We start from the raw sequence: 72,089 nt of genomic DNA, 5'->3' as shown, positions 1-72,089 counted from the left end.
AATTTGTAGATTATGTTAACGTAGTGTACGTATAATCTTAATTTTAATAATGACAGGAGGCGAGTATTTTGCATAACTTTCTTTACTTATGCCTCCAGCAGCACAAGTCAATCAATCAAAAACTTTTAACCAATCCTAGGCCAACATAGCCTGCATATAAGTCTTTGGTGGGCGTGTCTATTCCTCTTTCTTTGATGTGTGAAATCCTGTAACGTCAGGTTGTGGAGTGTCCTTTAAACTGGAACTCTGTAACTTTAAACGAACGTAGCTTGGACTGAAGCTTGAGAGGTGTTGTCGCCTGGTACCCGAATCATCTCATGCTGGAAAAAAAACGGAAATAGGTGAAAGGTGTGGAAATGGACTATTGTCCGCATGCAAGACCTATATATTCGATTTAGTTAATTAATATATCTAAAGTCTAGGTATTACATTGACAAGTCTATTGAGTTGTTAGCTACAGTTATATCTATATTGAAACTGTGTATGTGAGATTTCATACAGTATGAAGATATCGGTCTGTAAGGTCGTCATAATTGTCTGTTAAATGCTGAATGGCGAGTATTTGGGTGGGAATAAAACCAATGTCTACGGGGGGGGAAATACTCGCCTCCTGTCATTATTAAAATTAAGATTATACGTACACTACGTTAACATAATCTACAAATTTTATTACATGACAGGAGGCTTCCTATTTTGCATTTTTAACGCTGTGGTAACAACGAAAAAGATGCGTGAGATGTCTGTCGAAAGTAGAAAACTCTGAAGGTGTTTTCTCTAGTCCAGTCTGCCGAGCGCAAGATGTCCGTAAGAGATGCTCCCGCCGAATATGCACGCGAAGCCGCCGCCCCGCGTACCGAGTGGGCCCCGAAATTCGGTTCTACGCCTGCCAGAGATAAGAGCCATCGAACCCATCTAGCCAACGTAGTGGTAGTTACGGGTTTGTACGGTTTAGTGTAAGATACCAGTAGTTGACCCGATCGGTAAAAACGGAGCGATTCGGTAACCTCTACGTACCGAAGTAGGGTGTTCACAACGCATAGCCGCGGAACCGTCGGGAAAAAAAGGGTAAGATACGGATGTGGAGTCCGTCTTAGTCCTGCGAGACACCGTGAAGGTAACCCCTTCTGGTGTTACAGTGAAACCGTTTACGTCAAAAGCCCTAACGTCCGCGACTCTGCGAAAAGAAACTAAACATAGAAGGAGAGTCAATTTGGCTGATAGTTGTCTCAGAGACAAGGTCTCGTTGTCCGGCCAGTTCCTCAGGAATCGGATAACTACATCTATATCCCAAAGAGTGTTATATTTCGGGGCCGGAGGTCTGGCTAGTCTGATGCCCCGAAGTAGACGGCATATTAGGGTGTTTTGACCCACTGGTGTACCGTCTATTGGGGTGTGGGCCGCCGAAATGGTGGATCTGGTGATATTAATTGAGCGGTATGCTCGTCCTTCTGAGAAAAGGTTTGACAGGAAATTTAGAATGCAGGGAATAGGTGCTGTAAAGGGATCGAGGTCCCTTTCCATGCACCAGCGATTCCACGTGTTCCATGCGGATAGGTAGCTGCGTCTAGTGCCAGGTGCCCAGGAGTCCCATAATAGGTTTCTAGTCGTCTGCGATAGGCCTGAGACATTCCAGGATCCCCGGAAAGATTCCAGGCCACCAGTTCCAATCGGTCTTGTGTAATCAACGGATGAGGTTCCCCGTCCGGGTTCACTAGGAGGAATGGGAACACTGGTAGGAGTAGCGGATGGTCTTGAGACAGAGCTAGAAGGTCCGGGAACCATGCTTGGCTCTTCCACAATGGTGTGATCAAGATTAGAGAAGTCCTCGCTCTGCGTAGGTGGTGGAGGACTCTCGCCAACATTGAAAACGGTGGGAACGCGTAAGCTCCCGTTTGTGGCCATTGTTGGAGGAATGCGTCGACTGCTTCGCTTTGAGGGTCCGGAAGCCAGCTGTAATACCTCGGTAGCTGAGTGTTCGTCCGTGATGCGAAGAGGTCTATGTGTAGCGGACCTCTTACTTGTCTTATCCTGTGAAAGGTAGTGGTGTCCAGGCGCCAATCGCTGCTGTCTCTCCAATGTCGAGAGAACCAGTCCGCCGTGAGGTTGTTGACTCCCGGTAGGTATTCTGCCTTGATCGTGATGTTGCGGGGTAGGCAGAATCGATAGATGTCCCTCGTCGCTTCTGTCAAGGCCCGTGATCTGGCTCCGCCCAGGTGGTTTATGTACCGGACTGCCGAAAAATTGTCCATGCGCAAGAGAATGCAGCAGTTGGACATGTTCTTGGCCAGACTCCGGATAGCGAAGGAGCCCGCTATCAACTCCAGGCAGTTGATGTGTAGGAGTTTCTCTTCCTCCGACCATGGTCCTCCGGTGGACGCCTGTGCACAGTGGGCTCCCCAGCCCCATAGGCTGGCGTCCGACTCCAGGACGAAGTCCGGGTTCGGACCGAATATGGCTCTGCCGTTCCAGGCCTCCATGTGGAGGAGCCACCATCGGAGTTCTGTCCGAATTTCTGTTGACACTGGGATCCAGTGGTCGTATGTCTGTCCTTGCCTCAGGTGATGGGCCTTCGCCTGTTGCATGGCCCGGTAGTGTAGCGGTCCTGGGAAGATCGCTTGTATGGAAGATGACAAAAGGCCTATTACTCTGGCCAGGAGGCGAAGCGGTATTGAGTCTCTTCGAAGTACCCTGAGTATCTCTTTCCGTATTGTTGCAATCTTTGAAGTGGGTAACCGGAGGGTACATGTTCTCGAATCTATTTCGAATCCCAGGAATTGAACCACCTTGGCTGGTTGGAGTGAAATTTTTCTCTGTTTATGATGAAACCCAAAGATTCTAGCAAGAGCACTATGGATCTCGTTTGAGATTGAAGCCTGGGTGCTGATTCGCAGAATATCAAAATATCGTCCGGGTATATTGGGCAGCGGATGCCCTTCTCTCTTAGGTAAGCCATTACCGGCTTCATTAGTTTCCTAAAGCACCATGGTGCTGAGCTGAGGCCGAATGGGAGACAGGTGAATTGGTAGGAGAGATGTTTCCATGTGAAGCGGAGGAATGGACGGCTGACGCGAGCTATTGATACCGATAGGTAGGCGTCCTTTAGGTCTAGTCGGGTGAACCAGTCGTGTTGCGACAATAGGTCTCTTAGAAGGTGGATTCCTTCCATTTTGAAATGTCTGTAGGTGACAAAAACGTTCAGTTGCCGTAAGTTGATGACCGGTCTGTAGTCTCCTGTTTTCTTTTGGACTACGAAGATGTTGCTGAAGAAACCCGTTTCGTCTGGGGCGGGTTCCACTGCCCCCTTGTCAAACAGGGTTTGGATCTCCGTATCTATGATTTCGGTGTGTATTGCCGACGCTCTTATTGGTGGTGGGCGTCGGTCCTGTACCGGGGTGTCTGAGAATTCGATCTCGTAACCGGCTACTGTATTGAGGATCCAGCTGTCCGAGGATATCTTTTCCCATTCCTGTGAAAAAAGAGACAGTCTGCCTGCAGTCATGTGCGAATATAGAAAAGGTATGTCGGGAATGCTCACCTGCATTGAAGCGTCTGCGTCCGCGGGTGCGGGTGCCTCTTGAACGGAAGGATCCTCGCTGGAAGTTGGATCTCGAGGTTGGGAAGAATGCTTGAGATGATTGGTGTCTGGGGCCTGTAGGCCAGAAACGGCTGGTGGCTCAGCCCCTTTGGCGACCAGCCCTGGCAAAAACTCCCCTGCGTGGTGTGGTGTTACGAAATACTTGTTTGATGGAGGTCTGAGCCTTATTCAGAGTGGTGAAGATGCTCACATGTTTTTTGAGCTCAGTTATGAATGAGTCACCAAATAGCTGACCGTTCGCTAGCGGTCCCATCTCTTTCTTACCCAGCTCCATCAGTTTCGGGTCCATTTTCAATAATGCAGTTCTGCGGCGTTCTGCGCACATTGCTGCATTGGTGTTGCCCAGCATACAAATGGCCCGTTGTGCCCATTCGCGTATAGTGTGGGCGTCCAGTGTAGTGCCTTGGGAAAGGGCTAGGTCAGCCAGGTATAGCATTTTCGCTAGAGGACCCAGGATGTCAAGGAGCTTGTCTTGGGATTCCCTAAGGCCTTTTTCTATACCTTTCCGCGGGTCTCGGCCCGCACGGGACATGAACAGGGATACAGTAGAATCAAATTCTGGGGTCACTGCGATTTTATCTGGTAGAGTTGGTCTTGGGCATTCTGCCCGAAGCCTTGCCCTGACTTCTTTGTCCATTGGCTTTCTCAGCCAGAAGTGGATGAACTGAGCCAGGTGATCTGGTAACCCCCATTCTGTCGATCTTGGGTGTCGGATCGTGCGGGGGTCAAACATGGCCTTCCCCTGGGGGTCTATGAAGGTGCCCTCTTCTTGATCAAGGTATGTGTTTTGATCGCATTCCTTGTCTTCTCCTTGGACGTCTAGCCAGTCTTCGTCTTCCATTCGTCCATGATGTCGAGCGATGGAGGGGGACTGCGGTCATCGTCCTCTGAGGACGGAGAGTATGGAGGGGAAGGTCCTCTCCTCGCTGCCTGGCGGCTCTTTTTCACTGGAGTTTTGCCTCTTTGTCTCTGGGTGTCCACTACGGTGCCCTTCCGTTGCCGTTTTATGGCGTGGAGGTCTCCGGGGAGGACATCTTCCATTACTTCCGTGGATTGATCAGTAGCTGTATCAGGTTTTGGGTTCTGCATGAGCAGTCTGCCAATAGCTTTCTCCACGGAGGCGGCTACCGCTGAGTTAATAATTGTCTGCCAATCTGATGGTGGTAACTGTGGTGAGTCACTCATCTTGTGTTGTATGTTGGGTCTGTCTGTGGAAGACAGAAGAGTGTTAGGTTCCGAAATATGTGAAATGCCGTAAGATACAGCTTTCACTACTAATGTGGTGTCATATATAGAGTCACATATATAATGGTATAGCAGGGGATGAGCCTGCTAGTATTGAGTCACTTAGCTTTTAAAGCAGGGGTAAGACTGTTTGTACTAAGACACTTAATTTATAGCAGGGGATGAGTCTGCTAGCAGTGAGTCACTTGCATACGTACAACACTTATGTATTTAGCAGGGAAGAAACCTGCTGGCACTGTATCATTTGATTTATAGCAGGGTATGAGCCTGCTGGCACTGGCACTTATATTATAGCAGAGGATGAGTCTGCTAGTATAGTGACTCTTTGTGTGTAGCAGGGGATGAGCCTGCTTGCACTAGTGACTCTAGATTGTATTGTGACTTTGATAAGTACAGTAGGGGATGAGCCTGACTGTACTGTGCCTTTAAGATGTACAGCAGGGGATGAGCCTGACAGTACTGTGCCTTTAAGATGTACAGCAGGGGATGAGCCTGCGTGAACTGTGCCTTTAAGAAGTTCAGCAGGGGATGAGCCTGCATGAACTGTGCCTTTAAATATGTGCAGCAGGGGATGAGCCTGCAAGCACTGTGCCCTTAATAGGAGTGTATGAACTGTGTCTTTAAGAAAAAATATATATATGCAGCAGGAAGAAATCGAATGTACTTGACAAAGGTTATATATACACAGTATGGGCAGAGGGAAAAAACGAGTACCAGAAACTATGAGAATGGGTCGTTTGAATAACGACCGTTGGAAACGCTAATGGCCGTTGTGGGTCTCGCTAGAGCGAGATCCAAGATGGCCGCCGTTCGCGCCAAAACGCTAATGCGGTCCGCGATATGATCGCGGTCCACCGTCCGTTACAAAGGTCGCCCTGAGAACGGTATAGTCCCTCCAACCCCACACCCACCTCCCGAAAAGTCCCTATGTTACCTCCCTAACACGAGAACGAACGCAGTCGCGTTAAAACGCCGCGGAAAGATGACAGGGAGAAAGGGAGACAGTGCAGGGTGAGGAGAGGTAGGGTAAGAGGGAACAGTACAGAAAATAAATAAATAAAACTATATTACTGACAGTATTAAATAATAGAAGAAACCAATGAATTTCTAACAGTATAAAAGTCAATATGGAATAAATCATTTCTGTAGTAGTACTCTGACCTGTGCCTTCTGGAAGCAGCAAAGAAAGAGGAATAGACACGCCCACCAAAGACTTATATACAGGCTATGTTGGCCTAGGATTGGTTAAAAGTTTTTGATTGATTGACTTGTGCTGCTGGAGGCATAAGTAAAGAAAGTTATGCAAAATAGGAAGCCTCCTGTCATGTAATAAAATTCAGCAGTGAGGCTGCAGGGACATGAGCTATACACCAAAACTGCTTCATTAAGCTAAAGTTGCTTTGGTGCTTAGAGTGATAAGATTTATCTTCCTATAATGATTTATAATCGTGTGATCCCCTGGCCACACTCTTATCAGTTTATACTACGATTACTTTGTACTACAAACGTACTAATTGAAACAGTACCTTTTAAAATCCAATGCCTTAAAAGTAGCAAACTTTCAATAAAAAAAAAAAAAGATTTACTTTTACATTCTTCCCAACATTGGGCTGTACGGCCGAACCCTAGGAGCAATCCCAGAAACTGAGTGTGACAAAGATGTCTCTCTGCCGGCCCAAATGAGCGAGCGCTGCTGGAGCATAATAGACTAAATGTACTAAATGTATCATTACTTGTGAAATAATAATAATAACAAAGTATTTAACCAGGAAAGAATGCTTTAAATAAATAGCCATGAAGGGGTTCTTACAGAGTAGCAAAGACTTGAGATGTTATGTTTATCTGCAGATTTTTTTTATTTTTTTTTATTCTTCATTTTTGTTGTGCATATTATTAAAGTAAAGCTTGCGATGCCATGACAGCTAATGCAGACCTAGTGATGTCATACATAAACAGGGCATGAAAACAATGGCACAATTTAAAAAAAAGTAATTAAAGTCATGCTAAACGAACATGCCTGGAAAGGTATTATACAAGAGTGTCATCGGGTTAAGGTTATCAACTAGACATGAGGGGTGGAAAATAAGGTTCCTGGCGTCAGGCTAAGTATTTATGTCTATGTGAGTACAGGAGTAACACCTGAGAGCTGCACAGGGCCTTCCAGACATGAACAAATTCAATATAGATTAAATGTATATGAAGTAGGGTGGTACCACATGCTACGTCATTGGGAATAGGAATACCGTGGAATGAGAGCTAAACAGAAATTAAACATAAAAAGAAACACACAACACAACACTGAAGTGCTAGGGGATAGTTGCTTGATTATTTAAGCATGCCACCTCCACCGCTGAACCAATGTCACTAATTGGCCGCTCCAGGTAGTTCATCCCAGCGCCGGGTACCGTTTTGCTCCATGCCTCCTACAAACAGAATGGGTGAGTATCGCAGACATGCCTCCATTTCAGTATGTATTGCCAGGCCCTCTCCCTATCCTCTAACCCTCTAGTCTGTTGAGGGTGCTAGTGCCTCTTGTCCAAGGGTCCTCTAGAACCAAGCAGCAGGACCGTGGGTCCTCAGGGGCTTCGGAACATGGTGCGCCCCTGTGAAACATACGCACACAGTGACACAGACAAACACTGTGATATATACAAAGAAACACACACATTGTGACACAGACATGTACAAACACATACACAGGGACACAGACAAACACACTCCATGATATAAACAAAGAAACACACACATTGTGACACAGACATGGACAAACACACAGTGTGATACATATATACACAGTGACACAGACAAACACACTCTGTGATATATACAAATAAACACACATTGTGACACAGACATGGACAAATACACACAGTGGGATACAAACATACACAGGGACACAGACAAACACACTCCATGATATAAACAAAGAAACACACACACACATTGTGACACAGACATGGACAAACACACAGTGTGATACATATATACACAGTGACACAGACAAGCACACTCTGTGATATATACAAATAAACACACATTGTGACACAGACATGGACAAACACACACAGTGTTATACACACACACTCTGTGATATATACAAAGAAACAAACACATTGTGACACAGACATGGACAAACACATACAGTGTGGCATATACAAAGAACCATACACACAGTGTGACATAGACAAACACACACTGTGATATATACAAAGAAATACACACAGTGGGACACAGACATGGACACTGTGACAGATACACACATACACTGTGATACATACACAGAAAACACACACACTGTGACAGATACACAAAAACATAGAGTAAGACACACACAGAGCACATGTAAAATATTAATTACTATTACATTTTACTGCTTATGGAATAAAGGTGTGTTTCTGATTACACCATAAAGTCTTTATAATACCTTTTTTCCTACAGAAAACAAATATATAAAAATATATACAACCTATATGATAACATTTGATCTCATGGTCCTAATGCCTTGACGTGAGATGTCGACATGTCACAATTCCACCGATATAATGCTATTTATTTTTTTTTTAACTTTGGGCTTCTGTGAATGGAAATATATCGTTATCGCTTTCCGTTTACTGCTAATATCAATCTGCTTTATGTATGCTTATAGACCACCATGATTTTTTTAGGAGGAAAAGGTAAGGGGAATCAATATCACGCAGGAGTTAAGTGATGGAAGCCAGACTGCGCTAACCTGATCTGCGCTGGTTTTCGCATAATGGCTGCAGGAGAAATTTCACGTCTCCTCATTGCCTGGGGGTACAGAGAGAGACTGCAGAGACAGGCGCTTGGAAGTAGGTGCAGTGCAGTTTGGCTCTCTATCAAGGAAATGCTGGCTCGTTCTTAGTATCATCTCGAACTGACATGGCTTTAAAGGTACAATCCGTCACGGCAACTTCTTGAGAGACACAGAGAAGCAAAGTTTTAATTTTAATTTCCCCTTGGATCTCATTTTATAAACAGGACCCAGAGCTGCATATCCTGTGGCTGACATTATGTTCTACATCCCCCCAAAATCCACCAGTTTAAATGTGTCTCTATATATTATTAAAAATAAAGACGCTATGACTGAGCTAAGCATTAAAACCCTGTGGAGGTATCTATGGCAACACAAAAAACCCCAAAACACCATTCTGTATCCTCGATAAACCTCCCCTTCTTACTGTGACAATAAAATAATTCCACACCGAGTGTGATAAAATATATATAGGATACATGTAACACATGAAATATATACAATAAAATACATGTGTGGAATAAAATATATATAAACTACATTGTAATACATGAAATATATAATATTAAATATATGTGTGGAATAAAATATATATATAAATACATGTAAGATATGAAATAAAATACATGTGTGTAATAAAATACACTATTTATAAAATACATGATGTAACACATGAATATATAAAATAAAATGCATGCACATAATTAAATATATATATAAAACACATGTAAGGATCCTGAGGAAAGTCCCGAACCAGGTCTGAAACGTTGCCCAATTTTTATACCACAGAGTATTGTGAACTCTTCCAAAATGAAACAAAAAATAAAACCGTTTTTACTTCAATAAGACCGTGAGTGCGGACATATCTTGGCATTTATATATCGACAACCTAATCCATAGCCCTATAAAATGTCACTTCTTTGTATTTTTGCCATATAGAATGTTGCAATAAAGGGGCACTCCAAACACCAATAGAAACGTTGTCTACTACCTTGAGATGGTTACGGTGGGTGCAGGTCCCCGTCATTGACTCCCCTTTCTTACTAAAAAAATATAGCCAAGAATTGCCCCCTCAGCCTGGTACACCACATGATGAAGCGATACTTACCCAAGTCCATACTACCCCCGGGGTTAATCCCATGCCCATGTTTACTGCCCTGTTCATAAAACTAAGGATACAGTGATTTGGAAGCTGCAATTTGATGCATGTAGATTCATTCATCCTTCCTATTTCATAGAACTACTTGTGAATCCTCAGCTAATTATCCCATAATCTCCTAACGAGCAGAGGATTGTGGGATATGCTCCGCACTCCTACTGAAAATAATGTGATGGCTAGGATTGGCTTCTTCCTAGTCAGACTAGATTAAACTACAGTAACCTGCAATCTGACAGTGCAAGAACACACGGGAACATCAAAGCTATCGTTTTGAATTTTTATAACTCTATTTTTACTTTTTTCGTGCAGTTTTATTTCACTGTGAGACATAAAAAAAAAAACATTACAGCGGAGTTTGATAACTCGGGTAACTCTCGAGGCTTTAGCTTACTTCCCACAAGTTCCCAGCGATTCCTTAGGTCAATGGTGACGATGGAGAGACGGTGGACAGTTGCAGTGACCTTGAGGAATGCCTAATGACTCGCTAATGTTCATCATTAACTACTAATACTTGTTACTACTGCTCTCAGTGAAGCAATATGTGATGCCACCTGCAGGGGGTGCTCCTCAAACTCCGTGCACAGAATCTGATGTAATCTCAATAATAAAGAGACATCTTACAGTGGACTACTACAGTGTCTGTGACAATAGCCATTCAAACATGGCGGCCACTCAGATGATGATGCTGGATTAGTAAATTAGCAAGGTGTCCACACTGCGTAGTTAGCATTCTCATTAAGCTGGCCCTCCTCGGCTGCATGCCAATGTACTAATCATTATCGTGGAGTAATCAGCTCATCCACACCTGATGCAGTTAATATCACGTATCCCTTAAAGTTATTACAAAACTCACTAACTGGAAGCTTGTTAACTAAAGCAGAAATTGACGATTATTGATCAGAAAAGCCAGATTAAAAAAATGTATCGGCTTTATTTTTCCATTTTGTCTATATTTGTCGTTGTTTCCTTGTCAGTTTTTTACAATTCGTAGCTTAGTTGATAAGCTCCTATGTAATTATAAAAATATACCTTGTCAATTGTTCTATTTTCCATTTAGGTAAAGGCGGCGCAGTGGTAATAATTATTGTTTCTTTTTTTTTTTTTTTACAATCTTTATTGTAAGGTGTTTTGTTATTTTTTTCTGTTATACAAAATCATTAAACAGTGGTTGTGGTACAGCATTTCTTTCAGGGAAGAATCAAGTAAAATACAAGATTCTTAGATATGTACTTATTATGCGATAATTGCTCTTATTGTACGGCACTAATATGAAGTACTTCACTTAAGCTTCTTTATAATCCATGTTCTCTATAACAAGGAATACGTTCTTTATCTAATCCGTTCGATGTGTGTAGAACATTCAATTTTGCTGTATTTGTGCTAGTGTAGTTGCTGTGATTCATGTTGCCTCAGACAACATTATTGAACTCGCCATGTGTCATACTCGTAATCACTACACCTGCTTCTCCGCCAGATTAGCGCATGTTTAATTTACAGCCCTCTATTTCACTTAATGCCGATCAATAGGTTTTATTATTATTTATATTACCTAATAGTTTACGTTGCTTGTAACCATTTAAATACTGGAAGATCAGGAAATGAATTCTTTGTTCATTCGCAGTTGTTTTATTTTAATTTTATTTTCACTCTTTGCCCTATTAACAGCCTGCTTTTGTGCTTCCCATGAATCTGAGAGCCTGTTCAGTCCTTTGTATTGTGCAGCCTTCCAGGAGGTGTAAGATTTCAGCACACACAGTGCTTGTGCCACCTGACTCCGTGCCCCAGGCTGTGTCAACCTTTCCAAAATATTATTGTTTCCCCAAAGAGAGGCGAGGGCAGGAGATCCCAGTATCGCTGAACAGGATAGCTTGCACTACACAACACTCCTGGCAGGAATGGCTGAATATTCTTCAATAAGAGGGCCGTGATTGGATGCCAGGTGTGCTGTCCGTGCTCCATGTAATACAGACTGTTAGAAATGCACAGGAGATAAAACAACCGAATAACTGAATGCCGCAAAACACATGGGGGATTATTCACTAAACACTGAATTGCAGTGAATTGACCACTCAATGACCGTCAGGCAGAATTAGCCAAGCTGTGACTACAGGTAAAGTGGAGAATCAGATCTAAAATAAACTAAGCTAAATATTGGAAAATAACAACACATTTTTTATCATAATAAAATTGGATATTTTGACCTGTCCCTAAAGTGTCACTAAAAGGTGTATAGCTGACACATGGCTAGACGCGTGGTATAAAGACATTATTGTGCCCATCCAGCCTTTGTGAGAGAGATTCACTAACACTATGAGCATGGTTTGCCCTGCGCGGACTATCACCGTCTCTCTTTATGGTTAATAGAAGGAGAGTCATTAAGTGTTACTCTGAGCTCGTATCAAACTCTGTGCTCGTTTTATTAGAGAGCAAACTTTCCCCCCTGCCTGTCCCCTGAGCAGCTCGAATTTACCTTATATGGGTGATCATTCAATACTCACTTAGTTTTCCTTGCACCATCAGGACCACAACACATATATTGTGCGAAAAAGAAACGCAAGATACTCTGCCCCCAAACATCTTGTATTCTGGCATTTTGTTGCCATTTATCTCCATTTTAGGTTTTGCTCACACAATCCCCTAATTGTACATTTTTGATATTCATGATTTTTTGTGTTTATTTATTTTCTGCTTTATCTTTAATTTTCTGATGAGTTTCTGACTTGTTTTTTGTCAGTGTGTACCTGGTACAGTGAGTGTGTGTGTGTGCTGTGAGTGGACCCAGTAACCACCGATCATACACTACAGTCCCAGTCTATCTGATCATGCATCTCGCCAATACAATGTTTGTTAAAAGAGCACCTAAACCTGCGAGCTTTATACACCGAGCTGCCATCCCATATCAGCTGACGGAGCATTTGTATCTAATAATATGGCCACTCAGTAGGAAAAGGGGCATCATAACTTCAGGCGATGGCAATCAGACCAGAGAAAAATATTTACACTTGGAAAGACAAAAGTACAGTGTTTACCACGCCAATCCATCTGTCACCGGCAGACATTTCTTATTTTGAATGGATTACTGTCTTACGGCAGTTTTCTATATCGAAGTAAAACATTCTTTACAGGTCTCTGCAACCTCGGTTTTCTTGCTTAACATACATTTTACATGTTTAATTTCCTTGCACATTTTAACTCCTTACTGCAATATTTATTCTACCATTATGACGTATACACTGCAATCCCACATGTTTTATTTTTTTGTAGGTTTTTACACTCTATTTTTTACAAATGCTATATTTTCTTACTTGTTATATTTGTGTGCACCTTACTACTAAAAGGACCACTCTAAGCACTATAACCACTATAGGTCAGGAAAGGGTACAGGGAAGCAGCAGTACCTTCTGGGTGTCCTCGTATGGTGGTGAGACATGGTGGTAAAGACAAAAAAAATATATATATATATATTGTAATATATTCTACTGGTGGTGAGGTAAAATATTTTAGAAGGCCAGATAGAGCAGACACTGGTTTGGGAAGTTCCAGCTGCCACACCCGGATCCAACAAGCACTAGGAACCTCACCATCGCACGTACTATAACCACTGTAGTTTAATAACTCTTGTCACATGGCTTGAAAATAAAATGGGCTCTTCACGCTTGGCCCATCTACAGCGCCTCTTAATGTACAAGTATACGTCTTCAGTTTGGAAGGCACTGATTGGCTGAGAGCATGGGAATTTAGTTAACGCTCAGCCAATCATCGCTGCCCAATGTCAAGCATTGAAAAGTATCTCTGAGGTCTCTCCTTGTTTACTTTAAGTGGTGCATCGCAGATATCTCACAGTCTGACTCTTACCCTCTGTCTAAAATACAATCCCTGTACACAACATGTATCTGTGACAACGTATCACAAACAGTCTAAATCCATGCAGAGATTCACGGGTTGCTAGTTGCTGTTACATAATGTCATTTCAAGGAACACACCACTGCGATCGCTGACATTTGTGTGTTTTTCTGAGCGTAGACTGTTTCTTCAGAGTCTGAAGGAACAAATGTGTTTCACCCGTGTTATAGTTTAACTTTCACATAAGCTGACCTAGCCTACTGTAAACTCTTTAAAGTACACCTTGGCTTTATCAGTAATTCTCTGTAGCAGAACATCTTGTCAGACTGATACACAAGGTGCCATCAGTCCAAAGCAACTCCGGGCTGCACATAACACTTTGCAGGACCCAATCCTCCCAGGCATTTGATACAAATAATGCTGAATATCCCTTTTCTTTATCAACAGCAACTCAAGAAACCAGGCAATTCTTGTTCCAAACTGTTTTGGAACAGCTCTATGACATTTGATGATGGGGATGTATGAGACAGGGTGACAGATAGCAGCTCGTTCTGCTGACAAGGCCTGGGGGGTAATGCATAAGCAATAGAAAGACAGGGAGAGAAAAAACGCGGGCTGATTTTTTCACAATGCGCAGATTGTAGAATTGAATTTGATGACTATATAAGTTATCTCACAGCCCTGTTTATGGCTGAATTTTAATATTTCGAAATAAATTGGTGCGTGGTAGTGAATGAAGTTGAAGAGGTTTCTCTGAATGCCAGCGCTATTGTACGCAGTGTTTGCAATCTTTCATTTGTTTGCCAGCCTTACTGTTATCGTCTGTTTTGTAAACGAATATAATATAAATTCACGCAAGCCGCTGCCGAGCTATTAATGAGAATCTGACTTTTTTTGTAAAATTTGTCAATCAAAACTTTTTTCCGTTTCGGCAATTTTGTTGTAGACTTTGAAAATCTGTTTAGTGATTTATCCGATGAGTGAAACCCAATCAGGACTCCTATGGATCAAAACAATGAGAGAATCTGTAAATTTCATTGATAGAGGAACACACAGCGACACTATTCTGTAGTGGTTATGGTTTCGGGAGTGCCCCTATTGTAAATGGTCAACTGCCTTGGAACAGCCTGACTTCTTACCTGCCATCCAGAGAACCAGATATATCTGCTAAGGAGGCTCCATTAACACTCATTTTTAGGAGTTAAAGGGACACTCCAGGCCCCCAAAACAACGTCCTCTATGTAAAGTTGTTATGGTGACAGGAGGCACTGGGATAACTCTTACCTTTCATGCATTTAATAAGGGCACGTGAGATTGGGGATATTATGTGCTCTGTCTAGTTACCCTTGACCCTACGACCAATGGGATGAAGGAAGGGGTAGGTGCCACTCGCCAGCCCCTGCACAGTGTTATTGGGATCCAAGGACCCCACTTCTTCATTTTAACATATTATACAGAGCACTGATCTGCTCACTTTCAATGCCACGGGGGAGAGCAGAACAGGTATCTGCTAATCTACGGTTTGAAAAATGTATTTAATGATATATATATATTGGTGTAGGAGCTAAAAGTTAAAATATACAGACTTGTAAATGGTTGAGAATTAGTCGAATTATTTGAAGTCTGGTAAACAAATTAAAAATCTGCGCATTACAAAAAAACCTGTAGCGGGAAGTATTACAAATGTTGTTAATGTGAATTTACTCACAAATCCATCATGCATTTAGTCAGCGTCCCCAGAGTCCATCACTGGTGGATCAAAAACAATATTTCAGTTGTCTAACACGATTAAGATGATTTCCCAAGGAAAAAGGGTCTGTGATTACAATACACACTGTGGCGTAGCGTAGCGTTTAGGCTGGTAAAGGATTATGGGAGCTGTAGTTCTGTAACAAGAATAAATACAGAATATAGAAGTTCACACATTGCCTCATATCCACAGAATCATTTGCAATCGCTGAAGGGTTCTGGGAAGAGCTAACTAGGACAACAGCGTGGAATGGAATAAACAAAAATAGAAAGGAAAACAATTTCTGTATCAAATCAATAAACAACCATTTATCCTCCAAAAAAAAGATTTTCTGATAACCGAATCTTAGGTAAAACCTTCATACAATTAGTCACAGAAAATATTCAACTCGCTGAAACGCAGCATGTACCCCAATATCCATCACATTAATACTCCGACATAGTAATCTTATTCACCCCAATATCCGTCACATTAATACTCCGACATAGTAATCATATTCACCCCAATATCCATCACATTAATACTCCGACATAGTAATCTTATTCACCCCAATATCCATCACATTAATACTCCGACATAGTAATCTTATTCACCCCAATATCCATCACATTAATACTCCGACATAGTAATCTTATTCACCCCAATATCCATCACATTAATACTCCGACATAGTAATCTTATTCACCCCAATATCCATCACATTAATACTCCGACATAGTAATCTTATTCACCCCAATATCCATCACATTAATACTCCGACATAGTAATCTTATTCACCCCAATATCCATCACATTAATACTCCGACATAGTAATCTTATTCACCCAATATCCATCACATTAATAAACCAACATAGTAATCTTATTCACCCCAATATCCTTCACATTAATACCCCTACATATTAATCTTATTCACCCCAATATCCATCACATTAATACTCCAACATAGTAATCTTATTCACCCCAATATCCATCACATTAATACTCCGACATAGTAATCTTATTCACCCCAATATCCATCACATTAATACTCCGACGTAGCAATCTTATTCACCCCAATATCCATCACATTATTACTCCGACATAGTAATCTTATTCACCCCAATACCCATTACATTAATACTCCCACATAGTAATCTTATTCACCCCACTACCCATTACATTAATACTCCCACATAGTAATCTTCTTCACCCCAATATCCATCACATTAATACTCCGACATAGTAATCTTATTCACCCCAATATCCATCACATTAATACCCAGACATAGTTACATAGTTACATAGTTACATAGCTGAAAAGAGACTTGCGTCCATCAAGTTCAGCCTTCCTCACATATGTTTTTTGCTGTTGATCCAAAAGAAGGCAAAAAAAAAAACCCAGTTTAAAGCACTTCCAATTTTGCAACAAGCTAGGAAAAAAAATCCTTCTTGACCCCAGAATGGCAGTCAGATTTATCCTTGGATCAAGCAGTTATTACCCTACATTGAAAGATTATATCCTTGAATATTCTGTTTTTGCAAGTATGCATCTAGTAGCTGTTTGAACATCTGTATGGACTCTGATAAAACCACTTCTTCAGGCAGAGAATTCCACATCCTGATTGTTCTTATGTAAAAAAACCTTTCCTTTGCCTTAGACAAAATCTTCTTTCTTCTAGTCTAAACGCATGACCTCGTGTCCTATGTAAAGTCCGGTTTGTGAATAGATTTCCACACAATGGTTTGTATTGGCCTCGAATATATTTGTATAATGTTATCATATCCCCTCTCAGGCGACGTTTTTCTAAACTAAATAGGTTTAAATTTGTTAACATTTCTTCATAGCTGATATGTTCCATTCCTTTTATTAATTTTGTAGCCCGCTTCTGCACTTTTTCTAGTGCCATAATATCCTTCTTTAGAACAGGTGCCCAAAATTGCACAGCATATTCAATGTGTGGTCTTACCAGTGATTTATAAAGAGGCAAAATGATATTCTCGTCCCGAGAATGAATGCCCTTTTTCATGCATGACAATACCCTACTGGCCTTGGCCACTGCTGATTGACATTGCACATTGTTGCATAGTGTGTTGTCTATAACAATTCCCAAGTCCTTTTCGTGTGTTGTTATCCCTAATTCGCTTCCATTAAGGGTATACGTTGCTTGTGTATTCTTTACGCCGAAGTGCATAACTTTGCATTTTTCAACATTAAATTTCATCTGCCATTTGAGTGCCCAGTCCTCCAGTCTATCTAAATCCCTCTGCAGCAAAGTAATATCTTGCTCACATTGTATTATTTTACAAAGTTTTGTGTCATCTGCAAACACTGAAACATGACTTTCAATGCTGTCTTCAAGATCATTTATAAACATGTTAAATAGAAGGGGTCCCAGAACAGACCCCTGAGGGACACCACTTGCCACCTCTGTCCAGCTTGAAAATTTACCATTAACGACAACTCTTTGTACTCTGTTTTTAAGCCAATGTTCTACCCAAGAACAAGCATTTTCATCTAGACCGATTTCCTTGAGTTTGAACACTAATCTTCTGTGTGGAACTGTATCAAATGCCTTGGCAAAGTCCAAATAGATCACATCCACTGCAACACCCTGATCTATACTTCTACTTACTTCTTCGTAGAATGCAATCAAGTTAGTTTGACACGACCTGTGCTTCATAAAACCGTGCTGATTTTTGCTGATAACCATGTTCTTCTCAAGGAATTCTTGAATATAATCCCTTAATAACCTTTCAAATATTTTACCAGCCACAGAAGTTAAGCTCACAGGTCTATAATTTCCAGGCAAGGATTTTGAACCCTTTTTGAATATAGGAACCACATCTGCCTTCCTCCAATCCTCCGGAACACTTCCTGAAAGAAAAGAATTGAAAGATTAAAAACAGAGGTTCACTTATTTCTACACTTAGTTCCTTAAGTACACGTGGATGGATACCGTCAGGCCCTGGAGCTTTGTTTATATTAACTTTCTTTAGTTGCTGCAGCACCTTGTCTTGAGTTAAGCAATTACAATTATTCTGCACGTTTTTAGTAGCAATCATTTGCACATCTATTGCCATGGGTTCTTCCTTAATATATACAGAGGAGAAATAGTTATTTAAAATTCCTGCCTTTTCCTGTAATAGTAATCTTATTCACCCCAATAACCATCACATTAATACTCCAACATAGTAATCTTATTCACGCCAATATCCATCTTATTAATATTCCGACTATAGTAATCTTATTAACCCCAATGTCCATCACATTAATACTCCGACATAGTAATCTTATTCACCCCAATGTCCAACGCATTAATACTCCGACATAGTAATCTTATTCACCCCAATATCCATCACATTAACACCCCGACATAGTAATCTTATTCACCCCAATATCCATCACATTAATACCCCGTCATAGTAATCTTATTCACCCGAATATCCATCACATTAATACTCACATAGTAATCTTATTCACCCCAATATCCATCACATTAATACTCCGACATAGTAATCACATTCACCCCAATATCCATCACATTAATACTCCGACATAGTAATCTTATTCACCCCAATATCCATCACATTAATACTCCGACATAGTAATCGTATTCACCCCAATATCCATCTTATTAATATTCCGACTATAGTAATCATATTCACCCCAATATCCATCACATTAATACTCCGACATAGTAATCTTATTCACCCAATACCCATCACATTAATACTCCGACATAGTAATCTTATTCACCCAATATCCATCACATTAATACTCCGACATAGTGATCTTATTCACCCCAATATCCATCTTATTAATATTCCGACTATAGTAATCTTATTCACCCCAATGTCCATCACATTAATACTCCGACATAGTAATCTTATTCACCCCAATATCCATCACATTAATACTCCGACATAGTAATCTTATTCACCCCAATGTCCATCACATTAATACTCCGACATAGTAATCTTATTCACCCCAATATCCATCACATTAATACTCCGACATAGTAATCTTATTCACCCCAATATCCATCACATTAATACTCCGACATAGTAATCTTATTCACCCCAATATCCATCACATTAATACTCCGACATAGTAATCACATTCACCCCAATATCCATCACATTAATACCCCGACTATAGTAATCTTATTCGCCCAATATCCATCACATTAATACTCCGACATAGTAATCTTATTCACCCCAATATCCATCACATTAATACCCCGACATAGTAATCTTATTCACCCCAATATCCATCACATTAATACTCCGACATAGTAATCTTATTCACCCCAATACCCATCACATTAATACACCGACATAGTAATCACATTCACCCCAATATCCATCACATTAATACCCCGACATGGTAATCTTATTCACCCCAATATCCATCACATTAATACTCCAACATAGTAATCTTATTAACCCCAATATCCATCACATTAATACTCCGACATAGTAATCTTATTCATCCCAATATCCATCACATTAATACCCCGACATATTAATCTTATTCACCCCAATATCCATCACATTAATACTCCAACATAGTAATCTTATTCACCCCAATATCCATCACATTAATACTCCGACATAGTAATCTTATTCACCCCAATATCCATCACATTAATACTCCGACGTAGTAATCTTATTCACCCCAATATCCATCACATTATTACTCCGACATAGTAATCTTATTCACCCCAATACCCATTACATTAATACTCCCACATAGTAATCTTATTCACCCCAATATCCATCACATTAATACTCCGACATAGTAATCTTATTCACCCCTATATCCATCACATTAATACTACGACTATAGTAATCTTATTCACCCCAATATCCATCACATTAATACTCCGACATAGTAATCTTATTCACCCCAATATCCATCACATTAATACTCCGACATAGTAATCTTATTCACCCAATATCCATCATATTAATACTCCGACATAGAAATCATATTCACCCCAATATCCATCACATTAATATTCCGACATAGTAATCTTATTCACCCCAATATCCATCACATTAATACTCCGACATAGTAATCTTATTCACCCCAATATCCATCACATTAATACTCCGACATAGTAATCTTATTCACCCAATATCCATCACATTAATACTCCGACATAGTAATCTTATTCACCCCAATATCCATCACATTAATACTCTGACATAGTAATCGTATTCACCCCAATATTCATCACATTAATACTCCCACATAGTAATCTTATTCACCCCAATATCCATCACATTAATACTCCGACATAGTAATCTTATTCACCCAATATCCATCACATTAATACTCCGACATAGTAATCTTATTCACCCCAATATCCATCACATTAATACTCCGACATAGTAATCTTATTCACCCCAATATCCATCACATTAATACTCCGACATAGTAATCTTATTCACCCCAATATCAATCACATTAATACTCCAACATAGTAATCTTATTCACCCAATATCCATCACATTAATAAACCAACATAGTAATCTTATTCACCCCAATATCCATCACATTAATACCCCTACATAGTAATCTTATTCACCCCAATATCCATCACATTAATACTCCGACATAGTAATCTTATTCACCCCAATATCCATCACATTAATACTCCGACATAGTAATCTTATTCACCCCAATATCCATCACATTAATACTCCGACATAGTAATCTTATTCACCCAATATCCATCACATTAATAAACCAACATAGTAATCTTATTCACCCCAATATCCATCACATGAATACCCCTACATAGTAATCTTATTCACCCCAATATCCATCACATTAATACTCCGACATAGTAATCTTATTCACCCCAATATCCATCACATTAATACTCCGACATAGTAATCTTATTCACCTCAATATCCATCACATTAATACTCTGACATAGTAATCTTATTCACCCCAATATCCATCACATTAATACTCCGACATAGTAATCTTATTCACCCCAATATCCATCACATTAATACTCCGACATAGTAATCTTATTCACCCCAATATCCATCACATTAATACTCCGACATAGTAATCTTATTCACCCCAATATCCATCACATTAATACTCCGACATAGTAATCTTATTCACCCCAATATCCATCACATTAATACTCCGACATAGTAATCTTATTCACCCCAATATCCATCTTATTAATATTCCGACTATAGTAATATCATTCACCCCAATATCCATCACATTAATACCCCGACATAGTAATCTTATTCACCCCAATATCCATCACATTAATACTCCGACATAGTAATCTTATTCACCCCAATATCCATCACATTAATACTCCGACATAGTAATCTTATTCACCCCAATATCCATCACATTAATACTCCGACATAGTAATCTTATTCACCCCAATATCCATCACATTAATACTCCGACATAGTAATCTTATTCACCCCAATATCCATCACATTAATACTCCGACATAGTAATCTTATTCACCCCAATATCCATCACATTAATATTCCGACATAGTAATCTTATTCACCCCAATATCCATCACATTAATACTCCGACATAGTAATCTTATTCACCCCAATATCCATCACATTAATACTCCGACATAGTAATCTTATTCACCCAATATCCATCACATTAATACTCCGACATAGTAATCTTATTCACCCCAATATCCATCACATTAATACTCTGACATAGTAATCGTATTCACCCCAATATTCATCACATTAATACTCCCACATAGTAATCTTATTCACCCCAATATCCATCACATTAATACTCCGACATAGTAATCTTATTCACCCAATATCCATCACATTAATACTCCGACATAGTAATCTTATTCACCCCAATATCCATCACATTAATACTCCGACATAGTAATCTTATTCACCCCAATATCCATCACATTAATACTCCGACATAGTAATCTTATTCACCCCAATATCAATCACATTAATACTCCGACATAGTAATCTTATTCACCCAATATCCATCACATTAATAAACCAACATAGTAATCTTATTCACCCCAATATCCATCACATTAATACCCCTACATAGTAATCTTATTCACCCCAATATCCATCACATTAATACTCCGACATAGTAATCTTATTCACCCCAATATCCATCACATTAATACTCCGACATAGTAATCTTATTCACCCCAATATCCATCACATTAATACTCCGACATAGTAATCTTATTCACCCAATATCCATCACATTAATAAACCAACATAGTAATCTTATTCACCCCAATATCCATCACATGAATACCCCTACATAGTAATCTTATTCACCCCAATATCCATCACATTAATACTCCGACATAGTAATCTTATTCACCCCAATATCCATCACATTAATACTCCGACATAGTAATCTTATTCACCTCAATATCCATCACATTAATACTCTGACATAGTAATCTTATTCACCCCAATATCCATCACATTAATACTCCGACATAGTAATCTTATTCACCCCAATATCCATCACATTAATACTCCGACATAGTAATCTTATTCACCCCAATATCCATCACATTAATACTCCGACATAGTAATCTTATTCACCCCAATATCCATCACATTAATACTCCGACATAGTAATCTTATTCACCCCAATATCCATCACATTAATACTCCGACATAGTAATCTTATTCACCCCAATATCCATCTTATTAATATTCCGACTATAGTAATATCATTCACCCCAATATCCATCACATTAATACCCCGACATAGTAATCTTATTCACCCCAATATCCATCACATTAATACTCCGACATAGTAATCTTATTCACCCCAATATCCATCACATTAATACTCCGACATAGTAATCTTATTCACCCCAATATCCATCACATTAATACTCCGACATAGTAATCTTATTCACCCCAATATCCATCACATTAATACTCCGACATAGTAATCTTATTCACCCCAATATCCATCACATTAATACTCCGACATAGTAATCTTATTCACCCCAATATCCATCTTATTAATATTCCGACTATTTTAATATCATTCACCCCAATATCCATCACATTAATACCCCGACATAGTAATCTTATTCACCCCAATATCCATCACATTAATACTCCGACATAGTAATCTTATTCACCCCAATATCCATCACATTAATACTCCGACATAGTAATCTTATTCACCCCAATATCCATCACATTAATACCCCGACATAGTAATCATATTCACCCCAATATCCATCACATTAATACTCCGACATAGTAATCTTATTCACCCCAATATCCATCACATTAATACTCCGACATAGTAATCTTATTCACCCCAATATCCATCACATTAATACTCCGACATAGTAATCTTATTCACCCCAATATCCATCACATTAATACTCCGACGTAGTAATCTTATTCACCCCAATATCCATCACATTATTACTCCGACATAGTAATCTTATTCACCCCAATACCCATTACATTAATACTCCCACATAGTAATCTTATTCACCCCAATATCCATCACATTAATACTCCGACATAGTAATCTTATTCACCCCTATATCCATCACATTAATACTACGACTATAGTAATCTTATTCACCCCAATATCCATCACATTAATACTCCGACATAGTAATCTTATTCACCCCAATATCCATCACATTAATACTCCGACATAGTAATCTTATTCACCCAATATCCATCATATTAATACTCCGACATAGAAATCATATTCACCCCAATATCCATCACATTAATATTCCGACATAGTAATCTTATTCACCCCAATATCCATCACATTAATACTCCGACATAGTAATCTTATTCACCCCAATATCCATCACATTAATACTCCGACATAGTAATCTTATTCACCCAATATCCATCACATTAATACTCCGACATAGTAATCTTATTCACCCCAATATCCATCACATTAATACTCTGACATAGTAATCGTATTCACCCCAATATTCATCACATTAATACTCCCACATAGTAATCTTATTCACCCCAATATCCATCACATTAATACTCCGACATAGTAATCTTATTCACCCAATATCCATCACATTAATACTCCGACATAGTAATCTTATTCACCCCAATATCCATCACATTAATACTCCGACATAGTAATCTTATTCACCCCAATATCCATCACATTAATACTCCGACATAGTAATCTTATTCACCCCAATATCAATCACATTAATACTCCGACATAGTAATCTTATTCACCCAATATCCATCACATTAATAAACCAACATAGTAATCTTATTCACCCCAATATCCATCACATTAATACCCCTACATAGTAATCTTATTCACCCCAATATCCATCACATTAATACTCCGACATAGTAATCTTATTCACCCCAATATCCATCACATTAATACTCCGACATAGTAATCTTATTCACCCCAATATCCATCACATTAATACTCCGACATAGTAATCTTATTCACCCAATATCCATCACATTAATAAACCAACATAGTAATCTTATTCACCCCAATATCCATCACATGAATACCCCTACATAGTAATCTTATTCACCCCAATATCCATCACATTAATACTCCGACATAGTAATCTTATTCACCCCAATATCCATCACATTAATACTCCGACATAGTAATCTTATTCACCTCAATATCCATCACATTAATACTCTGACATAGTAATCTTATTCACCCCAATATCCATCACATTAATACTCCGACATAGTAATCTTATTCACCCCAATATCCATCACATTAATACTCCGACATAGTAATCTTATTCACCCCAATATCCATCACATTAATACTCCGACATAGTAATCTTATTCACCCCAATATCCATTACATTAATACTCCGACATAGTAATCTTATTCACCCCAATATCCATCACATTAATACTCCGACATAGTAATCTTATTCACCCCAATATCCATCTTATTAATATTCCGACTATTTTAATATCATTCACCCCAATATCCATCACATTAATACCCCGACATAGTAATCTTATTCACCCCAATATCCATCACATTAATACTCCGACATAGTAATCTTATTCACCCCAATATCCATCACATTAATACTCCGACATAGTAATCTTATTCACCCCAATATCCATCACATTAATACCCCGACATAGTAATCATATTCACCCCAATATCCATCACATTAATACTCCGACATAGTAATCTTATTCACCCCAATACCCATCACATTAATACTCCGACATAGTAATCATATTCACCCCAATATCCATCACATTAGTACTCCGACATAGTAATCTTATTCACCCCAATATCCATCACATTAATACTCCGACATAGTTACATACCGTGTTTCTCCGAAAATAAGACCAGGTCTTATATTAATTTTAGTCACAAAAAACACACTAGGGCTTATTTTCAGGGTAGGGCTTATTTATTTACGGTACCGGTATGTACATTGAACCCCCCCTTTAATAAATCCACCCCCCCTTTAATAAATCTACCCCCTCTAATTAATCCACCCCTCCTTTAATAAATCCACCCCCTCTAATTAATCCACCCCCTCTAATTAATCCACCCCTCCTTTAATAAATCCACCCCCTCTAATTAATCCACCCCCCTCTAATTAATCCACCCCCTCTAATTAATCCACCACCCCCTCTTTAATTAATCCACCCCCTCTTTAATCCACCCCTCCTTTATTAAATCCACCCCACTCTAATCCACCCCCTCTAATTAATCCACCCCCTCTAATTAATCCACCCCTCTAATTAATCCACCCCCCTTTAATAAATCCACCCCCTCTAATTAATCCACCCCCTTTAATAAATCCACCCCCTCTAATTAATCCACCCCCTCTAATTAATCCACCACCCCTTTAATTAATCCACCACCCCTTTAATTAATCCACCACCCCTTTAATTAATCCACCCCCTCTAATTAATCCACCCCCTCTAATTAACCCACCCCCCCTTTAATTAACCCACCCCCCCTTTAATTAATTCACCCCACCTTTAATTAATTCACCCCCCCTTTAATTAATTAAGTCCCAGACATAAAATACCGGTATCTACTCACAGTTCAAAGAGTCCGACCACTGGGTGCCTCACCGCCCGGAATGGATCCTTCCGCTGAAGATCCGTGAAGGCAGACTGACGGCGCTGCGCACGTCATCATCACACTACGCACGTCGTCATCACGCTGCGCGATGCCGCGGCCCCCAACGCTCCTCCCCCTCCTCCTCATAGAAGAAGGAAGTCCCGCAAAGGTAAAATGCCTAGGTCTTATTTTCGGGGTAGGGCTTATATTGCAGCCCACCCCGAAAATTCAGCTAGGGCTTATTTTCAGGGTAGGTCTTATTTTCGGGGAAACACGGTAGTTACATAGTTACGTAGCTGAAAAGAGACTTGCGTCCATCAAGTTCAGCCTTCCTCACATATGTTTTTCGCTGTTGATCCAAAAGAAGGCAAAAAAAACCCCCAGTTTGAAGCACTTCCAATTTTGCAACAAGCTAGGAAAAAAATTCCTTCTTGACCCCAGAATGGCAGTCAGATTTATCCTTGGATCAAGCAGTTATTACCCTACATTGAAAGATTATATCCTTGAATATTCTGTTTTTGCAAGTATGCATCTAGTAGCTGTTTGAACATCTGTATGGACTCTGATAAAACCACTTCTTCAGGCAGAGAATTCCACATCCTGATTGTTCTTATGTAAAAAAACCTTTCCTTTGCCTTAGACAAAATCTTCTTTCTTCTAGTCTAAACGCATGACCTCGTGTCCTATGTAAAGTCCGGTTTGTGAATAGATTTCCACACAATGGTTTGTATTGGCCTCGAATATATTTGTATAATGTTATCATATCCCCTCTCAGGCGACGTTTTTCTAAACTAAATAGGTTTAAATTTGTTAACCTTTCTTCATAGCTGATATGTTCCATTCCTTTTATTAATTTTGTAGCCCGCTTCTGCACTTTTTCTAGTGCCATAATATCCTTCTTTAGAACAGGTGCCCAAAATTGCACAGCATATTCAATGTGTGGTCTTACCAGTGATTTATAAAGAGGCAAAATGATATTCTCGTCCCGAGAATGAATGCCCTTTTTCATGCATGACAATACCCTACTGGCCTTGGCCACTGCTGATTGACATTGCACATTGTTGCATAGTGTGTTGTCTATAACAATTCCCAAGTCCTTTTCGTGTGTTGTTATCCCTAATTCGCTTCCATTAAGGGTATACGTTGCTTGTGTATTCTTTACGCCGAAGTGCATAACTTTGCATTTTTCAACATTAAATTTCATCTGCCATTTGAGTGCTCAGTCCTCCAGTCTATCTAAATCCCTCTGCAGCAAAGTAATATCTTGCTCACATTGTATTATTTTACAAAGTTTTGTGTCATCTGCAAACACTGAAACATGACTTTCAATGCTGTCTTCAAGATCATTTATAAACATGTTAAATAGAAGGGGTCCCAGAACAGACCCCTGAGGGACACCACTTGCCACCTCTGTCCAGCTTGAAAATTTACCATTAACGACAACTCTTTGTACTCTGTTTTTAAGCCAATGTTCTACCCAAGAACAAGCATTTTCATCTAGACCGATTTCCTTGAGTTTGAACACTAATCTTCTGTGTGGAACTGTATCAAATGCCTTGGCAAAGTCCAAATAGATCACATCCACTGCAACACCCTGATCTATACTTCTACTTACTTCTTCGTAGAATGCAATCAAGTTAGTTTGACACGACCTGTGCTTCATAAAACCGTGCTGATTTTTGCTGATAACCATGTTCTTCTCAAGGAATTCTTGAATATAATCCCTTAATAACCTTTCAAATATTTTACCAGCCACAGAAGTTAAGCTCACAGGTCTATAATTTCCAGGCAAGGATTTTGAACCCTTTTTGAATATAGGAACCACATCTGCCTTCCTTCAATCCTCCGGAACACTTCCTGAAAGAAAAGAATTGAAAGATTAAAAACAGAGGTTCACTTATTTCTACACTTAGTTCCTTAAGTACACGTGGATGGATACCGTCAGGCCCTGGAGCTTTGTTTATATTAACTTTCTTTAGTTGCTGCAGCACCTTGTCTTGAGTTAAGCAATTACAATTATTCTGCACGTTTTTAGTAGCAATCATTTGCACATCTATTGCCATGGGTTCTTCCTTAATATATACAGAGGAGAAATAGTTATTTAAAATTCCTGCCTTTTCCTGTAATAGTAATCTTATTCACCCCAATAACCATCACATTAATACTCCAACATAGTAATCTTATTCACGCCAATATCCATCTTATTAATATTCCGACTATAGTAATCTTATTAACCCCAATGTCCATCACATTAATACTCCGACATAGTAATCTTATTCACCCCAATGTCCAACGCATTAATACTCCGACATAGTAATCTTATTCACCCCAATATCCATCACATTAACACCCCGACATAGTAATCTTATTCACCCCAATATCCATCACATTAATACCCCGTCATAGTAATCTTATTCACCCGAATATCCATCACATTAATACTCACATAGTAATCTTATTCACCCCAATATCCATCACATTAATACTCCGACATAGTAATCACATTCACCCCAATATCCATCACATTAATACTCCGACATAGTAATCTTATTCACCCCAATACCCATCACATTAATACTCCGACATAGTAATCTTATTCACCCAATATCCATCACATTAATACTCCGACATAGTAATCTTATTCACCCCAATATCCATCTTATTAATATTCCGACTATAGTAATCTTATTCACCCCAATGTCCATCACATTAATACTCCGACATAGTAATCTTATTCACCCCAATATCCATCTTATTAATATTCCGACTATAGTAATCTTATTCACCCCAATTTCCATCACATTAATACTCCGACATAGTAATCTTATTCACCCCAATATCCATCACATTAATACTCCGACATAGTAATCTTATTCACCCCAATGTCCATCACATTAATACTCCGACATAGTAATCTTATTCACCCCAATATCCATCACATTAATACTCCAACATAGTAATCTTATTCACCCCAATATCCATCACATTAATACTCCGACATAGTAATCTTATTCACCCCAATATCCATCACATTAATACTCCGACATAGTAATCACATTCACCCCAATATCCATCACATTAATACCCCGACTATAGTAATCTTATTCGCCCAATATCCATCACATTAATACTCCGACATAGTAATCTTATTCACCCCAATATCCATCACATTAATACCCCGACATAGTAATCTTATTCACCCCAATATCCATCACATTAATACTCCGACATAGTAATCTTATTCACCCCAATACCCATCACATTAATACTCCGACATAGTAATCACATTCACCCCAATATCCATCACATTAATACCCCGACATGGTAATCTTATTCACCCCAATATCCATCACATTAATACTCCAACATAGTAATCTTATTCACCCCAATATCCATCACATTAATACTCCGACATAGTAATCTTATTCATCCCAATATCCATCACATTAATACCCCGACATATTAATCTTATTCACCCCAATATCCATCACATTAATACTCCAACATAGTAATCTTATTCACCCCAATATCCATCACATTAATACTCCGACATAGTAATCTTATTCACCCCAATATCCATCACATTAATACTCCGACGTAGTAATCTTATTCACCCCAATATCCATCACATTATTACTCCGACATAGTAATCTTATTCACCCCAATACCCATTACATTAATACTCCCACATAGTAATCTTATTCACCCCAATATCCATCACATTAATACTCCGACATAGTAATCTTATTCACCCCTATATCCATCACATTAATACTACGACTATAGTAATCTTATTCACCCCAATATCCATCACATTAATACTCCGACATAGTAATCTTATTCACCCCAATATCCATCACATTAATACTCCGACATAGTAATCTTATTCACCCAATATCCATCATATTAATACTCCGACATAGAAATCATATTCACCCCAATATCCATCACATTAATATTCCGACATAGTAATCTTATTCACCCCAATATCCATCACATTAATACTCCGACATAGTAATCTTATTCACCCCAATATCCATCACATTAATACTCCGACATAGTAATCTTATTCACCCAATATCCATCACATTAATACTCCGACATAGTAATCTTATTCACCCCAATATCCATCACATTAATACTCTGACATAGTAATCGTATTCACCCCAATATTCATCACATTAATACTCCCACATAGTAATCTTATTCACCCCAATATCCATCACATTAATACTCCGACATAGTAATCTTATTCACCCAATATCCATCACATTAATACTCCGACATAGTAATCTTATTCACCCCAATATCCATCACATTAATACTCCGACATAGTAATCTTATTCACCCCTATATCCATCACATTAATACTACGACTATAGTAATCTTATTCACCCCAATATCCATCACATTAATACTCCGACATAGTAATCTTATTCACCCCAATATCCATCACATTAATACTCCGACATAGTAATCTTATTCACCCAATATCCATCATATTAATACTCCGACATAGAAATCATATTCACCCCAATATCCATCACATTAATATTCCGACATAGTAATCTTATTCACCCCAATATCCATCACATTAATACTCTGACATAGTAATCGTATTCACCCCAATATTCATCACATTAATACTCCCACATAGTAATCTTATTCACCCCAATATCCATCACATTAATACTCCGACATAGTAATCTTATTCACCCAATATCCATCACATTAATACTCCGACATAGTAATCTTATTCACCCCAATATCCATCACATTAATACTCCGACATAGTAATCTTATTCACCCCAATATCCATCACATTAATACTCCGACATAGTAATCTTATTCACCCCAATATCCATCACATTAATACTCCGACATAGTAATCTTATTCACCCAATATCCATCACATTAATAAACCAACATAGTAATCTTATTCACCCCAATATCCATCACATTAATACCCCTACATAGTAATCTTATTCACCCCAATATCCATCACATTAATACTCCGACATAGTAATCTTATTCACCCCAATATCCATCACATTAATACTCCGACATAGTAATCTTATTCACCCCAATATCCATCACATTAATACTCCGACATAGTAATCTTATTCACCCAATATCCATCACATTAATAAACCAACATAGTAATCTTATTCACCCCAATATCCATCGCATGAATACCCCTACATAGTAATCTTATTCACCCCAATATCCATCACATTAATACTCCGACATAGTAATCTTATTCACCTCAATATCCATCACATTAATACTCTGACATAGTAATCTTATTCACCCCAATATCCATCACATTAATACTCCGACATAGTAATCTTATTCACCCCAATATCCATCACATTAATACTCCGACATAGTAATCTTATTCACCCCAATATCCATCACATTAATATTCCGACATAGTAATCATATTCACTCCAATATCCATTACATTAATACTCCGACATAGTAATCTTATTCACACCAATATCCATCACATTAATACTCCGACATAGTAATCTTATTCACCCCAATATCCATCACATTAATACTCCGACATAGTAATCTTATTCACCCCAATATCCATCACATTAATACTCCGACATAGTAATCTTATTCACCCCAATATCCATCTTATTAATATTCCGACTATAGTAATATCATTCACCCCAATATCCATCACATTAATACCCCGACATAGTAATCTTATTCACCCCAATATCCATCACATTAATACTCCGACATAGTAATCTTATTCACCCCAATATCCATCACATTAATACTCCGACATAGTAATCTTATTCACCCCAATATCCATCACATTAATACTCCGACATAGTAATCTTATTCACCCCAATATCCATCACATTAATACTCCGACATAGTAATCTTATTCACCCCAATATCCATCACATTAATACTCCGACATAGTAATCTTATTCACCCCAATATCCATCTTATTAATATTCCGACTATTTTAATATCATTCACCCCAATATCCATCACATTAATACCCCGACATAGTAATCTTATTCACCCCAATATCCATCACATTAATACTCCGACATAGTAATCTTATTCACCCCAATATCCATCACATTAATACTCCGACATAGTAATCTTATTCACCCCAATATCCATCACATTAATACCCCGACATAGTAATCATATTCACCCCAATATCCATCACATTAATACTCCGACATAGTAATCTTATTCACCCCAATATCCATCACATTAATACTCCGACATAGTAATCTTATTCACCCCAATATCCATCACATTAATACTCCGACATAGTAATCTTATTCACCCCAATATCCATCTTATTAATATTCCGACTATAGTAATATCATTCAGCCCAATATCCATCACATTAATACCCCGACATAGTAATCTTATTCACCCCAATATCCATCACATTAATACTCCGACATAGTAATCTTATTCACCCCAATATCCATCACATTAATACTCCGACATAGTAATCTTATTCACCCCAATATCCATCACATTAATACTCCGACATAGTAATCTTATTCACCCCAATATCCATCACATTAATACTCCGACATAGTAATCTTATTCACCCCAATATCCATCACATTAATACTCCGACATAGTAATCTTATTCACCCCAATATCCATCTTATTAATATTCCGACTATTTTAATATCATTCACCCCAATATCCATCACATTAATACCCCGACATAGTAATCTTATTCACCCCAATATCCATCACATTAATACTCCGACATAGTAATCTTATTCACCCCAATATCCATCACATTAATACTCCGACATAGTAATCTTATTCACCCCAATATCCATCACATTAATACCCCGACATAGTAATCATATTCACCCCAATATCCATCACATTAATACTCCGACATAGTTACATACCGTGTTTCTCCGAAAATAAGACCAGGTCTTATATTAATTTTAGTCACAAAAAACACACTAGGGCTTATTTTCAGGGTAGGGCTTATTTATTTACGGTACCGGTATGTACATTGAACCCCCCCTTTAATAAATCCACCCCCCCCTTTAATAAATCTACCCCCTCTAATTAATCCACCCCTCCTTTAATAAATCCACCCCCTCTAATTAATCCACCCCCTCTAATTAATCCACCCCTCCTTTAATAAATCCACCCCCTCTAATTAATCCACCCCCCTCTAATTAATCCACCCCCTCTAATTAATCCACCCCCTCTAATTAATCCACCACCCCCTCTTTAATTAATCCACCCCCTCTTTAATTAATCCACCCCTCCTTTATTAAATCCACCCCACTCTAATTAATCCACCCCCTCTAATTAATCCACCCCCTCTAATTAATCCACCCCTCTAATTAATCCACTCCCCTTTAATAAATCCACCCCCTCTAATTAATCCACCCCCTTTAATAAATCCACCCCCTCTAATTAATCCACCCCCTCTAATTAATCCACCACCCCTTTAATTAATCCACCACCCATTTAATTAATCCACCACCCATTTAATTAATCCACCACCCCTTTAATTAATCCACCCCCTCTAATTAATCCACCCCCCCTTTAATTAACCCACCCCCCCTTTAATTAATTCACCCCCCCTTTAATTAATTCACCCCCCCTTTAATTAATTAAGTCCCAGACATAAAATACCGGTATCTACTCACAGTTCAAAGAGTCCGACCACTGGGTGCCTCACCGCCCGGAATGGATCCTTCCGCTGAAGATCCGTGAAGGCAGACTGACGGCGCTGCGCACGTCATCATCACACTACGCACGTCGTCATCACGCTGCGCGATGCCGCGGCCCCCAACGCTCCTCCCCCTCCTCCTCATAGAAGAAGGAAGTCCCGCAAAGGTAAAATGCCTAGGTCTGATTTTCGGGGTAGGGCTTATATTGCAGCCCACCCCGAAAATTCAGCTAGGGCTTATTTTCAGGGTAGGTCTTATTTTCGGGGAAACACGGTAGTTACATAGTTACGTAGCTGAAAAGAGACTTGCGTCCATCAAGTTCAGCCTTCCTCACATATGTTTTTCGCTGTTGATCCAAAAGAAGGCAAAAAAAAAACCCAGTTTGAAGCACTTCCAATTTTGCAACAAGCTAGGAAAAAAATTTAAGATTATGCTAGCTTTAGTGTACTAATAATCTTAATTTTAATAAGGACAGGAGGCGAGTATTTTGCATTAACTCTCTTTACTAAACTCCACAGCAGTAAAGAAAAAACGTAAAGTAACAAGTAAATCACTGAGCAGCACAGTATATAAGGGTCATACAGTCTGCATAACTTCCTCTTTCTTGAAGCGACATCCAAGTCCAGATAGATGCTCGAACGTCCAGAAACTCAACGAAACTGTAACAGTGGTCTCTGGCGAGCGGAACTTGAGTAGACTCCTGATAACGAGGTAGGAGATAAGACCAAAACGAAGTCGTCAACCCATCTTACGGAGTCGTGAGGTTAATCAACCAGCGATCAGTGGAGGTCCTGGAGAGGGTTACACTGAAAGGAGAGTATAAAATCGGTTAGGTACTGAACCGGAACTGTTCACACCTGTGTGTTGTAACGGAATGGAGTAAGTCAAATTAACAAAGACTGATAGAGAATTGATTATAGAGTAAAAATGGTGTGAGATGTAAGCATGTTGCATGACTAGAGTGTCTGTCTAGATGGCCGTACGGGCATGGATGTGGAGGGAAACCGAATGTGTCCCGTAGGTAAGTAATCACTAAATAAATCCCAATATCCGTCGCCTTCAGATCCACTCCCCCGAAGAGTCAGGGTAGGGAACAGAAGGGAGGGAAAATACTCGCCTCCTGTCCTTATTAAAATTAAGATTATTAGTACACTAAAGCTAGCATAATCTTAAATTTTATAACATGACAGGAGGCTTCCTATTTTGCAATTTTAACGCTGAAGAAGAGACATCCCAGCAGAAGGGGGAGTGCGAAAATAAAATGTACGGAAGGTGGATTCCCGAGACCAGTCCGCTGTTCGGAGAATATCCGAAAGGGACGCCCCTGCCATGAAGGCTGATGATGCCGCCGCACCGCGGACGGAGTGGGCGCCGAAAACGGGGTCTATACCTGCAAGGGAAAGGATCCAGCGGATCCATCGGGCCAGAGTGGTGACCGAGACCGGTGCATGAGGGCGTACGTAGGAGACTAGGAGTTGACCCGACGTAGAGGGGCGGAGTGAGGAGGTGACCGAAACATACCTGCGGAGGGTGGACACGACGCAGAGCTGCGGGTCGTCGGGGAAGAAGGGGTAAAAAACCGAAGTCGATCCCGACTTAGTGCGACGAGAAACGCGGAAAGTGACCCCTTCAGGGGCCACCTCAAAGGCGTCAACATCGAAGGCCCGAACATCGGAAACCCGTCGAAAGGACACTAGGCAAAGGAGAAAAGCGAATTTAGCGGATAGTTGGCGAAGGGAGAGGCGGTCATTTGGAAGCCAATCCCTGAGAAAACGAAGGACTAGACCCACATCCCATAGGTGGGGGTATTTGGGGGCTGGGGGGCGGCGGAGCCGCATACCGCGGAGCAGGCGGCAGACCAGAGGGTCTTTGCCGACCGGGAGATCCCCGACGGGGGTGTGAGCCGCCGAAATCGCGGAACGAACGACGTTGACCGATCGGTAGGAGCGGCCAGCTAAGAACAAGGAGGAGAGAAAATTAAGAATCATGGGAATAGGTGCTGTAAATGGATCGGAGTCCCGTTCCATGCACCAAGTAGACCAGGAGGCCCAAGCTGAAAGGTAGCATCGTCTAGTTCCCGGGGCCCATGAGTCCCATAAGAGGTCCCTAGCTGCCTGCGATAGTCCGCTGACTCGCCAGGAACCCCGGAAAGAGACCAAGCCACCAGGGGTAGCCGGTCTTCCAGTAGGAGAGGGTGGAGATACCCTTTGGGATCCGTGAGAAGGTCCGGGAAGGAAGGTAGGAGAAGAGGGTCCCTGTAGGAGGAGGCCAGGAGGTCCGGGAACCATGGTTGGCTCTGCCACAAGGGTGTTATGACAACTAGTTTGATCCGTTGCGTCCGCATCTGGTGTAGCGTTCTCGCAATCATGGAGAATGGGGGAAAGGCGTAGGCTCCTGTCGTCGGCCATTGTTGGAGAAAGGCGTCCGTCGCCTTGCTCTCCGGGTCCGGGAGCCAGCTGAAGAATTCCGAAGTCTGGTGATTGTTGCGAGAAGCGAACAGATCCAGGTGAAATGGACCCCTCCGGGCTGCCAGGGCCCTGAAAATTCCCGTGTTTAGCTTCCAGTCGCTGACGTCTCTCCAGTGGCGAGAGAACCAGTCGGCAGTGAGATTGATCTCTCCCGGTAAGTATTCCGCTTGTAGAGTGATGTTGCGAGGAAGGCAGTAGTCGAAGATGTCCCTCGTGATATCCGACAGCAGGCGAGAGCGAGCGCCTCCCAGGCGGTTGATGTACTGGACTGCGGACACGTTGTCCATGCGTAGGAGGATGCAGCAGTTGGTGCTTTCCCGGGCTAAGCTGCGGATCGCGAATGAGCCTGCCAAGAGCTCGAGGCAGTTGATGTGCATGGAGAGCTCGTGCGCTGTCCATGTTCCTCCCGTGGAGACGGTTCCGTTGGTGGCACCCCAACCCCACAGACTGGCGTCTGATTCCAATACGAAGTCTGGGGTGTCTCCGAATATGGCCCTGCCGTTCCAGGCCTGCATGCTGTCCAGCCACCATGAGAGTTCCTCGCGAACTTCCGTCGTCACCGGGACGGGTTGGTCGTAAGTAGGCCTGTGGCGTAGGTACTTGGTCTTGAGACGTTGCATGGCCCTGTAGTGGAGGGGACCCGGAAATATGGCCTGGATGGAGGCGGATAGGAGACCCACAATCCTGGCCAGGTTGCGTAGTGGAATGGAGTCGAGTCGGAGAACCCTGCGAATCTCCTTGCGAATGGCTGCAATCTTTGAGGCTGGTAGTCTCAGAGTGCAAGTCGTCGAGTCGATCTCGAAGCCGAGGAATTGTATAGTTTGGGCAGGGGTCAGCTCCGACTTCTGTTGGTTTACCACGAAACCCAACGATTCCAGGAGGGACACTGACAGGCGAGTGTGTTGGCGGAGCCTGTGTTCGTCGGAGCAAAAGAGGAGAAGGTCGTCTAAGTAGATGATGCACCTCACGCCCCTGGATCTTAGGTGGGCCACCACTGGCTTCAGGAGTTTGGTGAAGCACCATGGGGCTGAGCTGAGTCCGAAAGGGAGGCAAGTGAACTGCCAAGGACGTCCGTGCCAGAGGAAACGTAGGAGTGCTCGACAGTCCGGGTGTACCGGGACTGACAGGTAGGCGTCTTTTAGATCGAGCCTGGTGAACCAGTCGTGACTTCGAAGGAGGTCTCGTAGGAGGTGGATGCCTTCCATCTTGAAGTGGCGGTAGACCACATATGCGTTGAGGGCGCGTAGATTGATGACGGGGCGGTATTCTCCTGACTTCTTCCGAACCAGGAAGATGTTGCTGAAGAAGCCGCCCCTGTCGTGGGCCGGTTGGATAGCCCCTTTGTCTCGGAGCTCGCGTAGCTCCGCGTTGACCAGGTTGTGGTCGGAGGCTGACATGTGGATGGGGCGAGGGGGCTGAACCTGAAAGGGAGTCCCCGCTAGGTCTATGACATAACCCTGTACAGTCTGTAGAATCCATGTGTCTGAGCAAAGGGCGGCCCAATTCTGGAAAGAAAGGGAAATACGGCCCGCAGTGCGGGTACAAGGTAACAGTGGAGGAATATGGGTTCTTACCTGCGGCAAAGCGGGAACGTCCACGTCCGCGGGGTCCGCGACCTCTATCTGAGCCTCTCGAGAAGGGTTGTTGTCGGTAGTCCCTTGTCGGGTAAAATGGTGTTGGCTGGGTGCGGGGGCCTGAAGGCCAAAATCGGCTGGCGGCACGGCCCCGTTGCCGGCCAGCCCTTCCAAAAACCCCTCTGGTGGGGTTGCTTCGGAAAACTTTGCGCATGGATGACTGCGCCTTATTGAGGGAGGTGAACACGTTCACGTGTTTATTGAGTTCCTTGAGGAACGGTTCACCGAAAAGTTTTCCTTGTGCCTGGGGCCCAATCTCCTTAGTGCCAAGGTCTGCCAGTTTGCCGTTAATACGGTACAACGCTGCTTTTCGCCTCTCCGAAGAGAGCGTAACATTGGTGTTTCCGATGAAACAAAAACACCGTTGTGCCCATTCACGAACATCATGTGCCCATTCCCTGATGTCCTCGGAGGAGAAGGAGTCGGCTTTTGCGTAGGCGTCATCCGCCAGATACATAATGCGTGCCAGGGGGCCTACAGAATCCAGCAGGTTGTCTTGAGCACCCCATAGGCCTTTCTCCACCCCACGGCGGGGGTCTCTACCACTACGCATCATGAAGGTCGACATGACCTTATCGAATTCCGGGGTCTGAGCGACTTTATCCGGCAGGGAAGGGCGTGGGCATTCAGACCTGAGTCGGCTGCGGACCTCCTTCTCAAGAGGTTTGCGAAGCCACAGGTGCATAAACCTGGCAAGGTGTTCTGGAGGCGACCAATCACCCGATCTGGGGTGCCGTATGTTACGGGGGTCGAACATCGCTTGACCCGAGGGGTCCAAAATAGTGTCTGAGTCGCGAGGTTCTGCGTCCGCAGTATCCTCGGTACCTCCAGACTGGGCAGCACCCAGGAGGGTCTCTCGCATGAAAGCGGAGACAGACTTCTCATCCGAGCCCCAAGCGTCGTAGTCCGAGTCGGAAGCATCAGCCTGCCATTCATCCAGGACTGCCATGGACTGGGCAGGGTCCTGCTCTTCGTCCGAAGAGTATTCCAGACGCGGGGCCGGGGTGTGTAATTTAGAGGGCTTGCGTTTGGCAGGTGCCTTACCCTTAGTCAATTTTGGCGTGAAACCTTCGCCTTTGTCATGGCGCTTTTTAGGGCGGGGATCGTCCCTTGACTGGTGGTCGGATAACTCAGATTCCGATTCGTGGCGGGAACGTCTGCGTTTTGGCACGTCAGGAGCCGTGGCTCGGGTCTTAGAAAGTGCCTTCTCCACAGAGGCAGCGACAGCTGCGTTAATCATGGCCTGAAAGTCCACAGGGAGGTTCTGGGAATCTTCCATGGCAAGGGTAGGCAAGTACGTCACTGAAGGCACAGTAAAAAACGGGCACCCAGGTCTTGACGATAGGCTTAGGGTCAGGTTTGTATAATGGTGGGAACAAGCCCAGAATAACCCCAGCAGGGTATGATAGTGACCTTATAAACTGGGGCTCACCCAGTTAGAGAGAACTGCGACAGCTAGTCTCCCAGTAAGCAGCGTAATATAATGGGGGCTCACCCCGGTTGCACAGGGTAGAACCCTTAAGTGCAGGTCACAGTAATAATAAACAGGCAGCAGCACTGACCTGACTGACCCAGCCACAGTATATCTTGATAGAAGATGATGAGACAGCAAAACAACAGCATATAGAGGTGATTGAGCAGGTAATCCTTTTGTACAGACACAAAGGGTGTGAAAAACCGCAGTGCAGGCTGCAATAGCAGGTGAATACAGGCACACTGAGTCCCTAATGAGGTGTACAAGGCAAGGTTAAGATGGCCGCGAAATTCTCGCGAGATTCGCGATCCAAGATGGCGGCCGCGAGGTAGGCCGCAAAGCCGGGGACTAAATTTATTAGGCCGGCCGCGAGTGGAAGCGGGCCGGCGCGGAACCGGTCGCGAACGGAACCGGCCGCAAGGAGGGAGCCCAGGAGGGCACTCCAGGTAGGGGGGGGCGGTGGGGAGGCCTGGGGGACCGGGGTAAAGCCAGGGAAAGGTCCCAGGAGGTGTAAAGGGGGCAGAGAAGAGGGCCGAAAGGCCACAGAGAGCCCCTAGTCCCACAGCCCACTAAATAAGTACAAAGGCTAAAGTAAACAGCAATTTAGGCTATGTAAATAAAATACATATAAATAAACAGATAAATAGGTACGAAAATGATAATAAATATAAATATAAATATAAGAGCTCCAGAGGAGCAAATATTCTGACCTGTCTGCGATGGAGCAGTAAAGAAAGAGGAAGTTATGCAGACTGTATGACCCTTATATACTGTGCTGCTCAGTGATTTACTTGTTACTTTACGTTTTTTCTTTACTGCTGTGGAGTTTAGTAAAGAGAGTTAATGCAAAATAGGAAGCCTCCTGTCATGTTATAAAATTCCTTCTTGACCCCAGAATGGCAGTCAGATTTATCCTTGGATCAAGCAGTTATTACCCTACATTGAAAGATTATATCCTTGAATATTCTGTCTTTGCAAGTATGCATCTAGTAGCTGTTTGAACATCTGTATGGACTCTGATAAAACCACTTCTTCAGGCAGAGAATTCCACATCCTGATTGTTCTTACAGTAAAAAAACCTTTCCTTTGCCTTAGACGAAATCTTCTTTCTTCCAGTCTAAACGCATGGCCTCGTGTCCTATGTAAAGTCCGGTTTGTGAATAGATTTCCACACAATGGTTTGTATTGGCCCCGAATATATTTGTATAATGTTATCATATCCCCTCTCAGGCAACGTTTTTCTAAACTAAATAGGTTTAAATTTGTTAACCTTTCTTCATAGCTGATATGTTCCATTCCTTTTATTAATTTTGTAGCCCGCTTCTGCACTTTTTCTAGTGCCAAAATATCCTTCTTTAGAACAGGTGCCCAAAATTGCACAGCATATTCAATGTGTGGTCTTACCAGTGATTTATAAAGAGGCAAAATGATATTCTCGTCCCGAGAATGAATGCCCTTTTTCATGCATGACAATACCCTACTGGCCTTGGCCACTGCTGATTGACATTGCACATTGTTGCATAGTTTGTTGTCTATAACAATTCCCAAGTCCTTTTCGTGTGTTGTTATCCCTAATTCGCTTCCATTAAGGGTATACGTTGCTTGTGTATTCTTTACGCCGAAGTGCATAACTTTGCATTTTTCAACATTAAATTTCATCTTCCATTTGAGTGCCCAGTCCTCCAGTCTAACTAAATCCCTCTGCAGCAAAGTAATATCTTGCTCACATTGTATTATTTTACAAAGTTTTGTGTCATCTGCAAACACTGAAACATGACTTTCAATGCTGTCTTCAAGATCATTTATAAAAATGTTAAATAGAAGGGGTCCCAGAACAGACCCCTGAGGGACACCACTTGCCACCTCTGTCCAGCTTGAAAATTTACCATTAACGACAACTCTTTGTACTCTGTTTTTAAGCCAATGTTCTACCCAAGAACAAGCATTTTCATCTAGACCGATTTCCTTGAGTTTGAACACTAATCTTCTGTGTGGAACTGTATCAAATGCCTTGGCAAAGTCCAAATAGATCACATCCACTGCAACACCCTGATCTATACTTCTACTTACTTCTTCGTAGAATGCAATCAAGTTAGTTTGACACGACCTGTGCTTCATAAAACCGTGCTGATTTTTGCTGATAACCATGTTCTTCTCAAGGAATTCTTGAATATAATCCCTTAATAACCTTTCAAATATTTTACCAGCCACAGAAGTTAAGCTCACAGGTCTATAATTTCCAGACAAGGATTTTGAACCCTTTTTGAATATAGGAACCACATCTGCCTTCCTCCAATCCTCCGGAACACTTCCTGAAAGAAAAGAATCTTGAAAGATTAAAAACAGAGGTTCACTTATTTCTACACTTAGTTCCTTAAGTACACGTGGATGGATACCGTCAGGCCCTGGAGCTTTGTTTATATTAACTTTCTTTAGTTGCTGCAGCACCTTGTCTTGAGTTAACCAATTACAATTATTCTGCACGTTTTTAGTAGCAATCATTTGCACATCTATTGCCATGGGTTCTTCCTTAATATATACAGAGGAGAAATAGTTATTTAAAATTCCTGCCTTTTCCTGTAATAGTAATCTTATTCACCCTAATAACCATCAAATTAATACTCCAACATAGTAATCTTATTCACGCCAATATCCATCTTATTAATATTCCGACTATAGTAATCTTATTCACCCCAATGTCCATCACATTAATACTCCGACATAGTAATCTTATTCACCCCAATGTCCAACACATTAATACTCCGACATAGTAATCTTATTCACCCCAATATCCATCACATTAATACCCCGACATAGTAATCTTATTCACCCCAATATCCATCACATTAATACTCCGACATAGTAATCTTATTCACCCCAATATTCATCACATTAATACCCCATCATAGTAATCTTATTCACCCCAATACCCATCACATTAATACCCCGACATAGTAATCATATTCACCCCAATATCCATCACATTAATACTCAGACATAGTGTGGCGAAACCAACTTCGCCACTGTGAACTGGAGAAGCCTGGTTGCTAGCCTCCTGTCCTGCGACTATGGCCCCTGGACATATTGCACTGTAAAAACTATATTTGGGCATGTAATAGTTTATATTACTGCTACTGGGCCTTTAAGGGCCATCCTTGGACCTATTGGGACTTTTTGGGATATGTGAAATGTCTGTGTGTTATGTGTAAAATGTGACTTTATGTATTTTAAAGTGTTTTATGTCGTTTTGCAACCATGTGGTTAATGGAGTCTGCCTCTAGTCCTGGATAATTGGATTACTTCTCTAATTAACTCCAGGGCAGAAGGGAGGAAACCAGGGTGCATTGTGGGGATGTTTTTCTGCCAGCCAGGAGGGACAAAAGATACTTTTAGTAACTTTTGAACCCCTGGTCGGATTCATGCCATTTTTTTAATATGTTGTTCCCCTGAATGGATTGATTGTGGATATGTATTTTTATGTGAATGTGATGTATGGTTTTAAAGTTATGAAAGTTGTGTAAAAGTATATTTTACACTGTATGCATAATGGGATTATGTGTCACACTAAGGGGAGGGGATGTGTGGGAGGTAACATCTATGTCATTGGTTATTTTATGCCTCCCCCTGGGTGTGGCCTGTATGTGTGAGATGGAAATAAAAGCCGGGCTGGATGAGCCAGTCCAGAGTTCCTGCTTAACCCTGAAGCTGAAGTGTTGTCTCATTCTTGGGGGGGATTTGACTGTATGCCGACTGCCAGGAGTGTAAGCTGTTCGTATTGCTTTTCCTGTTCGGCTGCTTCCAGGGTTCGTGTGTCTGCTGTTCGAGAGTTGGTGAATCCGTGCAGTTTGGGAGTTCGGGGAATTGGTGCTTATAGTAGCTGCTGGTCTATCTAAAGGGGATTATCGCCTAAACTGGGTTTTATCCCCTTTTATGCTGAAACGGTCCGTTACACATAGTAATCTTATTCACCCCAATATCCATCACATTAATACTCTGACTATAGTTATCTTATTCACCCCAATATCCATCACATTAATACTCCGACATAGTAATCATATTCACCCCAATATCCATCAAATTAATACTCCGACATAGTAATCATATTCACCCCAATACCCATCACATTAATACTCCGCCATAGTAATCTTATTCACCCCAATATCCATCACATTAATACTCCCACATAGTAATCTTATTCACCCCAATATCCATCACATTAATACACCGACATAGTAATCTTATTCACCCCAATATCCATCACATTAATACTCCGACATAGTAATCTTATTCACCCCAATATCCATCACATTAATACTCTGACATAGTAATCTTATTCACCCCAATACCCATCACATTAATACTCCGACATAGTAATCTTATTCACCCCAATATCCATCACATTAATACTCCGACATAGTAATCTTATTCACCCCAATATCCATCACATTAATACTCTGACATAGTAATCTTATTCACCCCAATATCCATCACATTAATACTCCGACATAGTAATCTTATTCACCCCAATATCCATCACATTAATACTCCGACATAGTAATCTTATTCACCCCAATATCCATCACATTAATACTCCGACATAGTAATCTTATTCACCCCAATATCCATCACATTAATACTCCGACATAGTAATCTTATTCACCCCAATATCCATCACATTAATACTCCGACATAGTAATCTTATTCACCCCAATACCCATCACATTAATACTCCGACATTGTAATCTTATTCACCCCAATATCCATCACATTAATACTCCGACATAGTAATCTTATTCACCCCAATATCCATCACATTAATACTCCGACATAGTAATCTTATTCACCCCAATATCCATCACATTAATACTCCGACATAGTAATCTTATTCACCCCAATACCCATCACATTAATACTCCGACATAGTAATCTTATTCACCCAATATCCATCACATTAATACTCCGACATAGTAATCTTATTCACCCCAATATCCATCACATTAATACTCCGACATAGTAATCTTATTCACCCCAATATTCATCACATTAATACTCCGACATAGTAATCTTATTCACCCCAATATCCATCACATTAATACCCCGACATAGTAATCTTATTCACCCCAATGTCCATCACATTAATACTCCGACATAGTAATCTTATTCACCCCAATATCCATCACATTAATACTCCGACATAGTAATCTTATTCACCCCAATATCCATCACATTAATACTCCGACATAGTAATCTTATTCACCCCAATATCCATCACATTAATACGCCGACATAGTAATCTTCTTCACCCCAATATCCATCACATTAATACCCCGTCATAGTAATCTTATTCACCCATATACCCATCACATTAATACTCCGACATAGTAATCTTATTCACCCCAATACCCATCACATTAATACTCCGACATAGTAATCTTATTCACCCCAATGTCCATCACATTAATACTCCGACATAGTAATCTTATTCACCCCAATATCCATCACATTAATACTCCGACATAGTAATCCTATTAACCCCAATATCCATCACATTAATACTCCGACATAGTAATCTTATTCACCCCAATACCCATCACATTAATACTCCGACATAGTAATCTTATTCACCCAATATCCATCACATTAATACTCCGACATAGTAATCTTATTCACCCCAATATCCATCACATTAATACTCCGACATAGTAATCTTATTTACCCCAATGTCCATCACATTAATACTCCGACATAGTAATCTTATTCACCCCAATATCCATCACATTAATACTCCGACATAGTAATCTTATTCACCCCAATATCCATCACATTAATACCCCGACATAGTAATCTTATTCACCCCAATGTCCATCACATTAATACTCCGACATAGTCATTTTATTCACCCCAATATCCATCACATTAATACTCCGACATAGTAATCTTATTCACCCCAATATCCATCACATTAATACTCCGACATAGTAATCTTATTCACCCCAATATCCATCACATTAATACTCCGACATAGTAATCTTCTTCACCCCAATATCCATCACATTAATACCCCGTCATAGTAATCTTATTCACCCAAATACCCATCACATTAATACTCTGACATAGTAATCTTATTCACCCCAATGTCCATCATATTAATACCCCGACATAGTAATCTTATTCACCCCAATATCCATCACATTAATACCCCGACATAGTAATCTTATTCACCCCAACATCTATCACATTAATACTCCGACATAGTAATCTTATTCACCCCAATATCCATCACATTAATACTCCGACATATTCATCTTTTTCACCCCAATATCCATCACATTAACCCCTTAAGGACCAAAATTCTGGAATAAAAGGGAATCATGACATGTCAGACATGTCATGTGTCCTTAAGGGGTTAATACTCCGACATAGTAATCTTATTCACCCCAATATCCATCACATTAATACTCCGACATAGTAATCTTTTTCACCCCAATACCCATCACATTAATACTCCGACATAGTAATCTTATTCACCCCAATATCCATCTTATTAATATTCTGACTATAGTAATCTTATTCACCCCAATGTCCATCACATTAATACTCCGACATAGTAATCTTATTCACCCCAATATCCGTCACATTAATACCCCGACATAGTAATCTTATTCACCCCAATGTCCATCACATTAATACTCCGACATAGTAATCTTATTTACCCCAATATCCATCACATTAATACCCCGACATAGTAATCTTATTCACCCCAATATCCATCACATTAATACTCCCACATAGTAATCTTCTTCACCCCAATATCCATCACATTAATACCCCGTCATAGTAATCTTATTCACCCCAATATCCATCACATTAATACTCAGACATAGTAATCTTATTCACCCCAATATCCATCACATTAATACTCCGACATAGTAATCTTATTCACCCCAATGTCCATCACATTAATACCCCGACATAGTAATCTTATTCACCCCAATATCCAACACATTAATACCCCGACATAGTAATCTTATTCACCCCAACATCTATCACATTAATACTCCGACATAGTAATCTTATTAACCCCAATATCCATCACATTAATACTCCGACATAGTAATCTTATTCACCCCAATATCCATCACATTAATACTCCGACATAGTAATCTTATTCATCCCAATATCCATCATATTAATACTCAGACATAGTAATCTTATTCACCCTAATATCCATCACATTAATACTCCGACATAGTAATCTTATTCACCCCAACATCCATCACATTAATACTCAGACATAGTAATCTTATTCACCCCAATATCCATCACATTAATACTCAGATATAGTAATCTTATTCACCCCAATACCCATCACATTAATACTCCGACATAGTAATCTTATTCACCCCAATATCCATCACATTAATACTCTGACATAGTAATTTTATTCACCCCAATATCCATTACATTAATTCCCCCGACATAGTAATCTTATTCACCCTAATATCCATCACATTAATACTCCGACTATAGTAATCTTATTCACCCCACTATCCATCACATTAATACTCCGACATAGTAATCTTATTCACCCCAATATCCATCACATTAATACTCCGACATAGTAATCTTATTCACCCCTATATCCATCACATTAATACTACGACTATAGTAATCTTATTCACCCCAATATCCATCACTTTAATACTCCGACATAGTAATCTTATTCACCCCAATATCAATCACATTAATACTCTGACATAGTAATCTTATTCACCCCTATATCCATCACATTAATACTCCGCCATAGTAATCTTATTTACCCCAATATCCATCACATTAATACTACGACTATAGTAATCTTATTCACCCCAATATCCATCACTTTAATACTCCAACATAGTAATCTTATTCACCCCTATATCCATCACATTAATACTCCGACATAGTAATCTTATTCACCCCTATATCCATCACATTAATACTACGACTATAGTAATCTTATTCACCCCAATATCCATCACTTTAATACTCCGACATAGTAATCTTATTCACCCCAATATCAATCACATTAATACTCCGACATAGTAATCTTATTCACCCCTATATCCATCACATTAATACTACGACTATAGTAATCATATTCACCCCAATATCCATCACATTAATACTCCGACATAGTAATCTTAGTCACCCCAATATCCATCACATTAATACTCCGACATAGTAATCTTAGTCACCCCAATATCCATCACATTAATACTCCGACATAGTAATCTTATTCACCCCAATATCCATCACATTAATACTCCGACATAGTAATCGTATTCACCCCAACATCCATCACATTAATACTCCGACTGTGTAATCTTATTCACCCCAATATCCATCACATTAATACTCCCACATAGTAATCTTATTCACTCCAATATCCATCACATTAATACTCCCACATAGTAATCTTATTCACCCCAATATCCATCACATTAATACTCCGACATAGTAATCGTATTCACCCCAATATCCATCACATTAATACTCCGACTGTGTAATCTTATTCACCCCAATATCCATCACATTAATACTCTGACATAGTAATCTTATTCACCCCAATATCCATCACATTAATACCCCTACATAGTAATCTTATTCACCCCAATATCCATCACATTAATACTCCGACATAGTAATCTTATTCACCCCAATATCCATCACATTAATACTCCGACATAGTAATCTTATTCACCCCAATATCCATCACATTAATACCCCTACATAGTAATCATATTCACCCCAATATCCATCACATTAATACTCCCACATAGTAATCTTATTCACCCCAATATCCATCACATTAATACCCCGACATAGTAATCTTATTCACCCCAATATCCATCACATTAATACTCCGACATAGTAATCTTATTTACCCCAATATCCATCACATTAATACCCCTACATAGTAATCATATTCACCCCAATATCCATCACATTAATACTCTGACATAGTAATCTTATTCACCCCAATATCCATCTTATTAATATTCCGACTATAGTAATCTCATTCACCCCAATATCCATCACATTAATACCCCTACATAGTAATCATATTCACCCCCATATCCATCACATTAATACTCCGACATAGTAATCTTATTCACCCCAATATCCATCACATTAATACTCCGACATAGTAATCTTATTCACCCCAATATCCATCTTATTAATATTCCGACTATAGTAATCTCATTCACCCCAATATCCATCACATTAATACCCCTACATAGTAATCTTATTCACCCCAATATCCATCACATTAATACTCTGACATAGTAATCTTATTCACCCAATATCCATCACATTAATACTCCGACATAGTAATCTTATTTACCCCCATATCCATCACATTAATACTCTGACATAGTAATCTTATTCACCCCAATATCCATCACATTAATACTCTGACATAGTAATCTTATTCACCCCAATATCCATCACATTAATACTCCGACATAGTAATATTATTCACCCCAATATCCATCACATTAATACCCCGACATAGTAATCTTATTCACCCCAATATCCATCACATTAATACTCCGACATAGTAATCTTATTTACCCCAATATCCATCACATTAATACTCCGACATAGTAATCTTATTCACCCCAATATCCATCACATTAATACTCCGACATAGTAATCTTATTCACCCAATATCCATCACATTAATACACCGACATAGTAATCTTATTCACCCCAATATCCATCACATTAATACCCCTACATAGTAATCTTATTCACCCCAATAGCCATCACATTAATACTCCGACATAGTAATCTTATTCACCCCTATATCCATCACATTAATACTACGACTATAGTAATCTTATTCACCCCAATATCCATCACATTAATACTCCGACATAGTAATCTTATTCACCCCAATATCCATCACATTAATACTCCGACATAGTAATCTTATTCACCCCAATATCCATTACATTAATACCCCTACATAGTAATCATATTCACCCCAATATCCATCACATTAATACCCCTACATAGTAATCATATTCACCCCAATATCCATCACATTAATACTCCGACATAGTAATCTTATTTACCCCAATATCCATCACATTAATACCCCTACATAGTAATCATATTCACCCCAATATCCATCACATTAATACTCTGACATAGTAATCTTATTCACCCCAATATCCATCTTATTAATATTCCGACTATAGTAATCTCATTCACCCCAATATCCATCACATTAATACCCCTACATAGTAATCATATTCACCCCCATATCCATCACATTAATACTCCGACATAGTAATCTTATTCACCCCAATATCCATCACATTAATACTCCGACATAGTAATCTTATTCACCCCAATATCCATCTTATTAATATTCCGACTATAGTAATCTCATTCACCCCAATATCCATCACATTAATACCCCTACATAGTAATCTTATTCACCCCAATATCCATCACATTAATACTCTGACATAGTAATCTTATTCACCCAATATCCATCACATTAATACTCCGACATAGTAATCTTATTTACCCCAATATCATCACATTAATACTCTGACATAGTAATCGTATTCACCCCAATATCCATCACATTAATACTCCGACATAGTAATGTTATTCACCCCAATATCCATCACATTAATACTCCGACATAGTAATCTTATTCATCCCAATATCCATCACATTAATACTCTGACATAGTAATCTTATTCACCCCAATATCCATCACATTAATACTCCGACATAGTAATCTTATTCACCCCAATATCCATCACATTAATACCCCGACATAGTAATCTTATTCACCCCAATATCCATCACATTAATACTCCGACTATAGTAATCTTATTCACCCCAATATCCATCACATTAATACTCCGACATAGTAATCTTATTCACCCCAATATCCATCACATTAATACTCCGACATAGTAATCTTATTCACCCCAATATCCATCACATTAATACTCCGACATAGTAATCTTATTCACCCCAATATCCATCACATTAATACTCCGACATAGTAATCTTATTCACCCCAATATCCATCACATTAATACTCCGACATAGTAATCATATTCACCCCAATATCCATCACATTAATACTCCGACATAGTAATCTTATTCACCCCAATATCCATCACATTAATACTCCGATATAGTAATCTTATTCACCCCAATATCCTTCACATTAATACCCCTACATAGTAATCTTATTCACCCCAATATCCATCACATTAATACTCCGACATAGTAATCATATTCACCCCAATATCCATCACATTAATACTCCGACATAGTAATCTTATTCACCCCAATACCCATCACATTAATACTCTGACATAGTAATATTATATATGGTATTATTTACTGTATATAGAACACATTGGCCATTACAGTTTTATATATATATTATTATTGTATTGTGTTACTTCTACATTGTATCATTGTATATTATATCTAATATAATATTTATGTATGTGTATATATAGTTATATATAGTTAAATACACTGTCTTCAGTGAATACTATTCTACCAACGTACTTCTCTAATGCTACCTTTACCTTTTGTTTCACTATAACCTCTTGCATGTAAGCTCCTTGAGCAGGGCCCTTAACCCCTCAGTTACTGTGTGTCCAACTCGTTTGGTTACAAATACGTGTTTGTTAGTCCACCCATTGTACAGCCCTACGGAATCTGATGGCGCTTTATAAACAATATTAATAATGGCTGTTATTTATATATTAAATCTAGAATATAAAAATATTGTCTAATATATATAGCATGTAGAATATTGTCTATTATATATAGTTTGTATGTGTGTGTATATATATATATATACAGGGAGTGCAGAATTATTAGGCAAGTTGTATTTTTGAGGATTAATTTTATTATTGAACAACAACCATGTTCTCAATGAACCCAAAAAACTCATTAATATCAAAGCTGAATATTTTTGGAAGTAGTTTTTAGTTTGTTTTTAGTTTGAGCTATTTTAGGGGGATATCTGTGTGTGCAGGTGACTATTACTGTGCATAATTATTAGGCAACTTAACAAAAAACAAATATATACCCATTTCAATTATTTATTTTTACCAGTGAAACCAATTTAACATCTCAACATTCACAAATATACATTTCTGACATACAAAAACAAAACAAAAACAAATTAGTGACCAATATAGCCACCTTTCTTTGCAAGGACACTCAAAAGCCTGCCATCCATGGATTCTGTCAGTGTTTTGATCTGTTCACCATCAACATTGCGTGCAGCAGCAACCACAGCCTCCCAGACACTGTTCAGAGAGGTGTACTGTTTTCCCTCCTTGTAAATCTCACATTTGATGATGGACCACAGGTTCTCAATGGGGTTCAGATCAGGTGAACAAGGAGGCCATGTCATTAGATTTTCTTCTTTTATACCCTTTCTTGCCAGCCACGCTGTGGAGTACTTGGATGCGTGTGATGGAGCATTGTCCTGCATGAAAATCATGTTTTTCTTGAAGGATGCAGACTTCTTCCTGTACCACTGCTTGAAGAAGATGTCTTCCAGAAACTGGCAGTAGGACTGGGAGTTGAGCTTGACTCCATCCTCAACCCGAAAAGGCCCCACAAGCTCATCTTTGATGATACCAGCCCAAACCAGTACTCCACCTCCACCTTGCTGGCGTCTGAGTCGGACTGGAGCTCTCTGCCCTTTACCAATCCAGCCACGGGCCCATCCATCTGGCCCATCAAGACTCACTCTCATTTCATCAGTCCATAAAACCTTAGAAAAATCAGTCTTGAGATATTTCTTGGCCCAGTCTTGACGTTTCAGCTTGTGTCTCTTGTTCAGTGGTGGTCGTCTTTCAGCCTTTCTTACCTTGGCCATGTCTCTGAGTATTGCACACCTTGTGCTTTTGGGCACTCCAGTGATGTTGCAGCTCTGAAATATGGCCAAACTGGTGGCAAGTGGCATCTTGGCAGCTGCACGCTTGACTTTTCTCCGTTCATGGGGAGTTATTTTGCGCCTTGGTTTCTCCACACGCTTCTTGCGACCCTGTTGACTATTTTGAATGAAACGCTTGATTGTTCGATGATCACGCTTCAGAAGCTTTGCAATTTTAAGAGTGCTGCATCCCTCTGCAAGATATCTCACTATTTTTGACTTTTCTGAGCCTGTCAAGTCCTTCTTTTGACCCATTTTGCCAAAGGAAAGGAAGTTGCCTAATAATTATGCACACCTGATATAGGGTGTTGATGTCATTAGACCACACCCCTTCTCATTACAGAGATGCACATCACCTAATATGCTTAATTGGTAGTAGGCTTTCGAGCCTATACAGCTTGGAGTAAGACAACATGCATAAAGAGGATGATGTGGTCAAAATACTAATTTGCCTAATAATTCTGCACTCCCTGTATATATATATATATATATATAGCATGTAGAATATTGTCTATTATATATAGCGTGTGTGTGTGTATATATATAGTGTGCAGAATATTGTTTTTATTAATGGTTTATATTGGTTGTTTTAGATATATATATATATTGTCTATAGAATACATATAAATCTTTCTAAACAGTCTTACTGGAGAGCATTGCATATTGCGGTTTTAGCAGGAGAACATTAACCCTCCCGTTGCCTTTATCCCTGTATTTATTTTATAATGTTTTTATTGTACGCTGAGAGAGACCAGGTTTGGTTTTCCTTTAAAGGGATAGAATATTACGATTCATAGCAGTGAACTGCGGGTTCACATTCCAACCCAATGTTCCTGGGAGGATACTGTGATCTTGACCTGACTTTTCATTATCTCCATGTGTTTAGCTGTATATTTGTGATGGTTTATGCTCTAAGATAATGGAGGTGAAAAAAAAATCTAAAATTGTTTAGTGTTAAAAGTACGCGCACGCAGCTAGCAATCTCGCTGTGAGCCTGAGACTATTTACTGCGGTTTGCAGGAAGCCTGGGTCAGAGGTCAGCATTTTACAGGTTAAACACCCTGGTTTATGCTAAATGTGGCAGTTCAGAGACTCGGCAAGGCATTCAGCGCATGATAACCAGCTCCATTATACACAGATACACAACCTGCATCGTAGAGCCACACGCCAGCACCTTATCCATAGACCGGCCCATCAGCAACCATAATCACTTCAAATGGAAATTAGGACTTCAATACGGACATCTTCACCGATATTCTACATGGTTTAATTTATATATTATTGTATTATTATTTTTTTTAAATTTATCTGAAATTAGCGGTGCAGTTTTGTTTTGTTTAAGCTGAGTACATATACCCTATGTCAATTTCTCTAGTACGGGAATGGTAACGGTAGCGCAGATTAGTAAAAAGAAACCATCTGTGTGGACAGTTAAATCAATGAATTGATAGTGTGTAAAGCTGTATAGGTGGTCTGCTGCCCCATCATGCTATTTCATGAAGAATAAATTATATTATCACCATTATTTGTCCTATATCTGACTGTTACCTAAAACGGAGATTTAGACCTTATCAGAGGTCCCATTTCTCCAATTCCCACATTGCATGTTCCCCTTCACCTCATTTCTGCTCCTTTGAGATATTAATGTAAATGTAAAAAGTAAATTCGCAGGTTTCTGCAAATATTTTGAAAGGTACAGTTTCCCATGAGCATATTTTTTGCATAGTGCAGTAAGTATACACAGGTAGGGGGTTTGGCGTGCAATATGTGTTAAATTATATCAAATGTTTTATCATTCATTACTCGTATGAAATATGTCTACATACAACAATAAGAACATTATAAGCATCATTATGGCTACAGCTTATTATTATTTATAAAGAGCCAGCAAATTCTGCAGCACTGTACAATGGGATTATTGTACACTGTTATTATACAGTTTATTATACACTGTTACAGCTTATTGTACACTGTTATTATATAGCTTATTATAAACTATTACAACTTATTGTGCACGTTTTCAGCTTATTATACACTGTTATTATATAGTTTATTGTGCACGGTTTCAGCTTATTATACACTGTTATTACATAGCTTATTATACACTATTACAGTTTATTGTGCACGTTTCAGCTTATTATACACTATTACAGTTTATTGTGCACGTTTCAGCTTATTGTACACTGTTATTATATAGGTTATTGTGAACAGTCTCAGCGTATTATACACTGTTATATAGCTTATTATACACTATTACAGTTTATTGTGCACGTTTCAGCTTATTGTACACTGTTATTATATAGGTTATTGTGTACGGTCTCAGCTTATTATACACTGTTATATAGCTTATTATACACTATTACAGTTTACTGTGCACGGTTTCAGCTTATTGTACACTGTTATATAGCTTATTGTGAACGGTTTCAGCTTATTACACACTGTTATATAGCTTATTATACACTATTACAGCTTATTGTGCACGTTTCAGCTTATTATACACTGTTATATAGCTTATTGTGGACGGTTTCAGCTTATTATACACTGTTATAATATAGCTTATTATACACTATTACAGTTTATTGTGCATGTTTCAGCTTATACACTGTTATTATATAGCTTATTATACACTATTACAGTTTATTGTGCACGTTTCAGCTTATTATACACTATTACAGTTTATTGTGCACGTTTCAGCTTATTGTACACTGTTATTATATAGGTTATTGTGAGCAGTCTCAGCGTATTATACACTGTTATATAGCTTATTATACACTATTACAGTTTATTGTGCACGTTTCAGCTTATTGTACACTGTTATTATATAGGTTATTGTGTACGGTCTCAGCTTATTATACACTGTTATATAGCTTATTATACACTATTACAGTTTACTGTGCAAGGTTTCAGCTTATTGTACACTGTTATTATATAGGTTATTGTGAAAGGTCTCAGCTTATTATACACTGTTATTATATAGCTTATTATACACTATTACAGTTTACTGTGCACGGTTTCAGCTTATTGTACACAGTTATTATATAGGTTATTGTGAACGGTCTCAGCTTATTATACACTGTTATATAGCTTATTATACACTATTACAGTTTACTGTGCAAGGTTTCAGCTTATTGTACACTGTTATTATATAGGTTATTGTGAAAGGTCTCAGCTTATTATACACTGTTATTATATAGCTTATTATACACTATTACAGTTTACTGTGCACGGTTTCAGCTTATTGTACACTATTATTATATAGGTTATTGTGAACGGTCTCAGCTTATTATACACTGTATATAGCTTATTATACACTATTACAGTTTACAGTGCACGGTTTCAGCTTATTATACACTGTATATAGCTTATTATACACTATTACAGTTTACTGTGCACGGTTTCTGCTTATTATACACTGTAATATGTGCATTAAATATCAGGCACGTCTTAGAATTTGGGAAGATTGGAGCAAAAATAAATCCAAGTGACATTTACACTATATTTTTTTGGGATTCTTTATGAATGAACTGTAGAAACACAGGCACTTAAACGGTGTTATCCCAACCTGGACTTTATTACGTATTAGTGATTCTTTTCAGAAATTGTCTTTTAGTTTCTTTAGTTCTCTGTATGGGAGCGTTATTTCTCTGTTAGTTTGGAGATCGATATTTTGTATCCCATGAGATCTGGTCAAACGCGTTGTGTGTACCCACCCATATTTTTTTTTATTCCACAATCCTTTTTGTCTTTCTCAGAATTATCTGAATATACTTTCTCTTTTATTGCGAGGAATTCTCTAGGTTTCTGGGCAGGTTAAAGAGGAGATGACTCTTGAATGCCCGAGAAATGATTACAGATAAATGTGTTCTGAATAATGTGTAAATTCATCTATTCTAGTGGGATTTCAGATCTGTTAAACAGAATACAGATTCTGATTTTATTTTACATTTTTTTAAGTAACTAAAAAACAAAGTCTCCTCTTGTTTTTTATCTGTGGGGTTGTAAGAATCAGCATCGGACTTTAGCAATGGTTTCATTAATGTTGAGCGATCCACACTAATGATATTTTGTAGCACTTTTATATATTATTTAGAGTTGTGCTTAACAGGACATTATCATGCAATAGTGCAATGTTCAGCTGTACATAAATGTAAATCATTTCCTAACTGAAGATGAATAAGCCGAGGGAGAGAGATGCAAAAGGAGAAAGAGAGAAGGATATGATACAAAGAACTGCAATGAAAAAATATATTGAATTAGCCGAAACGATAGCACATCTGCTTGGGATACGTCGTTCTTCGTATAAACACTGACATATTTAGATAAGGTGGAACGATTCAGAAACATTCTCTAAAGGTAAAGAATAGTTTGCATAATCAAGGTTTCTGTGAAAATCTCATTCTGTGTAATTACCTCCTACCATTAATTAATTAATTAGTGTTGAATACCAGGGTTGTCACAATGGAATATCCCAATGGTTTAGTTTCGTAGTAGGTTTTGGCAGTTTCCCACAGAAGGATAATTTGCACCTCCTTTTGGGAGAAGAATGAGGAAACAAAGTCGATGACAAGGGATTCATTCTTCATATAAATTGAATTTCCCACGCAATCAAGAGTAGAAAATATACAGAAATTTCAAAGATGAACCGGCCTGGCAAGAAACACAGATATATTTCTGTTCACCGCCCATCACATTTATTATTATCCCCCAAATTAATCTTTACCTCAGTAAGGAAAAACACCAAGATGAATTTTCATGAATCAAATGGAGCAGAGTGTTTAATTCTCGTGATTTTATTATGTAAATCCCAAAGTTTCACCAAATTACCTTTATGGATCCGACAAGTCTCACCCCAAATATTCCATCAGAGGAGATCCACGAGCTTTGTAGGACTATACCCGGCTACATGGGGGGCATGATGGTTGGTTGGATGATCTTCTTCTTAAACTCAATTCCTTTTTTCCACCAAACAGTTTGGATCAGGAAGCTTGCAATTATTAACACAACCACAAGTTCTATATTTAGTCAACACCATCTCGTGAGCTAATGTTGGGCCATGGTCATTTATATTCACCATTTCTGAAAAAATGCCATCAAAGTAAAAACACATCTTTATTTTAGAATGGTGTATCCAAACCTGAATTATCGAACTCCTGTGACAAGACTCGATCACAGAGGTGGTTAGGTCTGTATGGATAAATGGGACAAAATGAATTGAGATCCATGTGTGAGCCTGGCCAGCAGTTACTCTCATATACAGAGATAAAATATGTATTCATTCTTTAGGAGGTCGGTGTACTTGTTCTATAAGTAACGAAAGTTAGTGCTGGACAGGTTTAAGGGACACTATAGGCACCAAAACAACTTTAGCTAAATAAAGCAGTTTTAGTGTATAAATTATTCCCCTGCAGCCTCACTGCTCAATTCACTGTCATTTAGGAGTTAACCCACTTTTGTTTCTGTTTAAGCAGCCCTAGCCACACCTCCCCTGGCTGGGACTGACACAGCCTGCATGAAAACTTTTTTAAAATTTTAATCATTTGTTAAATTACTTTAGAAGTTTTTATTCCCTGCTCTGTAATGTAGAAAAAAATCTCAAGACAGTTTTTACAGGGATGCAAAGTCAAACCATCATGTAGAGCGAGAACGTTGGGTCTGCTCCTGGAAGTAACTCACTATTCTTTATTTTATTTATAGAGGGACTGGAGCTATTGATGCTTATATAAAGCCACAAAACGTGCGAAACATGTTAGTGCTAGTGTTTTGTTTTATTTTACTGATATATGTTTTAAAATTTGTTGAATAAAATCTTCCATTTTCACCTTTCTTGGCGTCTTGGATGGTTTACTGCTAGCATCTGATGTCCATTAACCCGGATTTCTCTCCCAAAGCAATGGTATGCTCTAGAAAATGTGAGTTGCCATTTCTACATGTTTATGCTAACTCTGCACTTTCTATCTACATGCAATGTGTGTGTATATACATACTACCTGTGATTGCAACCTGGGTGAATAATTGGTATCATCATGTGTCTAGCGTGTGCTGAATCCATGTGTGGGGGTTGTACAGCCAAGCATACTGTCCGTCTGGGCTACTCTGGAATATAGAAATTTCAATATTTCAAATATTATTCTGTTAGCTTGTACCTACCTCCTGCACAGGACATAGTGCTTTATCTTTATATAAAAACGCTCCAGCTCTATTTAGGCAACTTTCAATCTTTTGGACAACTATTTCCATAGTGTCCGGGTACTTGCTCCTTCCTGGCATCAGTCCGGTATTCGATATGATGCTGTATGTCTCTCCAGGATCAGTTTATTTAGAATGATTGCCGTGACCAAAATGACATTGTGCTTCACTCTGGTGTCATTTATTAACCCCAAAATGACGTCAGCAACATGGCTTAATCTCCGCAAGAGAAGTCACTCACATTTTGGCATCTCTCTAATGATGCAGGCGTCTAACGCCTATATATTCTCTGTCTGTCCTGGGACCTGTGCTCTGTTATGGACTCTAACTCCCCAAGAATGAGTTTTGATTTTGGCTTGTTCTCTGACCTTTCTGATTGCATCTAGCCTTGGCTTGTGTCACTGTCTTGCTGCTATCTGTAATCCCTTGACCTAACTCTTTTGCCTCACGTGTTAAAATTGTCCACTGCAAAGGACCATCAACATGTTATCTTATGTTTGTCTGAGATAACCTAGATGTCAGTTTTGGGACTCCCTGTAAATCCTGACACCTGGTAGAGACTGTAGAATCTCATTTACCCAACACCAGAGCAGTGAGTAGCTCTTGTAAATGTGAGCACACTCCAGTTACTTACATCATTTCTGATCCACAATTGTGAGCTTGTTCTGTGGGTTTTTTCCACACAATTGGCACATCCATCTGCAAACAGCAGTTAATATGGAATACAAAACCCAGAAACAGGGACTGACTGCTCAGGGCTTTACAAAGAATGAATTGGCAATGTTTGCGAGCTGCTGAAACCTTTGATTGTACATGACATAGGCACTGTCGTTATTCGGCAGGTGTTAGTTTAAAATTACCTTAATAAGACTCGGACACCAGTTATTCTGTTGGAGTATAACGTCCACAGCTTTATTAACTTTCAAACAAATTAACAAATTTAGGGTCATTGTCATTTCTGACATTTTGTTACTATCCCCCCATACAATACCCCTGACAATGACCCTAGCACTTAAACAATAAATAACATTTCAATAACATTTAACTTATAACACACGGCCTACCAAAGAGGCCCCAACCAAACGTAACTGTAGGGGTGTACCCAGACACCCCTACCCCCTAGGTTCGTAGCCACCGAAGAGCTTGAACCTACCAACACTCTTATCCACCTGGCCTACTCCGGCCTAGGCCTTGGCCTATCCACTTCCAATTCCAGCCAACTTCCGACTTTACCATGCCCTGTTCCGCCATAGCACATGCCTTGACCCCTTAAGGACATGCGCGACCCCCACCACACAAAAACAGGGCCCTATCAATACCCTCCTGAAATCCTAGGTTCAGCAAGTCAGTCCCTACATCTGACAAATGAACCCCGTCTCTCCTGAAATAACCGGGCAACATGCCCTCCAACTCCCTGTGTCGGACAACTACTCCCCCCAAACGTCTAATAAATGCTGACATTGCCCTATTCACCTTGCCCCTGCAACGGGCTACCGCATCCAAGTCCCTAGCGTGCCTCCACGCAAATCGGGGGACCATCTCCGACCACACCACTACAACGCCAGGGACCAGCCCTACCAGCCGGTCCATGTCCCTCTTCATCCATCTCACTAACTCCCTCTGAGGGACAAGACCCAAATCATTCCCCCGCCATGCAACACTACCACATCAGGCTTCGCCCCCCCATACACTTTCCTGAACAAAACACTGCTCAAACCTTGCCAGCTAAATCCCCTAAAACCAAACCATGAGATCGCCACCCGCTCCCGAGGAAAGCCCAGCTGTGTTCCGCTCCTTCTAGCTGCAGCTCTCTTCTGTGCCCAATACACGAACGAATGGCCGATCACCCACACCGTCCAACCTGAAATGAAATAAAAGTTAGTACTTCGTCCTCCAAACCACCGTCACGACACCAAAACCACCACGCAAAATACTTAGCTCTCAAAATGTCTTTTTTTTTTTTTTTTTGAACTTACACCAGCCTGTCCGGCCTCACATACGATCGGAAACGCAAGGATTCCCACCTACCAATCCTTTTTATCCTCTCGTCACCCAGACCTAACCTCGCCGCCTCTGTCGCGGCCCCTATACGGAATGAATGAGTACCAAACTGCCAGGGTTCCAGGCCCATCTTCCCCAGTCCCATCCGGAAGACCCTGGTAAACTGGAAACGTGACAGCGCCGACCCGTCAGCGTGTACGAAAAAACAGCCCTTACCCTCTGGCCGGAGCGCTAAATAATTAGCGCCCCGCAACACCGGGCACACCTTGGACCCTGGAAACCCGTACAATACCACCGTGCAGCCTTTTCCAAAAACGTCAGTTTTTGACTTGCACAATCTGATACTCACCCTGTCAGCGCTGACTACCACGTCTTCCTGCTGCAGCCCCCCGACCCCCGACTGTAGCGGTACTTACCCTCTCCAGGGGCCGGCCGGGGTCCTCTCTTCTCGCCGCGCGCGGTCCTGCTCCTGCACGAGCCGCGCGCGGCTCAGCCAACGATGGGATCAGTCAGGCGGGCAGTGACCGCGAGAAGCGGTCACATGTCCCGCCCGACACTAAGAGCGCGCCGCGCGTCTCGGGCGCGCTCTTAAAGGGACAGTGGGAGACTAAATTAGAATCAGTCTCCCATTGGCCTCTGTCAGGCCACATTCCCCATACACTCACGTTTTGGGGGCGTGGATATGACAGGGGCCAATCAAAGTGAACCTTAGGGTATTTATACTCACCTGTTTCCCTTGCTCTTTGCCCTATCGTGGTTTCTGTCCAGTTCCCTTTAGTGCTTGTATCGTTCAGTTGGTTTTTTGGTGCTTGACCTTGGCTTTGTTCCTGACTCCGCTCTCTCCTTATCCTTGCTTGCTTATCCGCTGTTTTGTTCTCTGTGTACCAGTCCTCGGCTTGTTCTACGTTACGCTGTCTCTCAGTTCCCTTGACCTCGGCTTGTTCTGACTCTGTCTTTCTCTCGTCCTAGTCCGGCCATTCTAAGGTCCGGTAAGACGAACTCTGTTTCTTGTCTCGTGACTGTTGAACTATTCCTGCGTGTTGGGGTATATTACCGTGACACTGCCTTGTTCACACTCACCAGCTCGCCGACTCTAAACGCCCCAAAAAAGGCCCACACAAATGCACCTGCAAATAATTCAACCTCGAAAGGCGAGCGGCATATCGAGGGCAACAGCTCCACTAACTGTTGAAGCATTCCGAAAGACACCGGCCGCCTCGAGTCAGCCGTTTTCTTCCCTCTCCTGAAGCCCTTGATAGCCTGCCGAACCAAGAAATGTTTAGTGACATCTTTCCAACCGTTGAACTTAAATAAAAAAGCCAGAGCTGACATATGCCTGTCGACCATGGCCGGCGAGGCCTGCTTAACAAACAATTGGCAAAGAATCCACAACAAAACATCCAGCCTCCGCTCCGCGGAAAGCTCCCCCCCTACCTGAAGCACCGCCTCCTCCCATACCTTCCAGACCTTAACATACGCCGACCAGGTGCTTGGCGCCAGCGACTTCCTTATGTACTCGCCAAGCAGGCCATCCCGAGTTGCCACATTTCGACTGGGCACACCTGCCCCACCTTCGCTGCACCAGGAGCCGCTTCCCAAAAACGTTCCCACTGTAAACGAGATAGAGCATCAGCCACCACATTCTTACACCCCGGAATGTGCCTAGCCTTAAACACAATGTTAGATGACATACAGAGCAAAACCAACCGCCGCAACAATCGCACCACCGGAGGCGAGCTAGCAGACAGGCTATTAATCGCCTGCACTACCGCCATGTTGTCTGAATGAAATGTGACCCTCTTGTTGGCCAGCTCCATGCCCCAGAGTGACACCGCGACCACCACGGGAAACAGTTCCAGAAACGCCAGGTTTCTGATAAGCGGGGATGACAACCACGCGTCCGGCCACCCCTCCGCGCACCATTCTCCCGCCAAATAGGCACCAAAACCAATACTGCCTGACGCGTCCGTAAACAACCCTATCGCCTCAGACGACACAGACAGCTCCCTAAAAAACACCGTTCCATTAAAATTGGTCAGAAAATGATCCCACACCTCTAGATCTTCCCTCATGTCGGCGGACACTCTAATATAGTGAGACGGCCGCCGCGCCCCGCTGGTTGCCTGAGCCAACCTCCTACAGAATACCCTCCCCAAAGGAATGACCCTACATGCAAAGTTAAGGCTCCCTAGAAGAGATTGCAAGCCCCTTAGCGTAACTTTCCTTGCCCTTGCAGCCGCCCCTACCACCTGTCGTAAATTCTGCAGCTTATCCATTGGCAACCTGCACTCACCGGCACACGAGTCAATCTCCAGACCCCAGAAACAAATGCACGTAGTGGGGCCCACTGTCTTATCCGCAGCTAAAGGCACCCCGAATGCATGCGACACCCACTGCAGAGTCCCTAGCAGCTGACCACACCTACCCGAATCACGAGGGCCGACACATAGGAAATCATCGAGATAGTGCACCACCGATCCCCCCGCCGACTCTTTGCGCACCACCCATTCCAAGAACGTGCTAAACTTCTCGAAATAGGCGCATGACACGGAGCAACCCATAGGCAGGCACAAATCTACAAAGAACCCGTCCTCGAAATGACATCCCAAGAGGTGATGACAATCCGGATGGATGGGGAGCAGCCGAAACGCTGCTTTCACATCCACCTTCGCCATTAACGCCCCCCGACCCGCTCTCCGTACCAGCTCGACGGCTTTGTCGAATGATGTATAGGAGACCGAGCACAAGTCCGCGTCAAGGTCATCATTCACCGAACCCCCTTTCGGGTGCGACAAATGATGAATCATACGGAATTTCCCAGGTTCCTTCTTGGGAACCACACCCAAAGGGGATATCCGCAGATCCGCCAATGGCGGGGCCGCGAACGGGCCCGCCATCCTGCCCAAGGACACTTCTTTCAACAACTTCTCCCCAACCACCCCCGGATGTTCCATTACAGATTTAAGATTCGCGCTAACCCCACTCGGACCTTTTGCCTTGAAGGGGATCCGGAAGCCCTCCGTGAAACCCTTCCATAAAAACTCTGCATCCTGCTGACTATCATATTGCCTTAGCCAAGGCAACATCACGACGACCTTCACCGGGGACCGCCCCAGCGGTAGTCGCTGTAGCAGCGGTTCCTGTCGTACCACCCCCTGTGCTACTCTTCCCTTTTTTAAAGCATCTACTGACCCCGTGGCTACCGCCGCAACCGGAACACTCGTGTCTAAACCTACACGAAGCCCCCCATTTACACTGGCCCTCGTTAAACGCCCAGCAAAAACCTTTTTTCCTACCCGCCGACGCAGCGCCCCCAGTGGCCGCGCCGGCTGTCCCCTGAAAGGGAGCAGATTTCTGCGCCATCATCAGCCGCATCCATAGCGGCAGGTCCATCTGGTCCCACCGCATGGATGCATTCGCTGCTAGCCGTTGACGAAATTGTTCATCGTACTTCCACCACGCCAGCCCCCCATATGTCCGGTACGCATCACCTATTCCGTCGAGATAGCAAAATAATTGCGAACAGCAATCCGGTCGCTTTTCGCCGATAACACTGGCCAAAATACAAAATGCCTGCAGCCAATTCCCAAAAGTCTTCGGGATCTTCCTATACTTACGCCTTTTTTCTTCCTCCTCCTTCTTGGCGTCCTTTTTGTCCTCCTCCTTGAGGTCTAGGAACTCCTCTAGGGGGAGAAGGGAAAAGATTTCCACGAACTCACCTTTCCATATCTTTTCCTTCACTTCCCCTTTTAAATGACAGCCAAGGGGACCCGCGAAGGACACGTGCACGTTTTGCCGCGCGGCCTCCGAGATGTCCCCAAAACCTGCCTCCTGTTCAGACGCCCCATCCGTCGATCCCACAAGCGGAAGCGCGGCATTCGCGTCCCCACTGACAACCCCCCCCGATAACGAACCTCTACTAGTAACTACCTTACCGTGGTCCCCGTCTGCGGCCCATACTCTACCAAACTGCTGTGACTCCCTACCTTCCTCCCAGGAGTCCAAGAAAGATTTCAAACAGCCTATGAGTGTGCCTGGATGTAATGCAGAGCTCGACTCACCACTGTTGCCCCCGGCCGCCTCAGGCCCAGGGGATGCCGTCCTTCCACCGGCCCTGTCAGGCCCCGGAGCTTCCGCACATCGCCGACTCCTGCATTCCTGGTCTCTCCTCGGAACCGCTGGCGTGTGACTCCGAGACCTGTAAGGAGACGATAACCTGGGCAGTCTGTTCGATCGGTCCCCTGCTCGCCCGTGCTCCCTACGCTCCTCCCTTCTGTCCCAGTCCCGGCTCTTCCTAGCCGCCCTACGGTCCCTGCTGACAGACCTCAGCCTCCGATCCCGGCCACTCCCAACTGAAGAACCGGATACACTCAGCCGACTATGCCCCCTCCAATTCCTTGAAACGGACCTCCGCTGCCTGACTCCGCAACTGTGCCTGGAGTCGCTACGCCTGTCCTGTGACGGGCTCCTGTCCACACTCATCCGACCTCTGTCCGTGCACTTACTTCTGCTGTGCCTGGCGCTCGCGCTGCGCCGCTCTTCGCTCCTTCCCCTCCAAACGCTAGGCCTCTTAGACATACCCCCCTGGGAGCTGCCTACCGGGCCCTCCCGCACTTCTCCGCCTCGCCTGCCTCCACCAGCTGTCATGGGCCCCGGCCCCTCCCCGCCCGGCAGACCGCTACTCGTCGACTCCTGTCCTCCGCTGGCCACCACTACCCGACTAACGGAAGCATCCCTGGCTGTTGCCGCTCTCTTCGAATTGTGGCTAAGCTCGCAGCGTCCCCTCTCTCCTCCCTCTGTCCTGCACCCTGACCTGGCTCTCGATAAGGCCGCCCTCTGACCACTGCTGACCCGGTCCCCATGCTCCTGAGACGGGACCGCTAGTGAAGAGCCTGCAGCAACACCCTCTCCATGACTCCCCAAACCCCCCCTGGTGTTCGACTCACCGCTTCCCGACACTCCGGGCTCCCTGGCCACCTGGCCGCTTCCCGACCCACTCTTCTCGACAGCTGTCCTGGAAACCGGCTCCGTTCCCGCCTTCCTGCCAACCGCAGATCCGCGGGGCGCCATCTTCCCCCGCGCTCCTTTCGCCGTGGCCTTCCTCGCCTGGCTAGCCGTCCCAGTGACCGGCGCCGCCTGCTTCGACAAACCGCTGCCGGAACCAGTCGCCATATCCCCATCCTCTACCGACGGGCTCCTCCTCCGACGAGGTGCGGGTGCCACACCCGGGCTGAGACGCTGCGGCGGCCTTGTCCTCCGTGTAGGCCTCCGCTCCGGCTCCCGGGAAGTTGCAGCAGCGCCGAGCTGCTGATGTAGCCACTCCATGCCCCGATCCTTGACAGCCGCTCGGACTCCCTCCAGGATTGCTTCTAACGACGCCATACCTGCAGAAACGAGAAAGCAGAGGAAACCCACAGACCTGACAAAGAACAGGTGAGTGAATTTCTGTTAAAATGGCTCCTCTCTAAGATGGCCGCTATTTAACTTGCTCTTAGACCACCCCCACGCTGCATTACCCTAAGCCCACCCCCAATTCTTAACCCTGCCCACTCTCTGGCCCTGTCAAGGCCCACTCCCCCTCTGCGTTGTTCCGTGGGCTTCATACTGTCAGAGAAGGAGTAAGATCCCACAGGGCCCTAGCTAGGTTACCGGTTTGGGCCCCTCTTCATTCTTCACAAAGGGATGGTAAGTGGGGCTATGCCAATTCATGATTCAGGGGCCCCTGTCTAACCCCTGGACCCTAGTTAATCCTGCTTATTGTGTTTCTCGTTATGTTGAACATTTTGTGCTTATGGCACAACTTCTTACTTATTATAAACAAAGGCAAATAACCCAATAAAGCCCGGTGTTCTTGATGTGTTCCCTTTTCAGGTCTTGCTGGACCCACTTGTGGTTTAATACAATGCGACCTTTTGGTTATTCTTGCATTTTCCTGGGAACAAGTTTCAATATTCACATATTTTCCTGAAAAATGATGCGTTTAATGTTTGCTGTTACTTTATAGCAAAGCTTTGCATTTAGTATCCTCAGTCCATACTTTACCCCTCCTTCTACGGGGGTCTTTGGAATGGGTAAAGGTGGAGCCCCCATTGGAGCTGAATACACAGGACAGAAAGCATCAACACTTGCAGCCATACCTTAACCATGTATAATTTATCAGCCACACACCGTTTGCTGTCAAATAGGCGATTGATCTGACTTGGATCTCGTTAATTACCTTCCACATATATTATGCGCTAACAGATCTTCAGTACGCTGTATTATATCAATATTAATAAGATTATAAAACACTATTGATAATTAAGAAGAGGCAGTGCCTTTGATTCTGTCTGTTACTAACGCCCCAGCATCTCTAGATTAAAAAGAGAACACTTTTCGTTTAATAATTTCAGATCAGTACAACCGTTGTCTAAAGCCGTGTATTAACGGAAAACGAAGATTTGCATCCTCTTGCATGAGTCTGTTTGAAATCTGATTTGCTGCCATCAGCTCTGTGAGTCTGAGCAAACAAGCTCACTTTTTAACCCACCAGCGGCAGAGACGGATCACGGAGCTGTTTTAGGGGTCTGGCAGTCAGTGCAACAACCAGCTCACACTGAGTCTATTTAGTATAACGGCAGAATCTGAAACAAACCATTATAAAGTGGTTTATTCTAGTAAATGATCAAACATAATTTGCCAAACTAATCAAATTGAATTAAATCAGTTCTGAAGTGACCAATCACCCATCTTATTTATTTATTTTTTTATTATTTTTTTAATTTGACAATTTTTATTGTTTTACATTAAAATAAATCCTACTTGTCCAGAATTTTAACATTGTCGCTTGCATTATTTACAGTGATACATGATCTGAGAAAATGCTCGTACTTACCGTTTGTTAGTTAATCTCGAGTTCCCTCAGTACTAAGCCTATTGCCTCAGAAACACCGTCTTCAATAGAATAACATTGGTACCTACGATGTGTTAATAGCTAAATAATGTGACAGAATAGTACCCTAATACCATGTGGGTATGGGTATAATAACTTACCCTTACAATGTGGGTAAGGTACAGTGACCTAAAATGATAAACATATATATATATATATTGCAATATGACAAATATAACTCTTATAGGATTCACTCACATTTGGTTGAGCCTAATAGGGATAGACTCAGATCACATGAACGGCTCTGCACTATGGTGACACTGCCCCTCATCCTCTGTGCCTTGATGTGCTTGTAATGAAGAAAATTGAAGTGCAATATATCAATAAAGTGCACAGTATACAGAGTTGCTGACTGCTTACCTTTTCCAGAGCTTGTTATACCTGGCTCTCAGTGTGTCGACCCTTGTTTTGAAATAGGATCAAATAGTTGGATGGAGTGCACAGGAAGGATACAAAATATACTATTTATTACAAATCAATAAAACAAAATATGAAAGAATATATAAATCAAATGATAAAATCCTTCAGCAGCACTCCCGAGGCGCATTTCACCAGTACAGCGGCCTTTTCAATCTGTATAATGTCTAACAGGTCCGGTTCTTTTTATAAAAGTCAATGTTCATCCATATTGGTTTAAGTCCATCCAATCATATTGCTTCCCGATGATGTAATCCAGTTTAGATACAAGTGTAAGGAAGTTGTGGGTAACATCTGCGTTAAGGGGGGGTCTCATTGTTTTAGGCATCCATAACATATAGTGCAGCCCTATGGTATAGACCAAATAGGATTCAGTTAGTGAGCCATTGAGGCTGCACAGAGTGACACTGTTGCAGTCATGCTTTTAGGGTTGGGAACCCCAGACCACCCATTATTGTGCTTTGGAGTAGTTTTGTAGCTACTCTTAGTTTCTTATCTCGTCATATAAACCTAAAGAATAAATATTGCGTATTGTGTAGGAAGTGTTTAGGCGAGGGGAGTTGTAACATTCTGAGGAGTTAATGGGAATGAAAACTTAATTTGAATTGTCGCTGTGCGTCTTATACATATTTCCCATCCCGTTCTGAGTGTGGATGTAACTTCCTTAATTAGTTTTTGAATAATTACACTCAAACAGATCATTTAGGTTTTTTTGTAATCGTTATGCCCAAATATTTCAGCTTGTTGGACCTCCAATTGAAGTTGAACTCTTCTTTGAGTCGTGTTATAACAGAGCCCTCCAGCAAATTAGGGAGGAATATGTGTGATTGTGTCAGAGTGAGGAGGACATTGACAATTTAAACCCCTGGTTCTTCAACTTTACTCCTTCTAAAGAGGGATCTGCCTGAATATTTTAGCCCCTAAAGGTTCCAGGGCTTGAGCATATAACGGTGTGGACAAGGGGCATCCCTGTCTAGTTCCGTTTGTTATAAAGAATGGATCCGAGACAAAGCCTGCGTTCAATACCTGCTGGATGTGTACCTATATTACTATATAGGGCATGTGCGTAAAAAAGGTGCTTGGAAACCATATTTGCATTGGACGACTCAAGGAATTTCCTATTGAGGTGGTCAAATGTTTTCTCTGCATCCAGGGAGACCAGCACGTTTTGCTGACAGAGACTATGCAGTAAATGTAATACTTTTCTAATGTAGTCAGATCCCTGTCTTCCCTGCACAAACCCTACCAAATCTGTATGAATAACGCAGGGGAGTATTGAACCCAAGCAGTTAGCCTATATCTTACCAAATAATTTAACATCAGTAATAGGCAAGGATGTAGGGGGTAAATCTTATCTTTAGATAGTGTTGTCAGCTCCTACGGCAAACCATACTTCTCTGTCGTCTGCTCGTATAAAGCAACCAGGTAGAGAGTTAAAATATCCCTAAACCCCTTATAATATGCGTTAGAAAATGACAGTAATGTCTATTCTTTATCACCACTTATGGACAGCGTGCGGGGGATGCTAACTTTAACCCCAACCCATAACCCCAACCCTTTAATCATAATACAGGGGATTCTAGTGCCCCTAATTCATGTTGGGGTTTGCTAAACTAGACAAGCATCACTATGCACAGCTAAAATTAGGAATTTGTATTCGTCGTCATAGTTGGCTTTACAGACAGTAAGGTATATAACGTGATATTCTGGTAGAACAATGTAGAATTTAGCAACAGGCTTCAATTCACCATTTTTATTACTTTCTATAAATGGTACAGAATGTTCTGTTTTGGAACATGGATACACAGAAAGTGGTGGAACGTCCTACAGATATTGTTGTTGACATTTACCTTAAATTTGAACAGTTTATTGATATCCAATTATGAGAAATCTAGTAGTATAAAAATTCAATGAATTTATGCTGAGTTCTCCGCAGACTGTACCGGACCTGTACACTATTGACTCATTACACGATATCTGCTCTATCTTCTCCATCACAAGAGAACTGTGTAAAATATTCACAGACTCCATCAGCTCTAATTAACATTGTCACTCTCCACTAGCGTTTACAACCATAAACAATTGTAAACCTGGATGAGATTGTGGCTGGAGGTAAGGAGGACAATGTGCCGTGTTTTAATGATTGATTGCAGGATATCTTGGCAGAGTTAGTACAGTAGCTTTCTCGCTCTAAAACAGAGAGGGCTTAACCCTTGGAGTGCTCTTTGCGCCAGAAAGCAAGGTGGAAAGGGTAGGAGTGAGCGAGCAATGGGGATTTCAGCCTTTTCACATTGGCGATGAATTGTACGCCAGCCCCTTTTATAGTCTGCAGGTTGCATTGTTTTAATAAAAGCAACACATGTAAAGGTTGATAGGTGAGACAGAATTAGGCATTCTATCGGCAGCACAGTTTGTTTTTTTTTTGCTGGTTTTAGAACATGCACATTTTCTATATTCCCATGGTTTGAACCCACACGAGCCTCTTGTCTCAGCCGAATGCTTTGATCTTCTCGCTACTAGTGAGAATGCAGCTCTGAAAGAGAAATGTCATTTCCTCTTAAAAAATCACCCATTTCAAGCTCAAGTTTGTTGTGAAAACCCGAAAATAATAAATATATAAAAAATATGTCCGCCACCAAGTATTATTGTTTCATTTGCCAGTATTCCTGCAAAAAAAAAAAAGGAAATAAATACTATGATCCATTAATGAAATCTGTCCTCTTTGAAGGCAAAAAGATGCCGGAGTTTGAAGTAAGTCTAATAAATATTTCAGCCCTCATTGTGTCTAACAGCTTCCTGTGTTTATTAAATAGAGTGTCTTTTAATTCCACTTATTCATTTTAATAGGTCAGGACTTGGCTGTGATTTAAATAGACCGCTGAGGAAAGCGCCAGGCTGTAACATTGTAACAATACGGATTATTATATTTAATTGGCCTGCTATTACTTGTTTGGACTCTGCGCTAGCACTTTTAGCATAGTCTCAGCTGGTCTCTAAACCACAAAGGTTATGACCCCAGCAGTCAGAAGATAGGAAGAAGGGAATCAGAGCTGGGTTTATGAGCCAAATCGAGATGCTGTAAAGAAAAGGAACGGATAGAGTAGAGATGCTATGAGCTTGCTTTAGGCAGTGCAGGGCAAAGGGGGATTTAAACAGTATATCTGCTAGTGAGCATCCAATATCAACCCTTCCTTGGACCTGCAGCAGCTTTCTAACTGCAGTCCGCAGAGATGAGAGGAGAAATGTCTTACCCTCGTAGATAATGATGTTCATAACTCATTTAATAATGCAGTTAGTTTGTTTCAGAACTGGGTGTTTTTGCAAAGCAGCCACATCAAGGAGAGTAATGTGTGTTTGTGTTTAATGTAGTTTAGCAGGACCCAGGAGAATAGCGCCACTAATTATTCTAAGCTCATCATCTTTGGGGACCACATGAAAAGGGAATTTCCTACTGATGGAAAACAAAACTCGTACAAGGTGATACAGAGAAAAGTTTGGAGAAATTTGAAATCGGCCGGCACGTGGCAGATTTTTTTAAGGTGGGGGGAGGGATGTTGGAGTCATTTGGGCCCCTTATCCTAATTGCAGGGGGTAAAAGGGAGGCACAGCTTATTCTATTGTGTTTTGGAACCACAAACTGTGTTACAGTTCATTCATTTAGAATTAAAGGGACATTCCAGGCACCCAGACCACTTCTGCCCATTGGAGTGGTCTGGGTGCCAACTCCCATCACCCTTAATCCTGCAAGTGTAATTATTGCAGTTTTTATAAAGCAGGGTTAAGTCCTCCTCTAGTGGCTGTCTATGAAAAGTGTTTTAAACGTCGCT

The sequence above is a fragment of the Pelobates fuscus genome, chromosome 10, assembly GCF_036172605.1.
Source record: "Pelobates fuscus isolate aPelFus1 chromosome 10, aPelFus1.pri, whole genome shotgun sequence".
NCBI lineage: Eukaryota > Metazoa > Chordata > Amphibia > Anura > Pelobatidae > Pelobates > Pelobates fuscus.
The sequence above is the reverse complement of the archived record's forward strand: the minus strand, read 5'-3'. Positions refer to the sequence as shown.